Source organism: Gymnoscopelus microlampas, assembly GCF_963454915.1.
Source record: "Gymnoscopelus microlampas genome assembly, chromosome: 7".
In the NCBI taxonomy this organism is placed as follows: domain Eukaryota; kingdom Metazoa; phylum Chordata; class Actinopteri; order Myctophiformes; family Myctophidae; genus Gymnoscopelus; species Gymnoscopelus microlampas.
The window spans coordinates 26,110,915-26,169,858 of NC_139944.1; the positions used below are offsets into that span (position 1 = coordinate 26,110,915).

Sequence of the window (58,944 nt, forward strand, 5' to 3'; positions counted from 1 at the left end):
TCCTTGATCACCTTAGCAACTGTCTCCATGTTGGTGACAGTCACCGTGAAGCAGATAGCCTCCCCGGCAATGGGAGCTTTGTCAAGGCTTATTGAGATGGACACACCCTTAAAAGAACCTGAGGACCAAGCACACATTCAGTGAGTATAATGATTATAATATAAAATACATATTTTTTTATACATATACTGTATGAATACTTGCTAAAAGGCTGAGCTGCTAGTGTGAAGCATAGACAAAATTATATGTGTATATCGTGATTTATAAAAATGGGAATTATCTGCAGATGCAGAGGCAGATTGTCTTACTTCTCCTCATTGTTGAGTCATCTGACATGGCAGAACTTCTGGACATGGCCATAAGTGACGGAGTAGGACCTGCATTGTAAAGATGATAGAAAGAAAAAAAACAAAAGCAATGTGTGAATGGATAAGCCTGAATTAAACTTGATCGTAAACTGGTGTCACATGCCGAAAATAGCAGATGAACAAGTCACATGTCGCAATGCAACTGAGCTTGCAGATCTGATATTTCTGGTGTGCGACACATAGTACGACAGAGTATAAATTAAGACATCGGTGAACATTATTTGGATCGTACTTTTGACAAATTTGTAGTCTCCTGTGATGTCCTGGGACCTGGGGACACCTATAGCCTTGGTGTAGATGAGGGATCCAACTCTCTCCGTGTCTATGCTATAGCTGAGCACCTGGCGCTGCTGCACTACGACCGTGTGGACATCAGCATTCACCTCAGCATATACAAAGGGGACGTCATAAATCAAGTCTATTCGCCGATCACGGATGGCCTTGACTGGTGCTGGTCCACAGCAGAATACTCCTGTGAAAAGGCACACAGAGATACAGAGAGAGAGAGAGAGAGAGAGAGAGAGAGAGAGAGAGAGAGAGAGAGTTTGGGATGAAGGGTGGAAAAAATAAATAAAAGGTAGTTGTGGTCAGTATGTGAAACTTGAGACATGGCCATAATAGATTTTTTTTAAAAAGCTGTAATGCATCACTTTCATGTCCTATACCCCCGCGATTCGAAACCCCCAAGCACCAAAATGTTCCTCTCTCTTTTGGGAAGTTGTTTCCATTTCAGTTTCATGTAATATCTCTTGTCAACCAGTTGTGGTCCTACCCTGAGTGTCTGTCAGTTATATTAGTAATATTGTATTAACAATCTCTACCATTCAGATAGATTAAAATAACCTTTTTATTCACAAAAAAAGTTATTGATTGCAACTTTAAATTGTATATCATAATAACACGCACCTCCACTCCTTTCCTGAGGGGTGGGGTCCAGAACCTGCCAACCATCCATGCCAGTTCCCAGATCTGGGCGGGTCATCCAGCACTCCACCCACACATGGAAGTTCCTGTCAAGTGGGGCCACAGGATGTTGCAGAATATTGGTTAACCTTTTCAGCAGTAGTATGTTTGAGATTAATTACTTTTCATAAACTGCCCCAAAGATTCACAATATTGTAGGATACCGGACTGGATCGCTATGTCAACAAAGGATGCTAGGGATTTGTCTGTGTCTGCAGGTCAAATGTAGGACTGGATATTAACCATTCTTTTATATTTTGTCATGTACAACGGCGTTACACAAAAACAGGTATTTTCAGAAAAAGAAAAAAAAGTTAAAATGTTAATGACCTAAATAGGGATGCCAGGGCTAATGTGGTTAATAGAGAACTATTTTGTGAGTCTGCTGCTATTTGAAGGTTAACCAGTCTAAAAGCTCTGCTAGCTACCTATAGATGCCATGGTGCTCCTTACACCCAACTACAGTATACGAAAAGTTAAGATTTATTAGCCTTTATCACATCAGTACTTTGTGCACTAATTTCCGAGTAACAGGGGGAAATGTTATACCCTAAAAATATACAGTAGCCTACATTTAAAACGTTCTATTTGGCATTAGAAAAAATGATGCAATCAGGATCTCAGGATTAAATGGGGACGGAATGGATCCAGTGTGGATCTCAGACCTCAAGTGTCAGCCTGTGAAGTCATACATCTATTGTACAAAGTCATCTATGACATAGGCTTACCTATGAAGTATGACTCCAGATCTGGGTTTCCGCCCGATCAGCCAGTCTCTATTTCAAAAAGCATAAAACTTATGTGGAAAGAAAGTGGAGGCACTTCTGTGGCCTACTGGCAGAAATTTGGAGTCGATTGGTCCAGCCAGCAGTTTGCAAAATTAGCTCTGGACAGTGGACATAGACCAACCCTCTTAAAAGTCTAAACTCCTGCAGAGCGAGAAAAATTGAAATTCATGTTTACAGAGTGATAAGAGTGTTACAGAGGCTACACTGTGCATTGGGCACAAAAGGTTTGCTCCTGCTGAGCCACGCCATAAAAATAAAAGGTTTACTGAGTGATAAGAGTGATAATACATGTTACAGAGGCCATTTTGCGCAGAGGGGTGCCTTGACATTTTGACTTGCCGTTGGCATTGCCTTGGGCACAACATTTTGAAAACCACTGTGCTAGAAGGAAACATATGGGGTCACTCAAATAGTTCTCTGTTCTGGGAGCATGACTACTACACTCAGAAAGTTTCATGGCAATATGCCCATTCAATTATGAGAAGTTGTACTGCTTCAAAACGTTTGGTCTAAGGGTGGCACTGGAGGAAACGACATGAGGGCAACAAAATCAGAGGGTTCATTCAAGCTGAGCCAAAGTGGACAGATCGAAGGACAGATCGAGGGAAAGACAGATGGATGGACAGACTGACCAACCGACAAACTAGCCATCAGCACCCTTAATGAATGGACCCAGACGGACAGACAAACCGACATAGCTATCAGCACCTAATGGGGGTGACGTAAGTGTAGTTAATTTAGGTGGTATGCCACTGTGATCATGCCAAATGCCAAACATTAGTCAACATAGTACTGTCAATGCCTTCACATTGTCACAACTAAATCTAACACACCCATTATTAAGTTGTATTAGCTGCAGTTGTGTTGTTTACATCCCAGTGCCCAAAGCAGTCTCAACCTTTTCAAACCTTTAGATGGCAGCAAACTCACACACTTGTCACAAAAGTTGCCTAGGGTTCAATCCCATTTAAAGCTGCAATCCAGAACCTATTTTAATGGATACAATGTTATTTGAATCCATCTGTATAATAGACTAGTACTAGTCTACTAGTATAACTAGTACATTTGCAGTGGTTGGAGGTGGTCTCCGTAGTCTTCCATTGAGAAATTTAGATTCTGATGCCAAGTAAGACACCTACCGGTTGACAAGTAGTACTGCCTTAAGATTCTAATCCAAGGTAGGACTTGAAACTTGCAGATTGCAGCTTTAAGTAGTACTATCCTAACATCCTCCATTGCTTGCAACCTAACCACCAACCACTGTGCAGCAATAGGACATAACTGGTGCAAACCACTTGAACCCTGACGTCCTTATTTTGGGCATGCCATTATAGGCGGGAATCCAAATTAGTCGTAACGTCTTTGAAAATAGCTGAATCGCAAGGTGTTGTGAGCTTGTACTGTAGAATTGTCTTAAAGGTAGGGTAAGTATTTTTTAGTTTTTTTGTTAAAAAGGTTCAAATACTATATTCTGATAGTAATCATTGCTACAGAGCTTTTGTTCGGTCACAGGGGTCTCTCCAACTCTTTAGTAAATATAGTACATTTTCAGGTAGGTGACACATTTTAAGCCAATCAGGAGAGAGCACTGAAAAAGCATTTTCTGTTTAATAAAGAGCTGGAGAGACATGGGAGACTCCTTTACTGAACAAACACTCTATAGCAATGAGTACTATCAGAATAAAGAGCTATTTAACACTTATTTAAACAAAAGTAAATCACTTACCCTACCTTTAACAAACAAAATAAGGAAATACTGACCATATGCTGTCTTTACTGTGGTGCAACTTCATTCCTGTTTCACTGTAGAACTCCTCAATCACCAGGTTACCATTGGTGTCATGAGCAGAGTTGAAGTTTGTGACAACACGACATGGAATGCCAAGAACTCTCATGACTAAAAGACAGATAGACAGATAAAAGATAATTACACAACCAGATACAGCGTTACAGACACACACACCTACATACCACACATACTGTACTGTGCTGTATGAAATATGATCTTGTAAACAAAGTAGACAATGACAAGAACAGTGTCGTACTCTAAATACGAACAGAACAAGCTTTGAAATTCAGTAGACAGAAGATGTGGGAGTTTTGGTTCCAAATGTTAAAGCTCCATTTGTCAAAATGATAAATGATAAATGACAACTACATTTTAAAACCTTATTGTGTTATCACCTGTGCACATGACGGCAGCAAACACCCAGCACTGTCCGTACTCGACTGGGTGAAAGCCAGTCTTCGCCCACTGTCTCAGGATGTCCCCACTCCCTGTCCACATGGAGGGGTGAACACCATGCTTGTAGTCCCCTGACCAGTTCCCTTTCAGCACTCCACGGTCATCTTCACTGTTGATCTGCACGGAAGATGGAGAAACGGCACCGCATGAAATTAGACGTTCTTGTGTTTTTGATTGAATTGATTGAAAATGTTATTAGGCAAAAAATGTAAACATCACAATTACATTTATAATACTTTGTCTAAAAGGTCGGTCCAAAAAAGTCCTTGCGGTCTAGATTCCATTGAGGTCCTTGGAAGTCATTGTGTGCATTCACATGTCAGATATCTTAAAGTGCAGCATCTGTTCTGTTTGAGGACTATTAAGCCACTGCTTCGCAAGGATTACTGAAGACAACTTTGGCTGACTGGACTGTAATTAATGTAATCACTGCAGGCTCATGGTTAAAAATGTAAGTCTTTACAGCTCTGTTGTGGGGATACGGTACTGAATGTGTTTCACAACCAGGGAAAAACTAAACAAATGCTGGAAACGTTAACCCCCTTGTGAAGATTTTTCCATCCAGATACAGTATGGTACTAAAATGTGACCTTTGATAGTACTGACCATTGCTGATACGACCCTGCTGATGTAGACAGGGTCTGATCGTTGGAGGCAGTCTTTCCCTCTGTTCCTGGTGTGCTGGGGGCTGACTTGGAGCAGATTCAGACAACTCGCCAGGATATCAGGCTCATACTATTGAGGCACAAAGCGGACAGTATTATTGCTGTTGTTGTTGTTGTTGTTTTTAAGATATATTTGTGTCCTGTCCATTTCTGCTTTATTTAGAGACAATACTCACGATAGCATGAAAAACACAGGAAGTTGGAGGGACAACATGCAATGCAGATGTCCTGCTGGCAGAGGTGTGGACTCAAGACTCTGACTTGAGACTCGACAAATTTGATGACCTAAGACCTTCTTGATCAAATAAAATTAAATACTTGGACTCGACTTGGACTTCAATGCCAATGACTCGTGACTTGACTTGACTTGAGCCCTCTCTTGACTTGAGACTTCAAGTCATTTCAAGTAACTTGATACCTTCCAACAAGCTTATGACTTGTTTGAGACTCAAAATAAAAAGTGTAAGACTTTACGTGGGACTTGCCTGTCTTGACTTGACACGGGACTCGAGAGCAAAGACTTGAGACAAGTACTTGCAAAACAGTGACTTTGTCCCACCTCTGCCCGCTAGAGTCAAACTGGGGAGGTTGCAATTCTGTAGCAACTGAAGATGTTACTTCAATACATTCTATGCTCACCTGATCAAATGACCATGGTCTGGTCGACATGTTCATGGGTGTTCCCATGTAGAGCAATCCAGAATCATTCTGGATGTACTCTTCTCTCTGGTCCCCAAAAGGAAGAAATACGGAATCCTCTGCAATTAAACAAAGGCATTAATTTAAACTTCAACTTCACTTTATTTACCACATCACAAGTTTACAGGTGTAAAAAGAGTGTCCGAAAATATACTCAAAAATCCTTGAGGTATGAGGTAACTACATCTGCAGACAAAATAAACATATAATTCCTTAATGGATTTCTAATAACTCAAGTTCTTTGATATCATTTGTTGTCATTGCTTGAAAGTGATATGTACCATATGTACCATATGTATGTATGTATGTATGTATGTATGTTTTTTCCTTGTTGTCTTAATTGCTTCTAACGTTCACTTTTAGCAATTCCTATACAGCAAATAATATATATTTCCTGTAAAGTTATATGCTTTAAATACATTTTTGGAAATACATATCTTAGGCTACATGAGTGTCGAAAATTGCCTATAATTTCTGGTAATTTACACATTTTAAATACAGAATAGAATAAATCAAATACAACATGTTTCTGCATGGATTTTAAATACATGATCGTATTATTTTCTTATTACTTTCTGTCCTTACTCACCAGGACACCATGGGTTGCAGAGCAGGGTGAAGTTGCAGATGCTGTAGCGCTTCTGTCTATTAGGAGTTGAGACGAACAGTTGCAGGCGATAGATCCCCACAGGAGCAATGGCTGGGCTGCAGATAAACATCTGCAGCCCAGCAGCCCAGCAGCCCTGGCGGTCGAAATAAGCTCTCCACTGGGAGGGAGAGCCCTTGTCGGAGAATGTGACCGGCATGGTCACGTACAAGCGGCCTGGCAGTGTGAAGAAAGAGGGAGGTTATAGACTAAAGGAGAAAACAACCTGTCTCCTCTCCATCTATGCCTTTAAACAGACTATTGTGGTTGTGGACACATTAGGGCAGAATTTTCTATGCGTTGTAAGTATGATCCCAGGCACGTATTAAATCAGATTGCACTTCTTCTAGGGGTAGATCCATTCACCATACCTAACAGAGCTTTGAACATAAGTGTGTCCGTCTGAGGGTTGAAGGATCTTCCCTTAAGCAGCAGATTGACTTTGAACGGGGCTCCTCTCCGTAGGACCAGGACTTTGCAGCTGGAGCCGCTGAAGTCCTGAGTCCTGTGTCTCTCCTGGTTCCAAGAATATTCCAGGTTGACATGTTTTATTAATAAATCTGTAAATCAATGACAGAAGAAAGAAATGTTATTATTTGTCACTAGCTGGAATGTTTTGTGTGTGTGTGTGTGTGTGTGTGTGTGTGTGTGTGTGTGTGTGTGTGTGTGTGTGTGTGTGTGTGTGTGTGTGTGTGTGTGTGTGTGTGTGTGTATCATGAACACAGCTTCTCTTGTGCAAGTAATGGAGGTATGAAATGTAACAAATAAAATAAAAATAATAATAACGGGAAACATCTCACCTTCCATTGGTTTGGATGCGTCTGATTGAAAGCTCCACCACAAGTTGATATAGCTCAAAGCTCTGCTTATTCAGCTATATAGCCTACTCTAACCCTTTATGACACACCCACACTTCAACAGCAACAGCATCAGCCCGTTGATGTTCCGCTGAACTGGTTTTGCACGACGTTTTAACAACAGTATTGTGTAATACCATGTAGGTCATAGATAGGCTAAGAAAAATGTGCTGGACATACTAGCTCTGCCTGCCTCACACCTTGTTTGAGTGATCAGACTGACTCATGCTGCTAACTAACGGAAAATCACTCTCCCTGGAATTCATGCAATATTTTAACATGAATTCCAGGGAAAGGGTTTGTTGAAATGTGAGTAACCCGTGGTTGGTTACTCAAATTTTAAGAAAGAAAAAAAAAACTGCACAGTTTTTAAAATATATGTACGTTTTGGCATAGATACTGTACTGTATAAGCATACAGTACAGTATATGCCAAAACTTACATATAGTTTAAAAACTGTGCAGTTTTTTTTTCTTTCTTAAAATTTGAGTAACCAACTATTTCTCCCCCAATGTAGTCGATATGCCAATTAATTCCGCCGCTCACACTTTTCTGTGTTGTCACTGCTGTTGTATCCTACTGACTCACCTGCCAGTGAGGAGCCCCCACCTGGAGGACGTAGGCCCTTCGTCCTACTCCTTCCACCCAACACTCCCTGCTGACAGGTGCCGCCCCACCCCGTTGGAGTATATGCAATGACCAGTATCACCCTCCTTGCCCAGCTTCCATCCCGCGAACACAGGCCAATTGTGTTCGCATAGATGCCCGACAAAGCCGATGCACCCATGGTGGATTCGAACCCACAAACTGTGCTTTCTGTAGGCTACTCATACTGGATCAATGTAAATGAGTGACTCATATAATCATTTACTTTGATGTGATTGATCGATTTCATTTCATTAGTTGATAGAGGATTTTATTACTGTTCTGTTGCTCTGTTTCTCTCTCTCTCAACATTCCAATGTTAACACTTGCTCATAAGGTACCCATAATTAACGCTTAATTTATGATTACTTAATACATGAATTAAGCATTAATTAAGCATTAATTCATCATGAATTCCTTGTAATTCATGTATTAAGTAACTTTTCTTAACTAATGAGTAACTAATGATGCTAATTAATGATGAATTACAAGGAATTAATGCTTAATTAACGCTTAAACTATGTATTAAGTAATCATAAATTAAGTGCCACATGACGTCTAAGACGTCACGTGGCCTGACGCCCCGTGCGCCGCATGACGTCTAAGACGTTTTTTTTTTTTTTTTTTTAAACATGTTCAGAACCCAAGATATGATTTGAAGATTTGCTGCTCCATTCACTCTTTGTTTAACTTCTAACTTAAAAAGGCTGTATCTCGGCTCCTAAGCACTTTTTTTTTACAATGAATTTTAGCTGTGGCACTCAGAGCCAAATTTACATAAATAAGCTGGGCACTGAATGAGTTAATTACGGGTCATTTATGAGCAAGTGTTACCACTTTCATCACCATAATGAATGCTTTCAAACTCCCACATAGTTCAGCTGAACTGTGCCTGTGGCAAGAGAACTGACAACAATGGAATGATATGAGGGCCCTGTTCATTACCTGGAAGAGTCGTAGAGCTGACTCATATTTAATATGAAAACTAGGCATACTGTTATCGGAACACTTTTCTTTTTTATTATTGTCTCCACCAGGCCGAAAGGCATGGCGAGAGAGTATGTTTTACCCCCTGTCTGTCCGTCCGTCCGTGTGTGTGTGTGTGTGTGTGTGTGTGTGTGTGTGTGTGTGTGTGTGTGTGTGTGTGTGTGTGTGTGTGTGTGTGTGTGTGTGTGTGTGTGTGTGTGTGTGTGTGTGTGTGTGTGTGTGTGTGTGTGTGTGTGTGTGTGTGTGTGTGTGTGTGTGTGTGTGTGTGTGTGTGCAACCCAGTTTAAGTGCTGTCCGCACTTAACTGGGTGAAACTGAAGTGCCTCGCGGCAAGGAGAAACAAAAAGGTATGGAATGCCCCTCCACAGGTCTTGAGAGTAGCAGCCTCTCTGGACATTTTTAAGAACCACTTAAAAACACTGCTGTTTGAACAAAAATTTTGTGAAATGCCTTACATTTTTTGTTTTTGTTGTTTTTAATAATTTGAATGCTTCATGCTGTGTTTTTATTTCTGTTGTAAGTAAAGCGCTTACTGTGCTTTTTGGGGTTTGGATAGATATGTGTAAGATAAATTAACCCCATGGGACATTATTTCAGCCTGTTATCTGGCAGAATCTTAAAATACACATTTCAAGGATTAAGAAAAACCAGGTGGCGGAAGAAAAAGAAAATCCACCCTACAGTATGCTTGTGGACCCCAATTTCCATCTAGACTACAGGGGAAAGATGGACCTGCTAGTGTTTCTTTTTTAATTTCAAGGACCCTCAGTTTGGTATTCATTAGACCACGGACCCCCATATATCTGACAGTATTCAAATGATTGCGGGTCCATATGGTTTGGATATGTCCCGTCTCTCTGGGTAGAAGACTGTTGGCTATACACCGTGTCACACACTCCAATTTCAGCCATGACCAGCTCCAGCTGCACATATTCAATGCATCCACCGCCCCGGGTTCATTACCAATGCATAATTTTTAACAACCATAACCAGAATCACTAATTCTGAAAGGACTCTCTATCGTTGACAGTCAATCCGTACGCATCCAAACACACATCACTCTTTTGCTTTGATTAGGCACAGCCTGGAAGAAAGTCTATGATGTAATAAAGACACAATGTAGCCAGCTGCCTTCTACACAGAGACACATTCCCAGACCTGCATGCGTCACACCATTTTGCTTAGAGAGAAAACAACATTTCTCATTGGGATTGCATGAATCAATTAGGTGATCCATTACCATTCAAAACGGAACATTTTACTGAAAGGTGACAAGATTGCATGCTTACCGTTTTCATGATTTTGTTTCATGAATACCAAAACTGAACCCTGGGAACATGACCCATTGGGATTATGTAATACATAAATCCATCTAATGTATTTACACACATATGCATGAGTATTATGCAGTGACCTTGAGCTGTTTGTTTTCATTGTTTTTACACACTTAATTGTATATCATCTATGAGGAAACTGATAAGGGGGGGGGGGCAAAACGGTATGCCATTATTTGCATCACAGTAATCAAAAGTAAACAAGAATGACAAGTCATAATAAAGCCGCATGCGGCAGGCTTTTTTGGCTCCAATCTTGTCAACAACACAACATTACCATTTTGTGTAAACAATTCACAGCAGTGAAATAAGTAGGTCTTTCACTTATGGCTCCAGAAGCATATTTACTGATATCCAGTATTTAGCTTATGTAGATTATCATTCAACTAAAATGTAACACGTTTTTGTCTCACAAGCCAAAGTCCTCTCCTACTGTACATTGTATTACTACTACTCCTTGGAAGTGAAAAACTCAGAATACATAACGCAGTGGTGGAAAGTAACCAAGTACATTTACTTAAGTACTGTACTTAAGTACAATTTTTAGGTATTTGTACTTCACTTGAGTATTTCTAATTTCCAATACTTTAACTCCTACTCCACTACATCTCAGAGGCAAATATTGTACTTTTACTCCACTACAATTATTTGAGAACTTTAGTGACTAGTTACTTTGCAGATATAAATTATAATATTATAAAACCTACATTAACCACTTTAGCCCTATTTTATACATAGGTAATTTGAAAATAGCCGATCTACAAGCTCACAACTCGCCGCGATGCGACGCGTTGTGAGCTTGTAGATCTGCTATTTTCAAACACAAGTACTTTTGGTACTTTACATTTTGATTCCAATACTTTTGTAGGCCTACTTTTATTCAAGTCAATTTTGAATTTGGTATTTTTACTTGTAACAGAGTACTTCTACATTGCAGTATTGATACTTTTATTAAGTACAACATTTGAGTACTTTTTCCACCACTGTACATAAGTGACAAAGATACAGTTCATAGTCGCTTCTTTTGTTTTGGGCTTGTTTTCATAGACAGGGTTGCTTATTTCTCTCACAAAACCTGGCAACACTGACCAGGAAGTCCTGTGCATCGTATTGTTTACATGAGATCACAGCACCCAACAGAAATAGTTTAATAATGATGGGAAAAATATAAGTTACACTTACAGAAACAAACATAGATAGGAGCAACACTACTACTACACTACTTGTGTCGCACCGAAAATAATGTTTTACCGCTACGCGCGACACGGCCGTTCGACAAACTTTAAATACTCGCAGCCGACCGAGGGACCTAACTCTATGAGAGGGACAGAGAGAGAGAGAGAGAGGGGGGGGGGGGGGGGGGGGGGCGCTGCCCTCTCGCTCCCTGTAGAGAGAGGCAGCCACTCTGGAGAGGAGGAGACAAGTCCCGCGGGTGCTCTGGGATTAATATTAATATTAAAATTATTTATTATGATCAAATTAAAAATTAAAAAATCGATTAGCTAATCGCGTGGTTTCAAATCGCGATTTCGGTTTGAAAACGATTAATCGTTCAGCCTTAGCACAACACCAACAAAGATTAGTAGTAGTAGACCTGTATGTATGATGATCAGTTATTATTCCAGACAGTGGTCTATCCAAGACGTTTTAACACGTTTAAGAGCAGGTCTCAACCAGCTCCTCATGCGACTCTCTCTCTCTCTGTGAGTAGCGTAGACTAACAGCGAGGGGCTGTGCTGCTGCTGCTGCTGCTGCTGCTGCCACACAACGCCGTTTAACCGAGTTATACTTCTCCAGTACAACGGTGTCTAACCGAGTTATACTTCTCCACCAACGGTGTCTAACCGAGAGAGTCCATGCAGGTCACAGCTGGCTGACAAATATTATATATTATCGGAGCTATTACCTAGTGCGTCCCATGGACGCAACGACGGTGTCATGAATGCGTCCTTTCGCAATATGGTGCGTCAGCGACGCAGGACGCAGGCCTACGAGCATCTCTGAGTGGACATTACCGCGTTTGGCTAAAAACAGTTAGTAACATCATACAAGCATACAAGCTAACTATTAGCCAAATTCGGCTAGCGCTCAGACGAATCCACTGAGAGAGGCGTGTCTAGTCCCATAGCTTGGGAGGACGAGGGCGCCCATTGGCTTAAACGACAGCCAATCACGCAAAAAAAGTGTTGCAAACATGTCGGACATGTGTCGGGTTAGAGTCAGACTGAATATAGAGCCGCTATGCTTTCAGCATGCGGCTAAAAATAATGTCCACACAAGTGCACACTGTAGTTCCCTTAAGTGACTAAGGGAGCTACAGTGTGCAGACATTCATCTTTGTCATCAATCTCTTTGCTTTTTGCGACCAGCACCTGCCTTCAAAAGGTTTTGGGTGTGTGTGACTTCTTTTGAGCTCGTTTGCTGTTATTGTATCACAGTAATAACTGTTGTTCTCACTGCAGACACTAGTCACGTTGAAGGCATTTATGATTTATTTTCCAAAAAAGGCAAACCTTAATTCAGTGCCAATCTAATGTTACTTGAAAAGAAGGCTACAAACAAATATGTTGTGCCCATCATGTCCAAATAAATTACCCCTTACCCACATCCTAAGTAGGACATGATAAGATGACATTATACCGTACACATATGGCAATATGCCACATGTGATTCCTGTGAAAGCAACATAATTTGGCAACACATCAAGTTGAACTACATAAGCATTTCTCCTGAAGCTCTAACAGAGACTGATATTACAGCCCCCCAAAAAAGAAAAGAAAGACAAATAATTCCAATGACATTTCAGACCAGAATAAATGTTGGCACTCAAACAACACATGAGGTATCATGCAACATTATTGCACATGATAGAGCTGTTTCAGGTAAATGTAGTCATCACATCTCACATGTTGCTTTTTTGTTCACTGTAGTGCAACAATGAATAACACAGTATTACATTTAATCAATCACAGTTTAAAAACCTGCCAAATTATAGTGGATAATGAGCTTACAGTATGAGCACACTTAATCTAAAATAATATAAAAGTAATTCATCTACATAATGTTTTCTACTACTAAATTAAAACAGGGAACATAAAATCATTATGGCTGTCAAGCGGTTAAAATGTAACTACATAACTGCATTAATCACAATTTAATCAAATGTTTTTCATTGCTTTTAAAACCAAACTACCAGCAAATTAACGAGGAATCCGCACAAAATGGGTATATTCAGGGGTGTAGTAGTGTCTGGAGAAGTGGCTATACTCTATACTATTACTATACTATCACCCTGTGAAATAGGATGACTTAGAATATGAATGTTGCTAGCCCTGAAACATGACTGTCATACCATGACAGACAGCTTGTGACAGACGAGCGTCATGTCATGGCTAGAATGTTGCCAACAATTATATAAAGCAAATATAAGGCTGTTGCTCAAATTGGCATGCAAACTAAAACTGATAGCTTACTAAAATAAATGCCAACTGGTTTCTTGGAAGCACTGTATGGGCCAGTACTGTTTGAAAATGCACTAATGTTTGCTTCGTAATGGTCCCACACTGAAGGGAAAGTGGGATTTTTTTTAACTGAAGGAATGTATAGTTCTGAATGACCAACCTAGCAGAATAGTGTTCAGCCGCTGATCATCATTACTTTACTGGCCGTTTTTAATGGAACATTATCATCATCTCCTGGTATTGCGAAGTAGTGCAGCGAATGTTAGCAGCCTTTGTTGCCACTGCTATTTATTGCTTATGGGCGTGCTTTGTCTTTCATAGTTACTTCACCTCAAATGCGATGCACTGTATTTCCAAACAGCACTCGTACTGTTTTCTGGCTCTTCTGAAACTAAAGTCAAGCCAAATCGCGAGAGATTGATTGAAAGAGGAAGCTGACTTTTTTTTTCAGAACATCGTCCCATTTGTCTACTAAAAAAACACATTTGTGTAGGCTCTGCGCACTTGTCATCTTCAGCAAATTAACACTGTGACAAGACTCGAGCCGAGCAGTCTGTGAGTCAGAGTCTGCGCTGCTCCATGTGGGCAACGGTGTGTGAGTACTGAGTACACACAGCTGGTGTCACACCGCAAAAACAAATCACACTTCTAGTCCAACACTTCAAAATGACACCCACATTGACGCAATTCATGTCATTGACATTAATTGCATTAAAAGGTTAGAATGAATCGCATGCGTTAATGCGATAATTGTGACAGCCCTGAAAATCATAATTGGAATAAGTATAATTGATTTTACTTTCAGTTCCACAAATCTGTGAGAGAACTTTTTTAAAACAAATGCTCAACCCATTAAAACCGGGAAAGCATCCGTGTCATTTTAGAGTTTTTGCGTTGGCTGTTAAAATATTGCAGACGTACAAGCTCGCAGCGCGGCACTAACATTTCTGAAACATCTTGAAAGTGTGAGAACTACTGATTTAGAAGGCATTTGTAGAACCGACCTCAGGTCTTAACGGGTTAAGCTTTGCCACCTCATTCCTGTGCAGCAGTCCGTGGCTTGTTGTAAATGAGGAAGTCGGAGATGTCGTGCCACACGTTACTGTCATGGTAAAGGTAGTTCATGGAAGATTGCAGCGAGGGTTGTAGGGTGTGGGGATAGTACTCAAACAACCACAACACGGTGCCCCACACCAAGGTGGCAAACAGGGGGAAGGGGTCCCTCTTAGGAGGGGGTACATAGCCTTTCTCAACAGCCAGGCGAGACAGGGCAAACATGATCCTGGACAGCAAATACATGTTGATCTGGAGACGAGGGAGAGATGAAGGCACAAATTAAGGTTCGGATTAGCTACGGTAGAAGCTATTCAGCCATCGGACCTTCCACCATTTGATTGGTTGGGGGCAATCACATGGTTATAGCCTGCAGCGGTTCAGGTTACACATTGTTATGGTTTAGGTATGGTTAGGTTTAGGCATGAGTTTGGTGTGGTTGAATTAATTGATTTGAGTTAAGGTTAGGCACTGTTAGTAGAATCAGTTTAATGGCTATGGTTTGGTGAAGTTATGATTGGGCTAAGGATCTGGAGCTCGCATTCAGAGTGCCAGATAGCTTAAGAGCATCTATTTTACTAATGCTATCCAAACATTGAGATAGTGATGCGAATTGTTCATTTAAAAGCCTAATAGTCAACAAAGACAAGGAATCACATTATTTTTGGTTCAAGGACCCCCAAATTGATATGCATTTGCCTCAGACCCCAATCTGAAAATGTTTTTGCCAGGGACCCCCAGATGTGAACATTTGTGTTAAAAAATTTAAACAAAAATTAAAAGAAAATAATCATAAAGAAATTCACGTGCTGTGAGCTTGTAGATCTGCTATTTTTGAATAGCCAACATATAAATGGATAAAGTGATTAAAATTATTTTGATGCTGATTATTGTGATGAAATTAACACATTTTGCTGGGGAACCCCTCCAAGGATCCCTGGGGGTCCCCGGACACCCCCCTTTGAGAACCACTGATTTACACAATATATTACAAAATGAATTACTTGAATCCTAAACTTTAATTGAATTAATTTCTGTCACATGATTTCACCCCCACATTAGGATTCATAAGCGTCTGCGATAAATGGCCTACCTGGCTGTTGATGTTGTTGTTATCTCCAAAAACTAACCATCCTCCTATGCAAGCAGCCAGGAAAGACTGAGACTGCATGCTCTTCCCCTGGATCTTCTCCTGCAAGGCTTGCAGTCCTTTATACGTAAACACAAAGTAGGCCAGATTGCGGGAGTGCGTGTATGTGGCTTTCGCAATAGCCATCAGCTTGTCCTTCAAGCTAGGGTCAGAAGAGATAAAACATTTATTACTACCGTAACAGTTTAGATACCGTCTGGTCAAACAGGCAGGACATTGCAGAATACATTTCTCACCTTCCACTTCTGAATAGGAATGTCATCACAAGGGCATGTGGGGCTCTGATTTTAGCCCCATATCTGACAAAAGAAGGATACACATACACATATCAAACTAAGTCAGTGCAAGTTTGGGACAATATTTATATGGCTGCATAACAAGATCACAGGACCCCCTCAGTCAGTGGTGGAAAGTACCTAAGTACATTTAGTCAAGTATTGTACTTAAGTACACTTTTGAGGTATTTTTTACTTTTTACAATATTCAATACTTTTACTTCTACTGCACTACATCTCAGAGGCAAATATTGTACTTTTACTCCACTATTTGTTTTGAAAACTTTAGTTACTAGTTACTTTGCAGATATAAATGATTATATTATAAAACATACATTAACCACTTTAGCCCTATTTTATACATAAGCTATTTGAAAATAGCTGATCTACAAGCTCCTGCTATTTTCAAACATTTTAGCACTTTTACTTGAAGCCAATACTTTTGCACTTTTACTCAAGTAACATTTTGAACACAGGCCTTTTACTTGTAACAGAGTATTTTATATTGTGGTATTGCTAGTCTTACTTTCCACACATTTGCCTTATGGAATGGTTCAAACACCATAAACATACCTAATATAAACATAAGCTTAATTAGGTAGAAAGGCTATTATTACTAAATAGAAGGAACATTGCTACTGACAAATTAGCCATAGCTGTACTTCCCTAAGTTAAACAGACAGGTAATGTTATGCACTAACAGCTGAGCTACAGTATCTGCTATTAGTGCAATACATATTACACACTGAACGTGCACATGAATAACTCACACGGCTCCATTCCTGAAGCCCTTCAGAACGGCCAGAGCAGCTTTATATTTGTCCTGCTGCAGCAGGTTGTTGACAGTATAGAGAAGAGTCTGGATCAGATCTGGAGCTGCCATGTCTTTCAGCTGACCAGGGGACACTAATACATGTTACACATGTCACATCGTAAATTCACCGTGCGCGCACACGTAACGTTTTAATGGTTCCTACTTCCTACAGATCAGTGGTTCTCAACCTTTTCAGGCTGCCTGCGACCCCCCAAAATAATCGTATTTGAACTGGGGACCCCCTACCCTGACAAGCACTTGGAATTGTTGGAGACTAGGAGTTGAGGCATTACATTTAGTTTGACTCGGTTTCACAGATAAATCAAATATTGATCAAATTGGCTATTTTATAGTGTAGTTTGTTGATTACTTTTGATGCAGTAATGGTCTTTTTCTTTTTGAGGTATTAAAAGTCCTTGAATTGTCACTTCACTGTCACCTGGGGACCCCCAAAAAACATGTTGAGAACCACTGCAATAGGTCACAGGTTTATTTCATAATCCAACTGAGAATAGCTGTGCTGTACCCTGAACGGGGATCATCTCGTGACAGGATAGGCCATTAGAAAATGTTTTTTCGTTTTTTATTTCTTACATCACAGGACATGTTAGGCATTTTTTGGATTAACTGAATTTGATTTGTACTATTATTATTATAATAATAGTTCACATTATTGTTATGTATTATGATTTCATTGTATATAATACAGTGTAAAACAGTAGTATTAGACACACATTCTAGACTGTAATTGACTGTCATTTTCTCAGGAAATGTATATGTAAATGGATCTTTAGACATGGTCATGGACAAAGGTCAGAGGATAATGGCAAAATGCAGAATTTGAATACTATTACAATACTAATGTGGTCACCCCTGCTTTTCAGACTACTATAAACAAATCAATTCCAAAATGTATAGGGAGCCAATGAAGTTGGGCCAAGACAGGATAGCCTGGTAAACCACCCCCTTTCCGTAAATCTCATTTGCATTTGATTTCAGCAACTCCTGAAATCAAATACAAATGATGACAAATGAAAGAGATTTCCGGAGGAGGTTTACCAGGCTAAAGACAGGAGTGGTCATGTTTTTTGTTTTGTTGAGTCCTCTGTCTCTGAGCTTGATGACGAGGTTGGAGGGCACAAGGGTGTTGAATGCTGAACTGTAGTCAAGCAGGCATAATAGTCATGTTTCTTTTTTCCCCCAACTATGTCTAGCTGAGCTACAACCTGTTATTAACAGAGAAAACCATCACGGTATGTCATCTTGCTGGCTTGGTGGCTATTATTGCAATAGTCACTTGCCTTCAGGCTACCCCTAAAGCATCCATACATAGGCTACTTACACTCTCAGGCTACTTACACTCTCACTCTCACTCTCTCACTCTCACTCTCTCACACACACACACACACACACACACACACACACACACACACACACACACACACACACACACACACACACACACACACACACACAGTAGGCTGCATACAGTACATACTCAAGCACACATGGACACAAATACTGATGCAGTCACACACACATACTGTATACATTCTCTCTCATATACAGTACATTGACGTGTGTGTGTGTGTGTGTGTGTGTGTGTGTGTATCTGTATGTATGTATTTGCATGAGCGTATGCATGCATATATCAATATCTATGTATCTATGTGCAAGTAAAGTAGGCCTATTCAATTTAGGCCTGGGTGGCTTCTCATACCCCAGGGCTCTATACTAAGACCCCTGCTGTTTTCCCTCTACACTTAAAGTATTTTTGCTGAAAGTAGCAGATCTAAAAGCTGACAACGTCGCAACGGAGCTTGTACCGTTGATCAGGAATATTTGACTAATGTTCAGAATAGGGATGCTAAGGATCATGTGGCTAAGTGGTTAACCATCAGCTAGTCAAAATGCTGCTGCCAGTCTCTGCAGCAGTAGGCTACAACTTACGTTGGGACACCAACACTTTGCAAGTTTGCCTAATTGTCTAGTTGTAATTGTTTTGCTATTGTTATTAAGCACTTCAGAGCCATTCAGAGGTGCTCTATAAATAAGGAATACTATGTGCAATTTGCATTTCTTTTAACAGAATTGCAACAGCAGAATGCCCATTGACAACTTTAAACCAAACAAATGTCTGATGTGATTTCTGGGGTGTGACATTAGAAAGATTTGGTGTTTTTCTTCATGAAGTGAAAATAATAAATAAATATGAATAATAATAAATTATTGTGGACACGGTAAGGCTCCAGTAACCCAATGATTTATTTCCTAATCAAGTTCATTTTACATGAAGGACCCATCCTTTTCACATTACGCTAAGAAATAAATAGTATCCAACCATTAACTGCCATTTATCAAAAAAGCTTTGACAAAACAAAATACAGTGATTAAGCCATCAACATGATTTACAATGCAATCAGTTGAAATAAAAGTATTAATATATTGTCTATTTCTATACATTTAATTCCCCTATGATCTGGGAACACTGCATTGTTAAAAACAATTTCAAGTGGTTAATCAACCATTTCAAAAGTCAAGGTGCCATTATTATGCATTATCTGTTAAATAGCCAACAACAGCCCCAGATTGCAATCACTGAATTAAGTTTTGTCGATGTATTTTTTTCCTCAACAGTTAACTCTTCACAAGGCAGAGCAGCAGTATAGCTTACTGTACAATGCATAAGAGTCTAATTTATTGAACATTAATGAACAGCAGTTTGTGTACAGAATGTTGTAGTTAAGCAGTGAGATCATGAGCAGGGAGGAAATGTTCAGTGTCTCCTGTAAAGGAACAGCCCTCCTTAGTAAGCTGCACCTTTGTCTGGCTTCTGCCCAACAGTACATGGTACATGGCACATCCAACACATGGTTCAAAATCAGGGGGAACCTCAATCTCTTCGCAGCCAACATCCTTGTCAGCGGCTGCAGACTGTTTTATCACTAAGCTGCAAAAGGTCTCTCTCCTGACAGAACTGGGACCCTATGTGATCTGGTCTGCATTCGATGACTTTTCAGAATAGGTACCGGATGGAAAAACTCCTCAAACAAAAGGCCCAACAATGCAGGTCCATTGCGGTCCGGGAGGTCTACCTTCCTGACAGAGGGACACCACCATAACCTTTGATTTAACCTTCACAGCTGCAAAAGTGACTGCCCTGTACGGTCCTGTGTGGTTAATCGAATAACCAACCTGAGCAATCGCATGCAGGTTGACAGCACTAGTGCTCTTACATATGGAATTTCACCTGCTTTTGCCGATGATCATACATACAGTACATACAGATTCACACACGGGGCAGACAGAGTAGGTGATTTTCGATTGGGGTCGAATCTGGTAGTCAAACTCTAAGAAATGATCTTTAATACCGGTAAATAACTTTCACAAATGTTGAGGAAAATATCTGCCCTGCTGTGATATCCTGACACTTTGTTAGTATACAAAGATATTGAGCATCATGGTTGACACACACATGGGAATAAGTTTTCCACAAATACTGAAATAGGGCCTTTGGGTAATTTAATGCAATCTTCAAAGTGAAAGTGAATTACACTAATCCAAGCTGAATATCATTTTCTGCACATTTTTCCCGTTCATATATTACACAGCTCGATGTTCAGAGTCATTCAACAGTTCTACTTCGACTTCTCCATTACATTATTTGTTGTGGCTACATGTTCATACTTAGCCATGATATATCTATAATTTTATATACACTATGTATAGACTTTGCATAGATACACAGTAATAAGACATTATTACTATGTATTACATCAAATCAATGTTAACCATTAACTTGTTAAAGATATGCTTCAGAAGCCACAGTGACAAAATGTGTTTTGGATTTACGAGCGAAGTTAAGACTTGTGTCTTTACCACTGTCTTAGCGAGATGAAGAACGACAAAGGTACTCATTCCGAGCAACCATTATTATCACAACAGTGTCTACATAAATACTGCCACTTTTGGTCAAGCAGAATGTGATTTCATGTGTCAGTTTCTAAAACAAATCAAAGGGCTTTTTCTTTTAAAATAATGTTTCACAGTTATTTGCTGAACTCCGATATCAGCAGACATAATTTGGGACAATACATGAACTGCACAAACAAATTATAATGCTAAATACCCTATAAAACTAGGGCCACTTTCAGAGCAAGTCCATGAAATGTTAATCCTCAATTTACGCCTACACATCAGAGAGCTATGGGTCCTGGACTAGAATAAATATGGGCCATGTTTTAAGATAATTCACACTTTTTTGACTTAGTAAATGTATTATTTACATGATGTCATTGAACACATATAACAGGTAAGATTCATTTGAGTTGTTATTGTTGGCCTACTTATTTCTAAACATCAAGCAGAAAAACGAATACCATTCAGTGGGAATAGCTAGGTGAGGTCTAATAAGTCAAGTGACAAACGAGTCACGTCACTGTGCCCACTTCATCAGTAAATATTTTAGCTTGTTGAGAATTTTTAAGCCTGTTAAAATGTCTCTTTTTCCTGATAGCAGAGCTGTCCATTCACAAGTGTGCATAGACCAATTTTGAAGCAGGTTTGTCAAATCCTATGACTTAAACCCGTTTCACAAATATACCACCCACTACGTGCTCGCTGTTCTGTGTTTGGGCCTTGAATCAATAAAGGGCTGAAAATGTGTGAATTCTTATCAAACAAGAAAATCATTGATTTAACAACAATTGCTATATTATGGTCACATAACTTCTTTTTTTCTAGAAAACTACTGCACATAAAAATATATCCTCTCTTGACATTCGCAACAATCTTGCTGCTCACATGATAATGTGCAAACCAGGTAAAAGATTTCAAAGCATTATAAAGTTAGGAAATCAAAAGGAAATTAGCTCGCATTGAAACTACCAAAATTAAATGAAGAAACTGCTACAATATTCCCAACAGCTAATCTACCCACCGGCCTATTTGTCCAAAGACGAAGGACCACATACGCAGGCCAGTTTCTTGTTTGTCAAACCTAGGAGGTACACACACGCACTGACTGAAAAAGGTATTTTCACTCCATTCTCAGAGTTTTAGTTGCTTTTACGGTGTAATAATTGCAGTGTAATGTAAGTGTTTTAATATGCTCCTGAGGCTTACGGTCTCAGTGTTGTTTTACTTCAATCTTCACCATGATCCTGTATATTTAGCACATTACAATTCCTTCCATTCAGGTCAAAATGCCAACATTGCCTATAGTAATTAGCCTTAGTACTACCTTATGACTCATGAGTGTTTTGACTGTTTCTGTCTGTCATTTTGCTTGGAAACTTTCTTGGAAAAAGAGAGCTGATAATGTTTAGTTTTGTGACTGCCAAACTAGCATGCTTGCTAGTTAAATTGTACTGAGTTTCTTGTGACACAAGAAAACCTTCAATATCTGTTAAATGTTAAGCAGACAGACCAAGTACCATAAAGCAAAATGAATAACAATAAGACAGTAAGGATTAACATATGATGATCTAACTTTGCTGCAATGTATTGTACCAATGATTTAAAGACAAGGAATTGGAGACTATTTGACAGTACTGCTACTGTGTACAGTGTATCTTCTGCTTCAGTGTTGCACGTGCATGTTGGCTGTGACGTTGCAATGAACTCTGTCACTGCATATACTTAATGATTTTTAAAAAGGTGCTGTAAGTGATATTTTTTGGTCTTTTGTTAAAAAGTTAAAGCTTTATATTGTCAAAGAAATCATTGCTAGCTACACTGTATTGGAATTCAGATTGGTTAAGATTATGTTTTGTTCATTGGGATTTACCCATGTAGCTTTAAGTGTTTTACTATCTGCTTTTGAAAAGTTTATCTTCAGTGTTAGGAGTCAAATTGATGGGTAATATCTACACCTGATAGACTGGTAAACACATTAGTCCATGGTTGTTTCTGTGATAAAAAGAGAGCAAGTAGAAAATAAAAGGTAAAAGCTTAAATAATCTTTTTCTCTTGAAGATGTCTTACAAGTGATGCATGTTTATCACTTGTAAGCTCTGTTAAATATGTCTGTTCTTCATCCGACAGTTGTTTAGAAAGGTTTTATGTGATTTTTCTTGAGGGCCAGTTGTATTGAGCTTCAGATTAAACCTTCAGTTGTCTGAAACCTTCCATTCAGCGCTTTGTTCAGTAACAGGGCTCTTCTCGTCTCTCCAGCTCTATAATAAACAGAAAATACATTTTCAGGTGGTACACCAATATCACCCAATTAGGAGAGAGAACCCATTTATCAGCTTCAATTTCATAGGGTTCCAGTTCCAATTTTGTCAGCTTATTTTTTTCCATGGGCACACCACTGTTACTGAACAAACACACTATAGCAATGATTACTATGGGAATATAGAGCTATTTAACACTTTTTAACACAAAATTTAACAACAAAAATATGCACGGTAATATAGCATCTACGTATTGGTATAATGAAATCATAGATTGCTGTGGATTTGGGAAATGATAAAGTTAGGGAAAGAAACAAAATCACTCAACAAGCACAACTATGATTTTCTCTCCTTAAAATATAAGCTGTAGACAGTTAAGTGCATACTAGGTGAGACAAGGTGGCTCTCCCAAGGTTATTGAAGTTGCTGAGATTAAGACAGACAACCCATTAGGATTGGGTGGGGCGGGGAGGGTAGTCACACAGTTGGGAGGGTGAGAGTACAATAAAGTGTCAGTGAACTCCTGCAGTTTGAATCGAGGAATTGATGCGGAAAGGCCAAGAATGGGTGATACATCCTACTGCGTTTGAAAACACAACAGCAATTAACCACTTTCAAACCTGGCGTCCCTAGGCTAGGGAAACGGCGGATCTACAAGCTCACAACATGTAGATCGGCTATTTTCTCCGTGTGACACAGGCGTACGACGAAGTATAAAACAGGCTTATAGTGGTTAAAGAGCTGTGTGTCGGTCTGCCTCTCTCTGCATGTCTAGCCCATCAGTTTAGTAGCAGATCCATGGCGCAGAAACAGACTCTATCCAGGTGGAACAGTAGTGTTGCCTGAGCCTTCGAAAGACAGGAAGATTCAGAAGGCTGGTGGCAGCATGCATGGACATGGCTCCTCCTCCAAGCGTGTCGCTCCTCCTCCTCTCCATCATGCACCTCCTACCATTCTGTGTTACTCCTGGCCGAAGCCTTCTGTCTCCTCTATGGCAAACATCAGCTTCTCCTTCAACTGCTCATAGCTCTTGTAAGGAGGAAGGTCCAGGCGATTAAAGCTGGTGTAGTAGACAAACGTGAGAGAAAATGGATTTCCATTTCGTTATTTTGTCTTACTTAAAGTGTTTTGTTTTACTAAAAATGTAAAAGGAGTGCATGATTTCAAATACCAAATCAAGGGCCAACAAAGGAGGCACTAAAGTGGTTCTGGATCCTGTAAAATAATTGGAATAGAAAGAATAATCCCCAACTTTACCATGTGTGACTTCTTGGAAGCCAGTTCTCTTTGCCCACTTTCTCAATGCAGAACTTCTGGGGTCCATTGCTCCCTGTATGAATTATAAAAAAAAAAAATACATATGTATACACAGTACACACACACACATACAGCATATTATGATATTACTATTACTAATAAACATATTTATAGATAAACTAGAAAGATTTAATTCCAGGAAATTGCAAGTATGGTTGGTTGGACTGACGCAAGTCGTGGGTTGTTGAATGGGTGTTCATGATATATTTTTTCATAGGACATCCCAATTCATTTTGCAAGCCAATTACATTGTCACTAGCCTGACACTTGGCCTGAATTTTTATTTAGTTTCCCTCCATTATTCAGTCTGAAAGCCCTCTCAGCGTAGCAGTTTTCTGAGATGGGGGCGTGGCCAAAGTGAGACTCTTTGGCGATTGGTTCATACTGGATTATACCGATTGGGAAGGTTAGATTTTCAACCGAGAAAACCTGCCTTTCTACAGCGTCACCAGACCCTGAATGCGAGGTTAGCGATTCAGGGGCCGGAGCCAGGCTACATTGTCACTCCCGAAATAAGGTGTAACTAATTTGGATGAGATAGGTCCAAACTGTATGTTTCTGCAACAAACAGTTAAAATGTTCACATTTGTGGCGCGAGTCAAAGTGAAATTGCTTTTGGTTAAGATCAATTGAGAAAACTATTCTGCAGCTTTAATATGAAAGTGTGTGTGTGTGTGTGTGTGTGTGTGTGTGTGTGTGTGTGTGTGTGTGTGTGTGTGTGTGTGTGTGTGTGTGTGTGTGTGTGTGTGTGTGTGTGTGTGTGTGTGTGTGTGTGTTTTCCAACAACATACCCATAAGGTCAGCAAAGCCACCCATAGGAAGTCGGCAGGTTCCAGTGACAAATTGCAGCAATCTCATCCTTTTCTCATTGTCCATCTCTTTGACAAACTGGGAACATTATTTCATATTAATTCTAGCTTAAAAATCTTGAACAATCAAGTACAGAAATCAGTGTTAAAAGGGTGATAGGGAAAGTGATGCGTTGAGCTTGTTAAAACTATAGGCAACCTATAATCATTTTGTTTTTACTGCAAAAATGATTGCGGAATAAATCCTATAATTGGTTGTCAAGCAGTTCTCTGCCTTTTGTTAAAATACATACAAAGCTTTCCCACCCCAACTGTCAGCATAGTAATTGTCAAAGAATTCATGTTATATGATGAATAAGGAATATTTCCCAATAGGATGCCTCTCTGTGACAGGTGTGACAGGAGCAATGTATGATGCTGTACACAGTTGCTGTACACTATTGGTTCTCAAAGTGGGGTCCGGGGACCCCCAAGGGTCCTTGAGGGAGTTCCAGGGGGTCCCCAGCTAAATGATAGATTAGGGACCAAATGGACCCTTATGGGTCTGTAACTCTGAGAGTGTACAAATGGAACCAAATGGACCCTAACGGGTCCATTTGGTTCCATTTGTACACTCTCAGAGTTAAATTGACATAGATTTTACAATATAAATTGCGATCCAAGTGATAGAAATGCCATTAAATGGGGGTCTGTAGCCTTAATGCATGTCTAACTGGGGGTCCTTGAAATTAAAATGGTTGAGAATCACTGCTAGAGCCGTAAAAAATCTTCTCTTATGGGGGTCCCTGGCATATCTTTTGAAATGGGGGTCAGCGGGCTAATAAGTGTCAATTTGGGGGTCCTTGACATGAAAAAGTTTGAGAACCACTGCTGTACACTATGTAAAGGCAAAGACTCACAGTCCCACACCAAGTAAAGTAATATTAATAAATGATTACAGGCCTAATGCTACATAGACATTACTCTGCCAAAAGGTGCCAATGTCAGCCAAATGGTTAATTTTCAACAGTAACCAAATGTCATAAAGTGATATTTAGGCGTGCCAATGTGCTCACATTGACAGGTCTCAATGGGCGTGTTAGATTTAGGCGTGCCAATGTGCAAGCGCTGACTAGTCAACGCCATTGTCAATGCTTGCACATTAGCACACCTAAATCTAACACACCCATTATCAATCCATTCAATCCGGGAACGCATCTGTGTGTCATTTTTAGATTTATTTTGGCTGTTCAAAAATAGCAGATATACAAGCTCATGAGCTTGTAGATCTGCTATTTTTTTTTAAAATCCTGACAATTCGTGCAAATCTTTAAATACATATATTTTTAAAGCGAACATAACAAAAAAAATTAAAAACATCTTCCAGGGACCCCCAGAAGCAAAGATATGAGTTACAAATGTCTGCTTAAAAAATATATCTAATATTTGCACCAATTTTCATGTTTTAATAAAAAATAATGGCAGATCTACAAGCCGAGCTTTTAGATCTTGAGCTTTCAGAGCTATGAGCTTGTTTATGCACCTTTTGAATAGCCCAAAGAAATCTAAAATGACAGAGTCCCCGGATTGAATGGGTTCATATGATGAGCTGCAAGTATCGCTTACGTCAGTACACTAAGGTTAGCAGCAGCCGGGCATGTTTAAACATTTTACCCTTCTATAGTTCTTAACCTTTAGAGGGCAGCAAACTCATACAAATGGCCTCGAGGTTTGATCCCCTTTAAAACCCTGTTGTTTCCCATTAGTCTGTTCACCAAGGCTTGACTTTGACATTCTTTGATTAGGGACAGATTAGGGGCTTTTTATTCAACTCTGAATTAATGAAAAGTAAAAAAGTTGATTTATCCAGTAAATGTACTTGTCGAAAGGTATGTATTTTAGTCCTAAATTCCGTACACTGTGAGGTCTTTAATTCATTTGCGTATTAAAAGGCACAATGTTGCTTAAATCACATATTAAAGATAAATGTAGATTGTGTTAGTGTGTTTGTATTACTATACTTGTACAGTTTAGTAGATTATGAGAAATAGACATTGTGAGGACCCTTCCCTGATCCTCACAAGAAAAATGGTTGTTTTATGGTTGAAACAGATTTTTAGAGATAGGTTTACAATTAGAAAAAAAGATTCAGGGTGGGGTTAGGTTTAGGATTAGACATTTAGAGGTTAGGTTTAGGTGTTTGGATAGTTTTCCCTATTTTATACTACGATGCCACACGCAACTTTTCGGCTTAGATTTATTACTGGTGAAAGTTAATGCCCCAATATCCTATGGACAATTTAATAACCTGCTCTTAAATCTCCCTACCTCACCATGTAACTTTTTTTTTAAATGTACTAGTTTTCTGTTTTATGTTGTTGTTTTATATCTGTCTTAATGGTTTGTGTGTGTGTGTGTGTGTGTGTGTGTGTGTGTGTGTGTGTGTGTGTGTGTGTATAATCTCAACATCATTGCAAATGAGCTCTTTTCGAGAATAAATTTCAATCAATTTTCAGCTATTTTCAATTTGCCACCTTAAAATGCTGATGTCCTCACAAGTGTGTGTGTGTGTGTGTGTGTGTGTGTGTGTGTGTGTGTGCACTAGTACCAACCTGCCAGAACCAGAGGATCTGCTTGCTGCTGCGGGCGTAGTGTCTGTAGATGGCGTTTCTCTGCCAGTCAACCAGGTCTATCTCCTGCATCCCACACAGCATCACCTAATAAAGAGAGAGAATGTGACGTCGCAACATTGAAAGTAATAGCTGTTAACCTCACAAGATGGCGCCACCTGTCCATTGAACTCATTGGATTTGGCGGTTCTTGATAGGCTCGTTCAGGGACATTAAATGTACACCCTTTGTGAGAGGGCTGACTTTGTGTTTGCTAATTCGTAGGGCTCTAACTATAGATCATTTTCTTCGCGATTATTCCATCGATTACTTTATCGATTAGTTGAATAATAATCGAAAAGCGCGTTTTTATTTCATTTATTTTGTCGCACAATGGTGTCATACGAAAATAGTGAAAATAGCAGATGTACAAGCTCACAGTTGTGAGCTTATAGATCAACCATTACCACAATATTTTTTTTTAAATAACGTTTTGCCTATAATGACATGCACAAAATAGGGATCGAGAGCTATTAATCGATTATTTTATTAAATTATCGTTTATTTTTTCTAATCGATTAAATCGATTAGTTTGATTAACTGTTACACCCCTACTTGTCATGAACTAGTTAGACGAGAGTAACTGATTATGTTGTGCACTGTGGTAGGGAACAGCAATATGAAAGTAGAAGGAGTGTGGTAATATGTCTGTGCAAGGGACTTGTGCAGTACTCTGCCATTCTGTTTTCATAATGAAAATCTATGTTTCATAATGACGTGAAAATAACCCTGAGACGCATTTCTCAAATGTTCTCAAAGATACGCTGAGTTCCCTAATGAAGTTTTAATACTGCTGAATATGAAAACAGCTGTGAAGCAGCTACTCCTAATTATTTATGTCAATAGTGTTTTGGAATTAACAACACCACTATTCCATGCATGTATGAAAATTGCAGAAAGTTCATTATGAATTCATATCGTTGCTGTCGGGCAGAAACCTTGCATCTCCATCTTTCAACTTAAATGAATGCCCAACTTCATTGTACAGGAGTGTCGCAGTGAAAATAGCAGATCTACAAGCTCACAACGCGTTTTTTTTTAAATGACAATAAAACATACAAGTTTTGAACATACAAGGTTTCCACCCGACAGCAACAAATGATTACTACCACCAAGTCCAAAGCTCAGTACCTCTAGCTCTTTGGCATCAAAGTATTGAAGGTACTGCTGAGGCAGAACTTCATTGAAGCCTTCAAAGAAAGCTTGCGTCTGCTCTTCCACTCCTCTGGATAATCTCCACTCTGCAACCAATCTGCATACATAAAGACAATTTATTAACCACATGAACCCCAGCATCCCTATTTTCCGGGGGGCGAAGACTCAGCAAGAATAACAGATCTACAAGCTCACAAGGTGTTGCAATGTGACACGTTGTGAGCTTGTTAGATTTGCGACTTTTGGCCAAAAGATTTGGTGTAGAGATTAAAAAGGGAGCGGACCAACTATAGAGCCCTCGGGGACCCTGGTCAATTCATTAATTAAAACCACCATCTGTGATGCAGTTTATATCATTATGAACTTGGCGTCTGAGGCGGATTCTCTTTCAAAGGTCATTTAGATACATCTGTATGATGTTAAGCATAGGATTGTTTAGCCACTTGAACCCCGGTATCCATATTCTGGGAGGAACATTAGCCCAAAATAGCCGACCTACAAGCTCACAATGTGTCATGGTGAGACACGTTGTCAGCTTGTAGATCTTCTATTTTTGGCAAAGAAATTTGGTGTAGAGGGAAAAAAGCAGTCCAAGTACAGTAAGTCACTCAGGTCAGTTTTAGAAGTATAGAAGATTTAACCCATTACGGCCGGGAACGCATCTGTGTCATTTTAGATTTCTTTGGCTATTAAAATATTGCAGATCTACAAGCTCTTATGCACTTATGCCGCAATGTGAGCTTGTAGATCTGCTATTTTTTAAAAGTCGTGAACATTTTGTCAAATCTTTGAATATATATATTTTTAACATTTGTAAGTCAAATCTTTGCTTCTGGGGGTCCCTGGAACTAAATATTTTGATAAGGGGGTCGGCGGCCAAATACATATCATTTTGGGGGTGAGTTTGCAAACCACTGATAGAAACATACGTTTTTCAGAAACCTGTTAGGATTTAGAAGACGGTAGAATCGGCCTCAGGTCTAAATGGGTTAAGTGGTTAAGACTCAACAAGCATTAAACCATTTCTTATTATCTCTTGGGATAAGCAGATGAGAGAGTAGACTGTACCTGATGTATTCCTCCTTGTTCTCCTCTGTGACAAGAACGTTCCCTCCATCAGCCTTCAGCTCATGGGTGGTTACTTCCCCCAGGATCTCCTTGTCTACTGAGAAGAACATCTCTAGGCCACACTCTTCAATGTTGTTATCTCTGCAAAACAGAGGATGTCATTGTTACAGTAAGTAGTATAAATCAGGCTTAGGCCTACAATGGCCATCCTCAGCTTAAATTATGTTTGATGCATTATCCCATAATCACAGAGCCATGTGACTTCACTACATTCAGTAGCTGCACCCTATATATGCCCAAACGTACTTGATCCACATGAGGGAGTTGTAGAATTCTGGGTCTACGGACTCCAGGTCTTTGAGAGCAAGGGGTTTGTTCAGGATACGTTTGTAGAAGGGAAGCGAAAAACCTGTGTCAATGAACTTTCCATGGAACAGCGCCTAGAAACGGACAGTACAAGACATCTTAGTTTATGATCACTTAACATGTAACTTGTCAATAACAATACCATCAGGGATGGATCGATAGATTGCAATGATAGTTTTCTATCATCCAAGTCCAATATTTACTTCTATAATGTCTTCCAAATGAAAAACCTTAAATAAAGTTCAGGCCTGCTCAAAAAATGTGTAGTTTAGTTTAGAAGTAGATAATAGTGTTTTTTTCTGGGGGGTGCAACCATCTAAAAAATAATTGACCATCATTGGCTACCAATTGTATTTCCTTTCATCCTCCAATGAAATAATATTGGGCCAGGACATCTGAGACACTCTAATTAGCAGCAGCTATCAGCCCTGTGATAAGAAAAGACACATGATGCAGTGTACCATTGCAATGAAGCGTCCAATGAACTTGAAGTACTTGAGGTGGTCAGGGTTGATGTAAGAGGCCGGGTTAATCTGCAGACAGTAGTTGTCTTTGCCAGCATACTCAAACAGACAGTACATGGGATTCAGCACCTCATGAGACAGCAGGAAGAACCATTCCCTGTAAAGATATTCCCAGAGTAAATAAATAAAAAAAGATAGTGGTGATTTGTGTTGCACATAATTTGTGGGTGGTGGCCAAATAAAAGCATCCTATGAGCGCAAAGGGATTTAAAGTCATCCATCAAGCATCTCAACACACAGTAATTACCTGGCTACTCCCCCATAGTCCAAGCCTTCCTCTCCAGGAAATATGATCCACAATCTCCGTCTCAGATCTTGTGGATGAAAGCTCATGATCTTTCAACAGAAAAGAAACACAGAGGGAAATTATTTCAATGAAATTAGCAATTTGTAAAAAACAAAATTACAGCGCTGATTGGAAAATGGTTAAACAAGTCAAAGTCTAAGACAAAAACATTTCTACGCAAAGTAATGAAGATTTAAGAGTATAATAAAAGCTTGGAGAAACTCACTTGTTGGAACGAATCCTCAAACAAGGTTTTGCGAGTGACTGTAATCTTTATGTGCTGGGGCATCGACAGTTGCTAAGAGATAGAGGCACAAGGAATGAGAGAGAAAAAGACAGGCATGAAAACCTCATGTAAAATATACTGTATATACATACAATTGAGGCTTTCCATGTTTCCGTGCAACCTCTCTTGACCTCATTTACAGACATTTAAAAACGAAAAAAAGCAGCTTGGATGACATCCTCACACATACCAATGGGTTATACCGGCAGCTCAAACAAGGAAGGAGACTCACACTTTTAGGTCAATGGCTATGGTGGCCCCCTCAAGCGAATCATAGTAATTCATAAATGGTAAACTGTAAAGGGATCCCAGCTACAAGACCTATGATTAATGTTTTGTCAATATGAAGATGGTAGTTTCTGCCATATTACGTATTAACTAAGAAAACAATACATGAATGGGTACAGATCAGAATTTAATTTCAGGACCCCCTCGAAAACAAGACACTACATCTCAAGGGGTTATTACTAATAAAGGATTTCAATCAATAACAGATATGTTGATATCATTGCGCGAGTTGTTCAGATGACACTTACCTGACACCAGAATCGGAAGTACTGCACTTTGGCTTTGAAGTCCCTGACATAGGTAATCTGGGGCCCGTTCTCACTGTAGGAAATGACCAAAATAAAGATTACTGTGTACTTCAAAGTGTACTTATTAACATATAAATATAATCTCATACCTAAAATGTTAAATAGTAATGTAACATGGTGGGAGGATAATAAATTAAGTGCTTTAACTCCCAATTACAAAGAAACCAGCATCAGATACATAACCTCCAAGTACAACATTAATTTAATCCCCACCTTCCCCAAAAAGGTTGCTGTTTAGAAGCTTACACCAGAGGGGACTAGAGGCATTTTCCCAACGCTACGACTCAGTGGAACTTTCTAATGCAATGTTATTTCGGGACCTAGAACACAGGAGTTACTGTAGCAACAGAAGCTTTTTATCCACTTAAACCCTATATACTTTGTTGAACGAGGGGTCTATAACTGTTTAAACTCAGACATACAGTGAGGATTTCCCTGTGCGAGGATCGATGTAGGTGGTAGTTCTCCTATTGTGGTCTACGAAGTAAGGTATACCATCCACCGTGAACCTCATCTCCCAACCTTCTGGCAGGGGCTTGTCGTTCAACAACCTGGAAATTACACACACACACACAGAATTAAAATATGTCAGCGGCAGCTGTCCATACAACATGCTAGGCATAATATAATAATAATAAACACAAATAAATAATAAGAACAGGATCTTTACCACTATGTTAGAACATGGTTACAACAGGGTCTGTAAGTTACAAAGGAGTACAACACAGGTGATATTAATGTACCCACCCTTGTGTCCTGGGATCCTCCCACTGAGTTGTCCGAGTTGTGTGATGAACAAAATACACTCTGCCATTGGTGTCAGTTCTCTTCTCTGGACATAAAATAGTAATGAGAAGATAAAAGTTAACTGTTTATGTATTATTTATGGCTTATTCACAGTCTGGAAAATGATGCTTCAAGTGCAGTACAGTACCACTTACGGATATCTATAGATATATATTTCCACAAGCACATCTAAAGGTCTGTTTTCCAACTAATAACAGGGGTATTAGTGAAACAGTGTCAAACACTTAATAGCCAACCATGCTTACCCCAGCCATGTGGTAGAGGCCCCAGTGGGTCAAATTCTTTGCTTGCTGCAGCTGCAAGCTGATCTTGGAGCTAAGAGGCAAAGAAAACGGAAGGTGCCTGTTCAATGGCAAAACTAAGCAAATTAAATGCATAATTATCTTATTACACATAATTATAATACATATTTTGCATGTCAAAGGCCTTTGCATGTCTGTTACACATGAGAGGAATAGCTATCAAGCTCTAATTTCCCTGAATGTTATTATGGTCCCCCGAGTATTTTAAACAATGCTAAAACATGCACCTGATGAGGTGCAGACCATGGATATAATAAACTAGGGATTGTTTTGTTTCACAATTTAAGCATTCAATTCAATCTTTATCCAGAGCGACTTACAGCAAGGTAAACACATACATTTGTTTTTTGTTTTCATCACACAGTCCTAATACAAACTGTTACACAAACTGACATTTGATGCACCAACGTTTAAGCTGTGTAATGAAGGTTACATAGCTGAAACATTGAATAACTGTCAAATAGTGTGGCGCTATTTCCTTAATTCCCTTGGGTACTGTGCAGCAAACATGTGATCTGACCAAAGCCTTCTGGACACAACTACCAATTACCACAGTCATGCAGGACCGTGCAATGTCACATGAGAGGTTTCAGCATCAAGGGTGTGCATACTGGGAACTGATTTTCAAGTAAGCCACTGGATTCATTTCAGTATGGGGTCAAATGAGAGAGGGGACATAAAGTTATGTTATGATTGCATTTTAATACATATTAAGACATGGATTAATTAGAACAGTCCAGCGTAAAATAGCCCATGGAGGAAAGACTCATATCACCTCTGCTCTGAAGCATTGTGTACCATTAGGTTGGTCTAGGTGATAGCAAAATCACCAATAAATAAGGTTTTCCAACTTGGCAAATACACTACAGACTACGGTACTACTGTTAAGTTTGTGGGCTATAGCAATTAATTGCACTTCAATTCTAATAAAAATGTTTGTACTTCATAACCATTTCAGACCATAATCTGTTATTTGTGCTCCTTATACTGTATCTTATGTTGTCATCATAGGCCAACAATATTACTTGTTTTATGAAATAAACGACGGAGAGCAATTTTATAATTGGACTTTTTAACATGTATTGAAACCGCTATACATAACAAAACAATTGTTTTGTAAACCGTTACCTACATTCTCCAATCCAATTTGCCTTATAAATCCCAACTTTTGCGTGGGAAGCACCGTATGCAACAAGTCTTGTTTTGTGCTTCTGCAGAGGCCCCCACAACATGCAGTTAATCCACCCAAGTAAAATTTTGTAATATTCAATACTTGAGTATACTTTGTCCACCATTCCCAGTGATGTGTTCACACTCACCCCATATATGAACCTCTGGTTAAATTGCTGCATGGCTCCCTGCAGTTGGCTGCGCTGGTTCTGCCACTCCTCATAATTACGCACAGACTCCTGTGTGGGGCGCTGCCACGTGGTGGTCCGAGTGATGTGGTCAACATAGTACACCCGACCCATGGGGTCGACCCTTCTCTCCCATCTATAGAGGACAGGTGGTGGGGGGAGGGGTCAAAACAAGTTGGGAATATAAGGGCCCTGTTCAGACTGGCAGCCCAAATCTGATTTGTGGCCAATCCAGATTGGAGTCCCATTGTTTTAATGCAGTCTGAGCAGCACAAAAAAACGAATGGAAAGGAAACTGATTTTTTTGCTAATCACATTTGAATCACATGACTTAGCCTTGTTCAGACTGCATAGAACCAATATGACTTCAATCAGGATAGGGAATCAGATTTGGGCTGCATAGTCGAACCAGACTAATGAGTTCCACTGCAAAGGCAAAGGTTATGTCGAAATTTTCTTTTATGCAAGTTGTCCAAACTCTCTATTTTTCTCTGTGCAGACCAGCTGAACACAGCTACCGGTATGTCAAAGTAAGCCTGCATTATTATGACTAATATGGTAGGCATGATTGCTTCACTGGATATTGTGATCACGACTACGGGTGAAATGATTCCTTATTATTTTTTTATGGCACTCCTGCAAATTCTTTCATTAGCGTGGCAATTTTCAGGAACAGCTGCTGTCATAAAATAAATGTCTTAATATTGCTGATCTGCCAACACCCTTGGCATATAAGGTAAGTGAAGTAGAAAGGTACCCTGCAGCCAGTGCTTCAGGCCGGTCCCAGGTTGTTCTTTTTTCAATGTGGTCCACAAAATACACACGGCCATTCTGGTCCACCCTCTGCTCCCACCTACAGAGGCAAAGACCATTACCGTCAGCAAAAAAAAAAGAAGAGAAAAAAACAGCAGGCAGTGGGATATTGATGGGAGTCATTTGCAGAAGCACTTGTTTAATGGAGTCAGAGAGTCATGCAGGGAGAAAACATTTACTGTAGCCATTAAAATCGCTCAAGTGTTTCAAAGTAATTTTGAATTGAGCAGCTGGCGAAGGCGCCGCCAGCACTCACACGGATTTGCAGGGATTTTGTGTGAAGATTAAACGGCTCAGGTAGAATCAGTAGCGGCGGGGGGGAAAAAAACGAAAAAATGTTTCCTCTTACCCGGGTGGCATGGGACCGTTGGCCACAGGTGCAACTCTGGGAGTGGCTGGGGCCGGCGTTGCAGGGGGCGGGGCAGCCGTTGCAGAGGTTGAGGTCGCAGCTTTGGGGCCACTCGGTGTTTGGGACGGCCCCGCTGCAACTGGTGCTGCTGCGGCGGCTGCTGCTGCTGCTTCAGCTGAAGTGTCCTGTGGCTCTGAGCCCCCGCTAGCAGAGGCCTGGGAGGAGCCATCTGAAACAGGGGCTTCACTCACCTCACTGGTGGAGGAGCTGCTAGAAGAGGCTGAGGGAGAGGAACAGCACACAACAGACAAGGGGAAGGGGAGAGGATGGTATTGATTCATTAATTATAGTCCGTTTACCTTCACACCAGTGGTGAAAACGCTTATTCGATTAACCACATTTATCCTAGCGTCCCTGTTCTGTACTAAGTATACAGGGTTTAAGTTGTTGTTAAACAAGTACTTGTTTAACAACAAATCATAAAACTTTAAAATCTAAAATCCTTTTTAGGCATACACTGTATATTTTATTCATTTTTTCAACATCTTGATTGGAAACATTTTATTATTTTATGATTTTTGATATTTTAACCCATTAAGACCTGGAACCCCATTACGTAACTATATCTTTCAAGCCAGGAACCCCTTTTGGGGTTCTTGTTGCTATGTACAGTATATAGCAACATCATTTTTAGCGGCGCTAGCCGCTCTATACCTTTAGGTATAGAGCGGATCCTGCTCTGTACCTGACTTTGACTTCGTGTTCACCGTCAACGCTCTGATTGGTCAGACCCGTCAACGCTCTGATTGGTCAGACCCGTCAACGTTCTGATTGGTCAGACCGCATGATTTAGAAGGCGTTTTTAAACCGGCCTCAGGTCTAAATGGGTTAACTATGTTTTGCAGCTGGAGATATTAAATGGACCTAAGCCTATTCCATTAATCCATCCACTGAGTAAAAGATTACTCATCCTACCTGGTGAGGCTGTTGGTCTCCGGGGGGTTGGAGGAGGGGGCCGGGCTGGTCTAGGTGGACGTGAGTCTTTGGAGACCCCTGGAGAAGGGGCAGGAGACCCCGTACCATTTACAGCATGGCCGTTAGGGACAATGACCCACTCATCTGAATCACTGGAGGGAGAAGTGTCTCTGCTTGACCTGGGGGAGAAAAATCAAAGCATATGAGGTCAGAGTCAACTTCAATGTCGCACCAAGTTCACAGAATAATTTAGTGAAGAGTTTATGTTCATGTACAGTATGTCCAATGAGGAAAACCACTCTTTAACCCCAAACTTAACAATTAACCAAGTTAAGCATAAACAATGAGTCAACCTGAGGTGCAGAAAAAGTAATGTGTACAACACCTGATGCCAGAGTCCCCATTCTGTCTTGCATTTCCATTGGGCACAACAGCTACAATATAATGACAGAAGAAAAGACACATTCATTTTGATGTATCAAGATTCCTCAAAATGTATTTCTCTGTAAATGTAGTTCCTAATCCTAAAATGCGTGTGCGTGTGTGTGTGTGTGTGTGTGTGTGTGTGTCTGTCTGAGTGGGGCTGGGCAATAATATGGACAAAATCAAATATCACTATATTTTTGACTAAATACCTCAATGATGACGATACATTTTCTTTTGAAATTTCTCACAATTTCAAAAATAGCTGATCTACAAGATCACAGCTCATCACAACCCAGTGCGTTTACATGTTTTGAAACATTTGTGTACACTAGGCCTTAGGTGATTAAAACGAGTTAAAGACAAAACATATGCCATGTAACGATATATGATATGATTATGATATTGAAAATCCCAGCTGATATCTAGCCTCATATCGCAATATCAATATAAAATCCATATCTCAGCCCTAGTGTGTGTGTGTGTGTGTGTGTGTGTGTGTGTGTGTGTGTGTGTGTGTGTGTGTGTGTGTGTGTGTGTCTGTGTTTCTTCACCATGTTCTTTTTCTGCAGACGAGAAGGTTTCTGGGTCTACCTGCAAGCCATCCAAACACACCGATAGGTCACCCACTACATCACGGGGGTCCCTGTCGGAGCTCAGCTGCAGCGTCTGGACCACCTCAGACACTGGAGAGCAGACACACACGCATATGATGCACTTCGGTGGGACAATAAGATGTACACAGCCCTAAACAAGCCCACTAGAGTAGACAAAGACTAATATATATCAATGATGTCACTCTGAGAGAGAGAGAACAAGGAGCTCTTGTTCTCTAGGACCAACTCCTCTGCCTTCCTGCCAAATTGACCTCCAAAACTTGTAGCTGAATTTATGTAATACAGTATATCTACAGTACTAGTTAACCACATGAACCCTAGCGTCCCTATTTTGGACATGCCATAGCAGGCGCCGAACATAGGCGAACATTCGGAAGAAATTAGAATCTGTAGACGGAAAAAGGAGGGGACCAAGTATAGGCCCCAGGGGGACCCCGATCAACAAAGTATATAGGGTTTAAGTGATTAATGCTAACGTGTTGTCCTCAAGGTTAACTCAAATCTACTTTCATGTGTATTGGCTTCAAGCCCTCCTCAGCAGACTTTCCCTATGAAGAAGGAATGCATGCACACACAAGTAGGAACAGACAACTATTGTAACATGGAGAGACCTTTCATTGCTGTGATGACATAGCCCCAAACAGCAAGCAATGGACACAATTAAGTTGTATGAATGAGGCTAGGTTTTAGTTGGTATGTTATTGCAGGGTACTGAAAAGCAGGGTACTGAAAAGCAGGGTACCGAAAAGCAGCTGGGCAGACAGGGAATAACTTTGACTTGCATGTCACATGGTTAGCACATTTTATCCAGGTCTGAGAGATTCATTTTAACGGCGGTAAACACACTGTAGGTCAAGAGAAAACGCATTAGCATGTAGGTGAGGACTGTATCTCATACCAGCATTGTTTTACATTATACTCAACACCTGTAATGCATTGAAGTCTACTTCAAAGCGCTCAAACACACACTGTTTGTTAGACCTTGTTCTGTGATTAAAGTCCATTTATGTTTTCATATTAAGAGTTTAGTGCATTATATTGACACACTTCTTTCTATCTATATCTATAAAGTGTTATATAATGTTATCTAACATGCAGCCATTTAACGCTTATCTTGTTCAGCCTTTTAAATTGTCTGAGAAAGAATTCAGATACACACATCGGTCACGTTGGCAATGTTGGGGCCATACTCTACCCATAGAGCTGTGATGAGCAATGATGGGCCTCTAACTCAGCTCTAAAGCAGTGTAGTGTGACACTAAGCCTATAATCTTCCCATCCTCGTCATATCATACAATGTCATATCAGCTTGTTGTTTGCAAACCAGATGACACACAGGACGGCGACCCACAGAGCAAACTCACATTTCAAGTCATTAGCCTTCAAGGTCTCACTGATCTCCAGGGATGCCAATCCCAGGAGGATGTCTGCTTTCAGAGTCTGGTGGCTCCACACACGGAAGATCAACTTGCTGAATGGGGTGACAATTCTGCAGGAGGGAAATGTTGACATTTAGTTGATTTCCATATTATTAGCATGACATCACAACTGTGATGTTAACCACTGAAACCCCATTCTATAATATACTGAGTGTTGACCGGGGTCCCTCAGGGGTCTTTAGTTAGTCCCCTCCTTTTTCCCCCTCTATACCAAATCTCTTCACTGAAAATAAGAACTGAAAGGTCGCTTCAAAATTGATGTTTGGTGTTTCAAATTGCCACTCTTCACCAGAGCGACTGTCGCTTGTAGAGATGCACGGATGGGCTTTGACACCACCCGAAGCCGCGTGTACAAATAAACCATCCACCCAAATTAGTTATTTCTCCCAGATATAGACACACCAGCCGTATAACTTAGTAATCAGTCTTACAAGAAGGTGAAATTAAAAGGAAAGTGAAACATCTGTTTCTGATGCAGCGTAGGCTGCTTTCCCAAGCGTAACTCTAAGAAGTTAAAAATGGAACCAAAAGGACCCTTAAGGGGAAATATACACACCTGGCACAAATTAGCAAGTCTCACAGGACAAAATGGCATTCATGTCTTATGCTTGGTTGGGGATGAACCCATTAGTATGTATTTATATTTTGTATTTAAACAATCAATGACCTTAATACTGCTATTCCTTGCTTGGATTAAGCATTGACAAGTCACTATAATTTGCCCAGAGTCCAGAGATGGTTGTGGTTCGGTCCGCATCCGGACTGGAATCCACTTATTGAGGATCAATGCTATATATACGTTATCGACCGGAGTCCCCTAGGGGTCTATACTTGCCCCGCTCCTATTTACCTCTACACCAAAACTCTTGGCCGTAAATAGCCTATCTACAAGCTCACAACATGCTGTGTTGCTACTCATTGTGAGCTTGTAGATCTGCTATTTTCGCTGAACATATGCCTATTAAGACATGCCCAGAATAGGGATGCTTGAGTACATATGGTTGATAAATCATCTGAAAAGCCAGGTTTGTGAGTGCAGACTATTGTTTGTATCTACATAAGTGCAAATCATGTACCATCTCACAACCCGTTTAATGAAAGCACCATAGTTAAAACAGGTGAGCTACACAGCAGGCCTGTTGTAAAGTTTGTTATCTCTTTAACTTCAGGGAACAATGGCCCTTGTGACTGAGTATAGAAGAGTCTACAGTGCTGCTTCCTTCAGAGACCGCTTTAGTAAAAGTGTGATAACTCCAAGGAGATCTGTGTGACATCACAGTAACTGACGCTGCACAAATGGGCTTTGAGAAGCGAGGCATGGGATTTTTAACTCATTTTGCAGCAGATTAATCTGTTATGCAACACACAGACTAACCAGCTAACCTACAAAATAGAAAGACGCAGTTCACAGTTTTTTTTTTGTGTATGCTAAAAACACGCAATCTGATTAGAACATTGGTTCTAATCAGAACCACCAGGCCAGGGGTCCTTGAGGTGGTTCCATGGGGTCCCCAGTTTAAATTAGTGAAAATTAGGAACCAAATGGACCCTTACGGGCCTGTAAGTCTGAAAGTGTGCAAATGTAACCAAATAGACCTTTATGGTTCCATTTGTAAACTCTCAGATTACATTTGTTATAGTATAGAGCTAAAAAATCACACCCTGTGTGAAGGTAGCGGCACCTTTGATACATTATGTCATCGATATGTGTTTATAATGTGTTTATAGCCATGTGTCACGTGAAGCTTGACCAATCACTTTGTTGACGGGTCTGACCAATCAGAACGTTGACGGGTCTGACCAATCAGAACGTTGACGGGTCTGACCAATCAGAACATTGACGGGTCTGACCAATCAGAACGTTGACGGTGAACACGGACAAAGTCAGGTATAGAGCAGGATCCGCCTGTGCCGCTAAAAATACGTACCAAAAGGTCTAATATGCATATCAAACTGGAGGAACTTGAAATTAAAAGGGTTTAGACATACATTTAACCATTTCAACTCTATAGACACACATTTAAACCCTATACTGTACTTCTTTGACTGGAGTCCCTTATGGATCTATACTGGACCCCCTCCTTTTTTAAAACTCTACACCAAATCTCTCCGCCGAAAATAGCTGATCTACATGTGAGCTTCAAACAGATCTACCAATCCACATGAGAAACATGGCTGCAGCACTTACACTGTGAGCGCCTGCTTCCATTTGGGGCTGTGTGTGTTATTACATTTCTCAGTCTTCTTGGACTGGCCGTCCACAGCCACCTCCACGTACGGACTGGGGCCAAACCAGTTCTTTTTGTTCTCCTTGAGCTTGGCCGACAGCACTAGAGGGAAGAATCAGCATCACAGGTATAATTAATGTTAAAATAATCTAAAAAACAGGTTTCATGTTTCATAACTTTAGAAGAAAGGACTCCCGCACACTGTCTTCTTCACTTGCAATTAAAATATAATGTAATGGGAACAGATACAAGGTATCGGTACACAGACCTTCATCAGAAAACTTGATGAAGGTCTGTGTACCGAAACATTGCTTCTGTTCCCAGTACATTTATATTTTAATTGCAAGTGAAGAAGACGCTGTGTGGGAGAGGAGTCCTTTCTTCTACATTAGTCGGCTCTTGGTCTTTTTCCATGCACATATCAAACTAAAGGTGTACAAAAGGTCTGCTCTTTTATGTTTTGCAATAACAGTATGTAATAGCGAAACTTGGCAATTAATTCGAACACCAGGTTTGTTCAGCTGTTGCACCTTGTCCTCACTTCCTGACCAGTACACAAGGGCTAACCAGAACAATATATACAACCCATTTCCAAATCCATCAGACTAGAAGAGGGACAATAAAATCAGAGACCATTACACATCATTTGACCAAAGATATGACACTGATGAACAATGCGCAACAAAAGAGTTAGAAGCATTATTATTTGTTGCTTTTTTTTTACCCCTTTTATGCAGTGTTCACGGTACCACTGCGCCACCTGAGCGTCTGTGTGATTACAATATTAAATGGTTACATTTTCATAGCGCCTTTAGCCAAAGCAGTTTACAATGTGCAGTACATTCACTTTACATACAGATTCACACAACGACAGTGGAGGCATCCATCCATGCAAGGAACCACCCTCAGGTGGCTTACTGGTTCACTCTTGCTCAAGGACACTTTGTTTGACCTGAAGCAAGGAAGTGCCACGGAACCCAACCAAGAACCTTCTGGTTCCCAAGTGGCTACTCTACCTCCTGAGCCACAGTCACATTTTATTAAACAAAATAATCTGGATGATCATTTTTAGCCACTATTGAGTACATGCATCCCTATATCACAGGTGATGCCACTCCTTGCTACTATCACGTCATCATTAAGTTAACATGAAGAGGAATGACTGTTTGAATGTTCACTGATAGCCACATTTCAATGTATTTCATTTCAAAATATACCGGACAAAATAAACATAAACATTGGGATATTATTACTGGACAATCAACTTACCGGTGACTTGTAACTGGGCCTTCATGTCAAAGCCATAACACTGTAGCCTTCTTTGGCTACACAGAGATGGCCTGCAAAACCTAGAACCAATGACATCACATGTAAACACAGGGACACTAGAGTCTAGAGACAGGTAACCTACTTAAAAAGGATTAGGCTTTCGTTGCCACAGACAATGCAAAACAGACAGAGCCTGGCTGTAAATAGAGTCTGCGTACAGTCAGTATTACTAGTAAAGCAATCCAATTATTGAACACAACAGTGAGTGAGTGAGTGATAAAAACTAATATCCTTAGGCATACATCTTGTGATACTCAAAAAGTAAAGGACTGAATGGACAGAAGGAGCCTACCTCCTCAACCTCTAGCTCGAGCAGTGACACATTTGTTGTGGCACTGACTAAAAGACAGGTCATACTTGTTCAGCCTACTTACTTCTCTTTTAGAAAGTAGATCAGATTGTATAACAAGAAGTGAGTGCTCCATGCAAACCTACTTTCAACCAATGCAATTACAAACAGTCCTTTTTTAACTTTTAACCCTCTTTTCTCCCCAATTTAAGTTGTTGTGCCAATTAATTCCTCCCCACACACATTTCTGTGTGCTGTCACTGCTGTTGTAATCCTACTGACTCACCTGCCAGTGAGGAGCCCTGAGCCTTCATGCTACTCCTCCCACCCAACACTCCCTTGCTGACTGGTGCCATCCCAGCCCGTACGTGCAGTGACAAATATGACCCTCCCTACCTCGGCTTCGCTCCCGCTAACACAGGCCAATTGTGTTCCTATAGACGCTCGACAAAGCTGGATGCACCGCGGTGGATTCAAACCCCCAGATTACGCGGTGGTGGGCAGGCACTTTACAACTGCGTCACCCTAGCAGCCTATATATATTCTTTCATTGTCAGGACACAGCATTATTACGCAACAAGTGCTCTCTCTCTGTAATTATTCTGACAAGCACATTCAGTAAATCAACAAAAGATAAAAGCACTGAGCAATAGGCTTATATTCGTGTCGACATTAAAACTATCTTGCACTAGTGCATTAATAACCCAGTCCAATTTTAACCCCAATGTAAGACACAACTATATGTCTCTCACACCAGACTGAGTTGCTGGATGTTATTTATGTTATGTTTCTATTATTCTGTTTGATGCATGGATTGTTTCTCACAACAATTGTCGTCATCAGCACAGCACATTGTAACACAATGTGGTCTTGGATTTACGATGCATTCTGTCAACTTGTTCTAGTACACATACTAGTAATCAACATGGGATCCGAGGACCCACAGGGGTCCTTGAGGGGGTTCCAGGGAATCCCAGTGATTGATTGATTGATTGATTGATTGAATACTTTATTAGACAGAAATGCAAACAGCGCGAGGTACAGTCAGACATTTGGGCTAAAGGGATAACAGACAGATAGTTACAAATGAAATAGACGCTAATAGTTACTGTCTGGGAGTGTACAAATATGGAACCAAATGGATCAGCATTAACACTGAGGATTTGTGTACTAGAGTCCCAGAGATTAAAATAATAATAAATAAGACTGCAGGGGGTCCTTGAAATGAAAAGGGTTCAGAATAACTGTTACTGTGTGTACACACACACACACACACACACACACACACACACACACACACACACACACACACACACACACACACACACACACACAGACTTCTTGGCTTAACTAAAGCTATTTCAAGCAGTCACCACCAAGCTCCTGCCTGTCATAACTGAAAATCCCAGCTTATAGGTGAAGTTAAATACTGCTTTGATATTTTATCCCTTTTATCTATTTACTAGACTATGCACGATCTACCAGTAGGGCTTGTTTTCTAAAGTGAAGTTGCTTATTTAGACTTGTTTAATTGTCATTTAAACCAGTGGCTCTCAAATGTTTTCATGATTTTTTTGTGCCCAGGGAGCATTTGTGTTGTTAGAATGTTTCAAAAGATATTCCAAATATTCCACAATTCATTGCAATTTCATTGAAAATAGCAGATCTACAAGCTCACAACCTATACATTACCATGAACACTTAAGGGGGCAATGTGTGGCCAGATCTTTTAAGTACGTCACTTAAAAGTAAAGCTAATCTAACGTTAGCAAAAACACAGAAGATATCTAGATCTTTCACGAAGAAGCTCATTCAATCACACCTATCTGCTATCTCAGGTTGACATTGTAGCATAGGCAGCTAAGCTAGCTCGCTAGCATTGGATACATTAAAATATTCAATGTAAAGCGTTGTTTTGGCAGCGATCGAGCGGCGGTAATGAAAGTTCAAAGATGATAAAGGAGAGAGGGGCATAGGACACTATAGCTGACGTGCCACACACACACCGACCGGCTGTTAGCTGTTTATCAACGAGCTGAAGAAGCTAACGCCACCACACTAACGGGTACATGACGTTATCTTTGATCATGTCGTTCCATCGGGGACATCGATCTCACGACGCTCCCAGTTCACTGAAAGTCAAATTACGTCGCTCATACCTGAGATATAAGTGTTATATACGACGTGAAGTCAATGAGAGCGTCGTCTCCACAGATGTTTAGGTGTGTTGCTGTCAGGTTGTTGACAGTCAGACAGGACAGGAGCCAGCGAGCTGCTAGCAGCCTGCCACCATGTGTTGCCAGGTTTTGTGAGAGAAACACGCAACCGTGTCTAGGAAAACAAATAAATAAAATCCACAATGAAATAAATTATAAACACAATGAATAAAAATACAATTAAATACATAAAAAATACAATTAAAGAAATAAAACAAATTTTAATTTCATTTTAGATTTTATTTATTTAATTGTGGTATTTTCTTTTTTTTTTTATTATTATTTTTCAACTCTGGCCACATGCGCAGTTTAAACCTACATGCATCGAAAACAGCCGATCTACAAGCTCACAACTCGTTGCGATGTAACGCGTAGTGAGCTTGTAGATCTGCTATTTTCAAAAACTCTTGCAATGAAATGTGGAATATTTGGAATATTTTTTGAAAGCTTCCTGGCACAAAACACTTTCATGAAAATATTAGAGAACCACTGGTTTAAATGATATTTTTTTTAAATGATGAAATTGGAATCAAGCCTAAATAAGTAACTACACTTAATAAACCAGCCCCAAAAAAACGCAACCTGCAACAACCAATTTTTACATGCAACTTTACAGAAAAAGAAGCCCAAAGTCACTTATAATAAACCGACATGGCAACACTGCATGGCCTGCCAATCCACTCAATCCCCACACTTACTTCCGGTCATGTTTGGCTGTCAACAGGCCTCCAGAAGAGCAACCTTTATCTTTATTTTATTTTATGTTTATTTGTTGTTGTTGTTGTTGTTGTTGTCTTTTTTTGTTGTCTTGATTGTTTTTAACAATAAAATAACCTTTATCCTTTTATTTAATTATGTTTGTATTTTGATGATTGAAGTAACAAATATAATTGTTGTTGTTTTTATTATTGTATGTTCACAATAAATGGATTGCATCAATACATGCACAGAAAAACACAAAAACGAATCAATGGCATTGTTGGCAATGGCAAAATGTGTGATTCATTCTTGCACATAAATCTCCCAGTTGATCGTACGTTTATACTTTGAAATAATACATACATTTTAAATGAAAACAAAATAGCTTTGATAGTTTTTTTGTTTTGTTATTAATCAGAACATTAGAAACACTCCCATCATGTATTGTGTCGACACTTCCGTTAATGTTGCCATGTCCGCTTATCATAAGCGTCTTTGGGCTTGTTTTTCTGTAAAGTTGCTCGTTGCGTTTTTTTGGGCTTGTTTCTAAAGTGTAGTTGCTTATTTGGGCCTGTTTTCTAAATGTTGTTTAAACCGGTGGTTCTAAGATGTTCATGTCAAGGACCCCCAAATTAATGTGTAATTATTATCCAAGGACCCCCCCCCCCCCCATCTAAAACATATTCTACTACATTTTCAACTTAGTTATTTCAAGATTAAAAAAAAAAAAGCAGATGCGACGCGTTGTGACATCGTGTAGATCTGCTATTTTCAAATAGCCGCTGCATATAGGTTTAAAGGTGCTCATGTGGTCACCAATAAGTCGTCGCTTCTAATGAGCTTGTTTTCATAGCCCTAGTTCCTTATTTCTCTCGCATAACCTGGCAACAGTGGTAACTTCCGTGCAGCTCGCAGTCTCGTGATAACATAAGTCATTTAGCGAGCAGCATTCTGTACACTAAAACACATTCAAACTAACGTTATCTTTTCCCCCTGAAATAGCAACAATAAAGCGAACATGCTGTCTCGTTTACTGAAGGAGCACCAGGCGAAGCAGAACGAGCGAAAGGAGCTTCAAGGTGAGCGGCAGAAAGAAGAAGTAATTCTTGCTAACATGCTAGCTATCTAGTGCTAAAAACAAGACGCGTATGCTTCGTCGTACAACGGTAGCACGCGACGAAAAATTGCCGATCTCCAAGCTGACGGTGCGTCGCTTTGCGACTTGTCGTGAGCTTGTAGATCGGTCTTTTTTTTTACAGGGCTGAGTGGAGTAAGTAAAGTCACCGGGGTGATAAGCTATTGAGCAATTTCTTAGTTCGTTACACAAATTAAAATTACCATATGTATTTATTGTATTTAATACCAGTGGTGGAAAATAATTAAGTACATGTACTCAAGTACTGTACTTATAAGTAAACATTTTAAGGTATTTGGACTTACTGGAGTAATTCCAATTTTCAGTACTTTTACTTCTACGCCACTACATCTCGAGGCAAATGTACTTTTATTCTACTACAATTCTTTGAAAACTTCAGTTATTAGTTACTTTGTAGATTTTGATTATTATTACAATAATACATTAACCACTTCAGCCCTATATGCATTTTGGCCTTTTGAAAATAGCTGATCTACAAGCACACAATGTGTAGCGATTGTGAGCTCTAAATCTGCTATTTTCAGAAGATTTGTATAAATCTTTTACATTTGACATGGGACATTCTGCATAAGTACATTTTGATACCAATACTTTTGTACTTTTACTCAAGTACATTTTGAATTCAGGACTTTTACTTGTAACAGAGTATGTCTACATTGCAGTATTGATACTCTCACTTAAGTAAAAACTTTTTCCACAACTGTTGTTTAATATTTTGTCTTGCATAGAGAGACGGAGGCGAGAGGCTATTACTGCAGCCACCTGCCTGACAGAAGCCCTGGTGGACCACCTCAACGTTGGGTAATGTTAACTCCTACTGTTGTTCCTCACCTAATACAGGGGTTGACCTAAGGTCTCACTTAGAGCAAGTACAGGCCATGTTCTACTCTTTTTAACTTTACTTGCCAATTCTGGGGATATGCGATATGGACATACCTCAATATGTATGCCAAATATAACTATAGCATATATACTTGACTCATTTTCAATTCCAAAGACATCTTGTGTTGTGTTTATAGTGAACTATGAAGGCAGTTGCTCAAACACACTTGCCCGTCGGGTAACCTGAAAGCAACCTCCACCTGTTTTGTTTACTAATCGGGCAACCGTTAATGTCAACCCCTGCCTAATATACTTTATGGTCAGTGGTGGAAAAAGTACTCACATTGTTTACTTAGGTAAAAGTAATGTAGAAATACTCTGTTACAAGTTAAAGTCTGGAATTACAAATTTACTTGAGTAAAAGTACAAAAGTATTGGTATGAAAATGTACTTAAAGTACCAAAAGTAAAAGTACTTATTATGCAGAATGTCCCATTTCAAATGTATAAAATGTATACATATCTTTTGAAAATAGCGTATCTACAAGCTCACAATGAGTCGCATTGTGAGCTTGTTTTGTAGTTGTTGTTTTTTTGTAGTCCGACGTCACTTCCGGGTCCAAAAGGCACCATCGGCGTCCACTCTTCATTGTAAACAATCATGACGGAACCCGTAAATCTTTTTACAATAACCTCCTTTTTCAGAAATGAACCATTGAGGGTTAAAAGGGTCTTAATGCTAATATCATAGACAGTAAAAAGTAGGCTAATATATATATATATATTTATATACATATTTATTTATTATTATCATTAACATTATAACATTGTTTTTAATATCTATTTATTTATTTATTTATATATATAGATATAGATATAAAATAACGATTTCCTCTTCTCTTTGTCGTTGCCAGGAAAGCGGTAGAATGACACTTTAGTGATAGTCGTTATTTTAGTCTCAGATCTGTTAAAACAGCGAGGGACACATACTGCGCATATTGACACACACTTAGATCGGAAGTTGTTCTGACTGGGCCCAACGGCACGGCTTAACAGCAGAATAGGGCTGAAGTGGATAATGTATGCTTTGTGATAATAGTCAAAATCTACAAAGTAACTAAAGTTTTCAAATAATTATAGTGGAGTAAAAGTGTAACATTTGCCTCTGAGATGTAGTGTAGTAGAAGTAAGTACTGAAATTTGGAAATACACTAAAGTAAAAAATACCTCAAAATTGTACTTTAGTACTGTACTTGAGTAAATGTACTTTCCACCACGGTTTATGGTCCAGAGAGTAAGGTCTGTCTGTATACGGAACTGCCTCTTTTCAGGGTGTTAAGCCCATGGACTACCCCAATATGCCTATCCCTTAGCCCCAAGTAACTCTTAGATCCTATTTTTAATATCTGGAATCTAGAGTTGCAATACCAAACATTGACAGCCCATACATCCAAACAGAAAAGTCCTATCTGATTGTATTAAACAAGGTTAAACTCTCCAACATTGCAGCTGTACGGAAAGCTTGAATTATCCTCTTTCTATCTGCAAAGTTTTTGTTTCATAAAAATCCACCGTAGACATGTTATGAGCTACATTCTGTCAATACATTCCGTGCAGGTGATCATTTTTAAAGTGTTGGAGTTCGGAAGCGCTCGTTTTCAACGCAACGTCCTGCTGCCTCCTGCATTATGTGCAATTTTGGAACAGGTGGTACGCAGGACCGTGACCGTTTCCAACAGGCACTTCCAAATTCCAACACACAAATTATGCATGGAATTTATTGACAGAAAGTAGCTCATAACATGTCTATGGTGGATTTTTATGAAACAAAAACTTAATTCAAGCTTTCCGTACAGCTGCAATGTTGGTGAGTTTAACGTTGTTTAACAATCAGATAGGACTTTTCTGTTGGAATGTATGGGCTGTCAAAGGTTGGTATTGCAACTCTAGATTCCAGATATTAAAAATAGGATCTAAGTGTTGCTTGCGGCTAGCATATCCCTATGCTTTGTTGTTCACAGATAATATGCTTACTATCCCTCCCAAGATTATCCAAGATTTACTCACTGCATATATATTTCCACTTGAGCTGTAAATAATTAATGTAAACAAAAATAACGCATAATAAAATGTTATTGTGTGTATCGGTGCACGTTCATGTTTCTTAAGTTTACTTAATGAGAATTGAAAAAAAAGAAAGAAAACAGCAGAATTTTAATGGCATCATAATGCAGATTTTGTTTAGTCTTTTTTAGTATTGATAATAAGAGTTAGTTAATGTTCCAAATATCTGGGACCATGTTGTGAATGCATCTTAAAATATGACCCCTAATCTGTGAGCAGATTGTGTATACCTGGTACTAGTGTTCCCTAACCAGTGAACCGAGTACTCCTGAATAATATTTATGTTGTATGTGTGTTTTAAGCTTCATGCATACAGTCAGGCTCCAGCCATGAATACTGCAACGTGTGAAAATATGGTTGGAAGTTAAATTGAAATGTGTGTGGGCTGGGGCCATGCACGTTTCCTTACAGTGCTTAGACCTGAATAAAGCAATCCATTCCTTGCATGCCGGTACACTAGGCTTAACGTGACACAATGGCAAATGTTACACGAGAAAGATTAGAAAATAATTGTGAAATGTGTAATGGGAGCCAAATCAGTCAGCTTAAAGATCAACAGTTGTATATAGAGAGACCATTGTTTAGAACATTCCCTTTTATAGAAAATATTTCATGGCCTAAAACAGTTTCCTAAACAAAGGTCTCTACTATTTCATCACAATCAGACTGTAAGCTAGAAATTAAGTGAAGTAGACTTGTGCCTAGTTATGCCACGAGTCACAACGCTGCTAAAGAACTTTTGGCACATGTACGTTTTTGAAATTGACTGTCACAGCATTGTGAAAAGGCCCACCCATGGGCTGGGTACAAATTAGATTTGATGATCGCCAAGGGGTTCAATATTTAAAAAGTTGTTTCTGACCTTGCTTTATCTGATTATCTATGTATTTACTTTGATATGTCTATTACTCCTGACATCCATATTAGATCAGGTACTGTTAAATACTGTAATATTAGTAGTGCACTCTTTATGAAGGCTGTCTGTCACCAACCCCAATTCAATCTCTGTTAAACCTAGAGGATCATTTAAATTCAAATCGGTTGAAATCCAGAAAAGATAATTCCTGAAAGCTGAGCGCAAACCCAAAAAACTAAATTCCAAACCATTCTATGAAGAGAAACGTCAATTACAAATAATTTAGAAACTCAGACAATCCTTTCTCAATAACATCATTAGCAAAAAATATTAACAATGCATGCAACTTAATTGCTACTGTTGATAGATTGACAAACCCCCCAGGCGCCAGCATAAATACCCTCTGAATGCTGTTGCACCAGCAAATGAGTTTGCTTAATAATTAGACCAGCTATCAATACTTGTCAAACAAAAAAGCAATGGCAGAATTGAAGCACGCCTATGTGTGGAAAATAATATAACTAATAAAAAACACTCTCATAAACTAGTTACTGTGATATTGATTCATGCACCCACGTTTTTGCAATGATAGGGTGTCACCCTTTATAGTTTATTGATGTATTGTGCAAATTCAAAGTTTAAATAAAGCACATTAAAACAGATTAACTAGATTTTCAGGCCGCTAGGTGGCCTTCAAATCCAGTCCTATATTGCACTGATCAGAGCAAATGGTCACTGAGTTATGACCATATGTGTACAATTTAGTTGTTTTTTTTGTGTGACAATGGCTATTGTCATGGCAGACCCCTGAACAGTGTTTGTGCCAAGTTTGATGAGGATTGGGTCCTGTGACCCCTCCAGATGTTGGTGGCTGAACCGTAGGATGTTCCTACACAATAAAATACTGAATACAAAAGTGTATTACTGATTGTCTGAGAATAAATAAAACTACAATAACTTATTTTTTTGCCATGTTTCCTTTTTTAAATCAATGTTGTTCCTTTTATTTATTTTGAAATGCCTTATGCCTTTAAATGTTTTGTATGTACAGTTTTATGTACTGTAAAGATCTTTGAATTGCCTTACAAACGGTCAGATGAGAACATGCTGGGCTTTAGAGTTCCATATCATGCTAGGATGATACATTACATGGAGGATAACGGCAACGCCTCATATTGTTTTCTATTTCATTCCAGGGTGGCTCAGGCATATGTAAACCAACGGAAGCTGGACCATGAGGTGAAGACTCTCCAAGTGCAGGCCAGCCAGTTTTCCAAGCAAACCGCTCAATGGATCAGTATGGTGGAAGGCTTCAATCAGGCCCTAAAGGTGGGTCACACGGTGTCAACAAAAAAAGTCTCAAGGAAAAGAGTGTCTTGACATCTGCAAACTTTGTCAATTGCTACCCCTTGTGGTAGAAAATATTTCCTCAAATAAGGCCAAAAGCTTTATAGGAAATATGGCAAATTGATAGTTTACCCTAAGACCCTACATGTGGACAATTGTCATAAACCTCTTTCTATGTTACTGTGCCCCTTGTTTAACAGGAAATTGGGGATGTGGAGAACTGGGCACGCAGCATTGAAATGGACATGAGGACCATTGCCACAGCTCTGGAGTATGTACACAAGGGCCAGCTTCAGTCTGCCTCCTCATAGACATTATAGGAAAAGACCTCTGTGAGACTGAAACACACCACACTGGAATGAAACATAAGTTCATCAAAGTCTGGTTCAGGAGACCTTAACCAGGGTGGACATAAGACTTCACTGTCAAGTCCTTTCTATGAGTCTTGATGTCTCTCACAAAGTCTGCTAGATTGGGCCTGTTACTGTTGGAATACTCTACATATTGTTTTTGAGACTGAATTGCACACCCTCAATGCCATTTTATTTTAACTGTTCAAATGCTTAAAGGGGCCTATTATGGCAAACAGAATTTGTCTTAGCGCTGTGTTGGCTTTTGCTTTCAGAAATGTTATGGTGCTTCTGACTAAATCTCACCAGGATTTATGTGCTAAATTAAATGACACAAGTTAATCTGGTCTTTGGAAGTGGGCTGTTGTCCATATATGCCCATAAATGGAGATCTCGGTATCTGTCAGTCCTTGTCCCATGCCCATATATGGGCATGCCCCATTTTGTTCCCATATATGGAGCTGACTGATTTGTTTGCGCCTGATGCCATGAGGACACACTGAGATTAGACTCCATATTTGGGCGTAGCTGTATTGGTAACTCCTTCCTTATATGGTTATGGCTGAGTCCATAGTGACATGAGCGTAATGACGTGGTCCTCCCATAAGCCAATTTTAATATAGGATAGGATATGATGCCAAAATGATGCCATGTTGATCCTTCTTGGCTGATGAAGGCAGGGCAACTATCTGCTAACTTAGATCACTTTAGGCCTGTATATTAAAGGACAACTAAACTGATTTTCTACCTATCTTCATATAACTGGTTCTCACTAATGCTCATAATATGATATATATTCTTTCTTACTTGTGTGTGTCTCGGAGGCCTGTGGACAGTTCAGAAACCCACCTACCAGTGAATCCATCCAGAAACTGCAGGCTTTTTATTCCTGGAAAGTTGACATGCTAACATGGAAGCCATTGTGCTCGCGTAAAAAAGAAAGAAAAAAATCACACCCTGTGTGAAGGTAGCGGCCTTGATACATTTTGTCATCGATATGTGTTTATAGCCATGTGTCACGTGAAGCTTGACCAATCACTTTTTTGACGGGTCTGACCAATCAGAACGTTGACGGTGAACACTGACAAAGTCAGGTATAGAGCAGGATCCGCTCTATACCTAAAGGTATAGAGCGGATAAAAAAAAAAGGAAGCCTAACGATGATGTCACTGTTAGCCGGATTTCTGAACTGTCCATAGCCCTCCTATGAGACACAATGAGTAGAAAAAAATGGTACCATATTATCATTAGAGAGGACCAATTGTATGAAGATTGAAAATGGGTGAAGTAGCCCTTTAAGAAGAATGGGCCTGCCATTTATGTGGGAGTTGGAATACACGTAGCTTCACACATATTCAAAAAGAGATTGATGGTGACTAATTAACTGTTGTATCTGAACTAATGAGGCTTTATGTTAAGTTCAGTCCCCAAATGATGTATGCCAGCTCTGCTGCTGATGTTCTTGCCTATGATGTGCGTATGAAAAAGGTTTAGGATATTTGTGATGCAATATTGTTTGTAGTGAAGTAATTGTACTCTTGCGCTGTTTGTGCTGCTTGAGCAGGGGAATACAATTAATCTATCTATGGAATGTGTGACGCAGTAAGGAAAGGTTATGTCACAACAAGGCACGTGGCAGTGAGCAGAGCTCTCCTACCACTCCACATTTAACGTTTTCCTTTACGTTTGTAACTAGCAACGCTCCATCACTCATATATTCCGTTGACTCACTATGTAATGTGTATCTACTGTATACGTCATAGCAACATCTGGTCCAGTACATTTTGGGGATTGTTTAGCATTGTGTCGGGGGAAAAATCAAGCTCGCTACAAGCCAGGCTGAATATTGAGTTTATTAAAAAGAAAAGATGATACACAAATGCAACAAAATTATTAATAGTAATAATTTTGTACATATTTTCAAGCTCGTTTGCCTCCATCCCTGGACAGTAGACATGTCAAAATGACCAGCTTGCAGCTGCTGTGAGAGGGGGGAAAAAATGAAAAAGCACAATAAGCCATTCAAAGTCAACAGTGCTCTGCTCTCTCCTATCTGGAGGAAGGGAGATAACAGGTTCCAACTTCCCACTCCTTACTTATTGATATTAAAATAGGTTTGTTATGTAATATGTACTGCACTGTATGTCCTTTGGAGGCTTGTGTGATTGTCTTACATTCTCCTCCTGTTTGTTTTGTGATTATACCCATGTAAGTACTTTTGTACCATGTTCCCATAACATCATGGATGTCCACTCTCTGTTGTGAGGAACAGAGAGATGCCTTGGAGTCAAAATATAAAATGTTTCGTCCCTCTGTCCTTGAGGGAGAACTGACTAACACCTCAAGTCTACTTTCCCCATGCAATAATTATACATTTCTAAAATATAAGAGATTTCATATTTTTATTATAAAATTAGATCAAAAATAGATCTATAAGCACAACACGTCGCATCGGCTGTTCACTATTCGTGAAAGTTGTTTACAGTAGGTACCGTAAGGTAGAGGTTACCTATTTGGGCTTTATTCTTGACAAATAAATTGCATCAAAAGTGATCAAGAAAGTCAATCAAAGACCAAGATTTTGGGGCCAGGATTCTCTTTTGTCAACAAAAGTGCCCTCAAGGCTCTAGCTGGAGCCCTCATTCAATGCCATTTTGATTATGCTTGCACCTCTTGGTTCTCCAACATCTCGATGTCACTAAAAACTATGCTTCAGACCTCCCGAAACAAACTGATAAGACTTCTTGGCCCTTACCTAATGGTATTTAAGATAGTCAAAGAGACGGTGTCCTCAATACCCTCATACCAAACTACTTCTCCAAAGTGAGTGCCACCCACAGCCACAACACCAGAGGGAGTGACCATTATGTGGTACCACCCAAAACAAACATGGGGAAGTTCTCATTCTACTGCTGACACCAAAATGTGAAATGCCCTGACCCCATCCATTAAAGGATATGTAAATTTTGTTCTTTCAAAATTGGCTTGAAAAAACATCTTATCAAAACCATCTCCTTTGTAGTGTTTGTATTTGTTGATGACATGTATTTTAATGTTCATTTTTGTGGTTACATGTCGCCTTTCCGACGGTTACTAACCCTATACCTAACCCTAACCGCACGCGTAAGCCATGTAGTCGGAGTAGTGGAATGTCAGAATTATGCGCAAACCCATTTTTGTACGCTATGTTAAGTCCCCGGAACTTTTTTGTGTTATCCTTTTAGCTTTAATGTCATTAGTCAGACATTTCTGACTAATAAAGTATTCAATCAATCAAAAAGCTGTTAATATGTAACTGTATCTGTATGGTAGTGTCTGTTATTTGCTTTTTACACCGGCCACTCCAGAGGGCTCTGTATTTTTCTCCCGTCGTTAATTAATTCCTCCCCATGCACATTTTGTGTGTTGTATCCTACTGACTCGCCTGCCAGTGAGGAGCCCTCACCAGGAGGATGTAGATTCTTCATCCTACTCCCTCGGCCCAACACTCCCTGCTGACAGATGCCGCCCCAGCCCATAGGAATATGCGCAGTGAGTGACAAATATCACCCTCCCCGCCCGACACGCACGGGGCAATTGTTTTTGTATAGACGCTGGACAAAGCCGTATGCACCATGGTGGATTCAAACCCACAACCTCTGCGGTGGTGGGCAGTTTACCACTGTGCCACCCAAGCACCTCCCTGCTCTGCTAAAGTTTCTCCCCTGAGCCAGCAGGGAAGTTCTATTTGCTCAGTGGTTAACATGTCAGCACTTGCACAGGAGACCTGGGTTCAAATCTGGGATAGGACAGGATAATTACATTGTACAGCTTTAATGTAACCAAGAGTAAAACTACAACGCCGCAAAACCATCAGCATTATTTCCCATATCACAGCTGCTTCCATACCCATTTGTTTTGGACTACTCTCACTACCACCTTCACTTACCACTCCTGAGAGCAGTGTGTTCCCTCAGTGATTTGTGTATCTATATAATCCACACAACTGATAAACCCTGTTCACCTGTTAAACACATGTATGGATGAAATGGAAACCTTGGTCTGGACATTGCAATTTTCATAATGTCAAGCTTACTGTTGACTCGTTGTGGTGTGAGCCAGTAACAAATCTCAGCTTCAAATCAGTTACATACAGTATTCTGAAATTCCTGCCTTTTTGGGGAAAGAGCAAACACACACACACACACACACACAAACCAATTGCATTTTGCGGATTACAAAATGTGGACTTGTCTTAAGGGATAAACCTTGAGGATAAAGCCTTTCTACAGCCAGTTTCACTGCGGTGCAAGAGGGAGCAATAGTACAACAGGGAGAGGTGACGAGGAGGGACAGCCTGTGGATTTCAATTCCTTAATAAAGGGCGAAAAGGTAGGATAATAGTTTTCATGATAAATTAATCAAACATGATTCAATTATTGATTGGATGAATATTTGAATAGATCATTTAAAGTTTAGTGATTTCTAAACATTTCCAAAACTAAAAAATACATCTCAGATTTAGCATTTTCACTTATTTGTTCAGATTCATGAATGTGGCCTAATTATTTCAACTCATTTGCATGGCTGTCACATGAAAACTTAAGGGGTATTTCTCTTTAAAATACTTCTGGGGCGTTTTAACATCTACTCAGGGTTTTGTGTGCACCCCAGACAGATTTTAAGTTGCTTGATTCAATATTTATTTTCATATTCTTTATGAGACACACCCCCTCCTATACAAGCATATTCATCTTCAATCTTCATTTTAACCATGTTAGAATAATGTAAAACACATCCCTGGTTCTGGTGACTGATAGTATCCTTCTAATGCATGAGGGTGCTGTGTTTTTTCAATTAATTCTCTTTCTTTTTTTTCCTTTTTTCTTTAATGTATAAATAAAGATACAAAATAAATAAAATGGAGTTTGAAGTTCAATTGACTTATATAGGAGGGGGGCTTATCAAAATCTAAATATTGAAATACCCCTTTATCTGAAGAATTAATTTCATGAGCCTTTGGCACATGAAATCCATTTGACGCTCATTTGTCAATAACAATTCATGTGATTAATAGCTGAAAAAAATATAGCTGTTGTACTTTGAGGATGTAAGCATCTCCGAACAATTATACTCTATATTTGCAAAGAAAGAAAATGTATTGGATGGATGATATAGGGCATATTTAAAAATAACTTCCTATTTCTCACACTGCTATTCCTGAAAATGTATTACTTTTGAGCAGAAAGCCTTACACTGCTCTGACACAAGCATTACAACTATGTTACAAAACAATAGACCCCCAAAGCCCCCTCATCCTTCAGCTCCTATCCTCTCACCAATGCCACTCTTTGTTCACTAAGAGCATTAGACAAACAGGCCTTTTCTCATGTGCCTTCAGGGTTATTGCATAATGCATAGACTATAAGCAAGTCTTCCACTGAGGTCCATGGAGCAAATTTGTGCTTTACAAATATCAAAGCTGTATAATTAGAATGTGTAGAGAAAACTCCACAAAACACACCAATATTTGGTAGCAGGGAGAAGACGACAGCTGGGTTCTGGATAAAAGTTCTCTTTATTCTTAGTGCTGTACAGAAACCTACATTCAGCTGCTTGCCATGCCTTACATAGTACGTATAAATGTACTGTAACAACACACGGAAATCCTGGAATCCATTGAGAGCAGATGGAACCTGTTGTCATGACAGAGGCTCTCCCTCTGGGGGATAGCTGATATCCTGCAGTGCATCGATTATGCACAACAGGTGTGTTGTCACACCCAGCCCAGGGTCTATACCTTGGGCTAATACCTTGTGTACAGATTCAAGTACACAATTGTTCCTTACTTATATTATTTTTTTGTATTATATGATGCTTTGTATGGTCCTGCTAATATAAACCTTCCAGCAATATTCTTAACAGGCATGTTTTGACTACCCTACACTCAGATTATAAGTATTTCTTTTTCAACCTGCCAATTGCTTGATTGTGCATGATATTATTGAAACAACATGTCTTAAATACCATGTACGATATATTGCCAATCTCAAGTTATAGTATTAGTCACATTCATAGCAAGATCCTCTGGCGCTTCTAAAATATAAATGTTCTGCTCACTATATATATATTATTGTAATTTCAATAAAGGGATTAATGATCACTCTGTCTTTCAACAAACACAATCTCATACAGGTCCACAATAAACCACCTCTCTGGATACAATATGGGCATCTACGACCTTTTAGGGTAAGATTATACTAATTACTATACCATGGACTGTGAT

At 39.6% G+C, this 58,944-nt stretch overlaps 4 protein-coding genes across 4 annotated transcripts in view; 1 reads left to right on the forward strand and 3 right to left on the reverse strand.

Annotated features, from left to right (window-relative positions):
• tgm5l (transglutaminase 5, like) overlaps positions 1-7,266 on the reverse strand; it is a 10,148-nt gene extending 2,882 nt beyond the window's left edge. Inside the window, exons 1-11 of the mRNA XM_084063451.1 lie at positions 7,175-7,266; positions 6,746-6,934; positions 6,318-6,551; positions 5,669-5,787; positions 4,971-5,099; positions 4,304-4,481; positions 3,881-4,016; positions 1,275-1,378; positions 601-840; positions 309-377; positions 1-118 (exon numbers count right to left, since the gene is read on the reverse strand). The exon at positions 1-118 is cut by the window's left edge and continues 92 nt beyond it. Coding sequence (XP_083919577.1) covers positions 1-118; positions 309-377; positions 601-840; positions 1,275-1,378; positions 3,881-4,016; positions 4,304-4,481; positions 4,971-5,099; positions 5,669-5,787; positions 6,318-6,551; positions 6,746-6,934; positions 7,175-7,181 — 1,523 coding nt within the window. The 5' untranslated portion in view covers positions 7,182-7,266. The remainder of the gene's footprint in view (positions 119-308; positions 378-600; positions 841-1,274; positions 1,379-3,880; positions 4,017-4,303; positions 4,482-4,970; positions 5,100-5,668; positions 5,788-6,317; positions 6,552-6,745; positions 6,935-7,174) is intronic.
• A 5,405-nt stretch (positions 7,267-12,671) lies between these two features.
• pxmp4 (peroxisomal membrane protein 4) lies at positions 12,672-17,041 on the reverse strand. The gene is made up of 4 exons (XM_084063462.1): positions 16,907-17,041; positions 16,098-16,160; positions 15,805-16,003; positions 12,672-14,963 (listed from the first exon to the last, which is right to left on the reverse strand). Exons 1-4 carry the CDS (start codon positions 17,017-17,019, stop codon positions 14,694-14,696), a joined length of 645 nt encoding a protein of 214 aa, XP_083919588.1. The 5' UTR covers positions 17,020-17,041; the 3' UTR covers positions 12,672-14,693.
• Positions 17,042-19,197: 2,156 nt separating this feature from the next.
• LOC311049685 (E3 ubiquitin-protein ligase Itchy-like) lies at positions 19,198-45,409 on the reverse strand. Its single transcript, XM_084063450.1, has 24 exons — positions 45,270-45,409; positions 42,762-42,841; positions 41,453-41,594; positions 39,190-39,314; positions 37,763-37,894; positions 37,171-37,219; positions 36,786-36,964; positions 35,811-36,090; positions 35,406-35,501; positions 34,610-34,784; positions 33,234-33,303; positions 32,929-33,013; positions 32,604-32,732; positions 32,122-32,194; positions 31,526-31,597; positions 31,261-31,349; positions 30,951-31,110; positions 30,430-30,563; positions 30,124-30,264; positions 29,032-29,152; positions 27,844-27,948; positions 25,235-25,331; positions 24,384-24,456; positions 19,198-24,186 (listed from the first exon to the last, which is right to left on the reverse strand). The coding sequence occupies exons 2-24, from the start codon at positions 42,784-42,786 to the stop codon at positions 24,087-24,089; spliced, it is 2,652 nt and encodes an 883-aa protein (XP_083919576.1). The 5' UTR covers positions 42,787-42,841; positions 45,270-45,409; the 3' UTR covers positions 19,198-24,086.
• A 1,529-nt stretch (positions 45,410-46,938) lies between these two features.
• bloc1s1 (biogenesis of lysosomal organelles complex-1, subunit 1) lies at positions 46,939-54,568 on the forward strand. The gene is made up of 4 exons (XM_084063463.1): positions 46,939-47,104; positions 47,910-47,982; positions 52,179-52,311; positions 52,530-54,568. The coding sequence occupies exons 1-4, from the start codon at positions 47,044-47,046 to the stop codon at positions 52,638-52,640; spliced, it is 378 nt and encodes a 125-aa protein (XP_083919589.1). The 5' UTR covers positions 46,939-47,043; the 3' UTR covers positions 52,641-54,568.
• Positions 54,569-58,944: the final 4,376 nt, after the last annotated feature.

Bases quoted from the DNA above. Each gene is read 5' to 3' on its own strand.
- bloc1s1 (XM_084063463.1), top strand. From the start codon at position 47,044: ATGCTGTCTCGTTTACTGAAGGAGCACCAGGCGAAGCAGAACGAGCGA. The intron at 47,983-52,178 runs GTAATGTTAACT...ATTTCATTCCAG, and splicing joins GTGGACCACCTCAACGTTGG to GGTGGCTCAGGCATATGTAA. The intron at 52,312-52,529 runs GTGGGTCACACG...CTTGTTTAACAG, and splicing joins GCTTCAATCAGGCCCTAAAG to GAAATTGGGGATGTGGAGAA.
- pxmp4 (XM_084063462.1), bottom strand. From the start codon at position 17,019: ATGGCAGCTCCAGATCTGATCCAGACTCTTCTCTATACTGTCAACAAC. The intron at 16,004-16,097 runs GTGAGAAATGTA...TTCTGACCCTAG, and splicing joins TTCCTATTCAGAAGTGGAAG to CTTGAAGGACAAGCTGATGG. The intron at 14,964-15,804 runs GTAGGCCATTTA...CCTCGTCTCCAG, and splicing joins ACAACAACATCAACAGCCAG to ATCAACATGTATTTGCTGTC.
- LOC311049685 (XM_084063450.1), bottom strand. From the start codon at position 42,786: ATGAAGGCCCAGTTACAAGTCACCG. The intron at 27,949-29,031 runs GTACTGAGCTTT...TCTCTTTATTAG, and splicing joins TTGATGCCAAAGAGCTAGAG to GTGATGCTGTGTGGGATGCA. The intron at 25,332-27,843 runs GTTGGTACTAGT...TAATGTTCCCAG, and splicing joins AGATCCTCTGGTTCTGGCAG to TTTGTCAAAGAGATGGACAA.